Below are 54954 nucleotides of genomic sequence, written 5' to 3'. Positions count from 1 at the left end.
CTCCTTGAAACCCTGTTATGCTGGTGATGTCTACCGGCCATGGTTCAGCGAACCAATGGGTGCCATGTATGGCTGCAAAGCCGGCAGTGGGCGAGGCGTCTGTGTGGACCACAGGGGAATTACTGGATGCCACTGGAATGAACAGGGAAACCCCATTCCATTGGGAGAGGAAGTTGTCCCACATCAGCAAGTCAGCGATTGCGTACTGGTCCAGCTGGACTGGGCTGTCCTGGCAGGGTGCTTGTGGGAGGAGTGCCAGGAGCCTTGAAATAAAGGACCTACCCTGCGGCATGATACGCATAGCAAAATTCAGCATGCCAAGGAGTGACTGAAGATCTGCTCTGATAGTCACCCTCACTTGCGCTAGTCTGTGAACAACAGACTTGATTCTGGCCAGCTTATCCAGAGGCAGACTGGCCTTCATGTCCACTGTGTTCAAGCAAATGCCTAAAAAGGTGATCTCTGTGCTAGGTCCCTCCACCTTATGTGAGGCCAATGGAACTTTGAGGTCTGAAAAAGCCGTGCACAGGACCTGTAGATCTTGAGGTACTTGATCTGGGGATTCTAACAGGAGAAAGTCATCCAGGTATTGGATGACATGATTTACCCGGAAGGTGTTGGTCAAAACCCAATGCAGCGCGCTGGCCAGTTGGTCGAACAACCAGGGCTGGACTTTGACCTGAAGGTCAATTTGCTGGCGAAATAATAAGCACCCTGCCATTTCATGCCATAACTCAGGATGGATGGGTAGTAATTTGAAAGCATCCGTGATGTCCGCTTTTGACAGCCAGGTGCCCTTGCCTAATTTGATTATGACCTGTATTGCTTCATCTATTGATGCATATCTCATGGAAAACTCCTCGGATGGAATCAACGAGTTCAAGCTTGGTATGTGTAAAGAATGTGGGGCGGACAAATCATAGATTAGGCGTTTTTTATTGTTGAACTTGCCAGTCACAATACCAACTGGATTGACTCTCCAGCAAGCGAAGGGAGGTTGATTGAACGGCCCTATTAAGTACCCCCGGTCTAGTTCGGTGTGGATTAACTGAGTTACCGCCTCTGGGTCTCTGGCTGCCGACTGCAAATTATCACATTTGAATGTGGTTTGAGGGAGAGCGAGAAGCCCTGTGTGGTAACCATGTGTCAAGCCGTGGACGACGAACTGCACCCAGGCCGGGTGTGGATGCTCAGCCAAGAACAATGCCAGCAGATCCACGTCAATCACGCTTAGTCACGCCGAGCCTTGATTCCTTTGAGGGCATGCTGCGCGTGGATGGGCCCTAAAACAGATCGCACACAGATGTAGCAACCTGCACTGATTGTAATAACAAATGGCGTAGTTGTAATTGTTGCATATCTGGCTTCGACCAAGGTATTTAATGGGACGACCTAGCTTGTCCACCCCGGATGCCGGTTTGATGGACCTGGGGCAGAATTAGGTTGTGCTGGATCTGCTACGAGGCCTGTATTAGAACACCAACCCGTAGTGTGGGAGTATGAGTTGCAGATCGTGCACGTCGGGGCTTTTAGCCCTGCAAAATAGCGGCAGAATAATTCCGTGTCTATGTTGGACCAATCCAGAACGTGCTGGCACTGTATCAGGGCAGCTGCTGCTTTGGCTGAGAATGATCGGTGGTAGTCGAAGAATGCTGTGCCGCCGTATTTGTATCGGCTGCTGCCTTTTAACCCTATGTGGCCCCGCCTCCCCCAGCACAAACACAGCAATGAATATCATTGCTTAACACTTTTTTTTTTTTTTTTTTTTTTTTTTAACCCACTTCCGACTTGGGGGCCTTTAATACTCGAAAGGATAGCTCTGCAGGGGGCATTAGGGACATGAAGGTGCACTTTGGGGCATTGTGGGGGACATTACTAATAGAGATGCACTTTAGGGGACTGGCAGCATTAGTGGGGCACTGTAGAGGAATTTTTAATACTGGGGACAGTATTAGGGCCATTACTGGTGGCACTGAGGTCCTATAGAGGCATTTTTTAATGAGGGCATTATATGGGGCGTTACTGGATGCACGGGGGGGGGGGGCATTTTGTGCATTTCTACTAGGGGCACTATAGGGGACATTAAGGGTCCATTCACACATCCGTGGTGTGTTGCGAACCCTCAACACACCCGGCCGGCACCCCCTATAGAAATGCCTATGCAGCTGCGGACAAGAATAGGACTGCAGAGCTGCGGACCGGAAGTTCGGGGCCGAGCTCCGCGGAAGCGGAGAGCACATGGTGTGCTCTCTGCTTCACGTCCGGGCCCGTTCCGCAAAATTGCGGAACAGGTGTGGACCCTTTTGCAGACATGTGAATGAGGCCTAATACTGGGGGCACTATAGTCATTTTTACCTGGGGTAAAATAGGAAATATTAATGCTGGAAGGCACTGTAATACAAATAAGTCACAGGGGCCTGATGGGATACACCCAAAGCTATTAAAAGAGCTTAGCGGTGAACTAGCAAAACCATTAGCAAATTTATTTAGCCAATTACTGTTAACAGGAGTCGTCCCAGAAGATTGGAAATTGGGCACAACATTTGCCATTCACAAGAAAGGTAGTAGGGAGGAATCGGGTAAGCCTGACATCAATAGTGGGGAAATTAATGGAAACCATTCTTAAGGAGAGGATTGTGGAACATCTAAAATCCCATGGATTGAAAGATGAAAATCGGCATGGGTTTACTTCAGGGAGATCATGTCCAACTAATCTTATTGATTTTTTTTTTTGATTGGGTAACTAAAATAATAGATGGCGGAGGTGCAGTAGACATCGCTTATCTAGACTTTAGTAAGGCTTTTGATACTGTCCCACATAGAAGGCGTGTCAATAAATTGCAGTCTTTGGGCTTGGACTCCCATATTGTTGAATGGATTAGGCAGTGGCTGAGGAACAGACAACAGAAGGTTGTAGTGAATGGAGTATATTCAGACCATGGTCTTGTTACCAGTGGGGTACCTCAGGGATCTGTTCTGGGACCAATATTGTTTAATATCTTTATCAGCGAAATTGCAGATGGCCTCGATGGTAAGGTGTGTCTTTTTGCTGATGACACAAAGATTTGTAACAGGGTTGATGTTCCTGGAGGGATACACCAAATGGAAAAGGACTTAGGAAAACTAGAGGAATGGTCAAAAATCTGGCAACTAAAATTTAATGTTGATAAGTGCAAGATAATGCACCTGGGGCATGAAAACCCAAGAGCAGAATATAAAATCAGTGATACAGTCCTAACCTCAGTATCTGAGGAAAGGGATTTAGGGGTCATTATTTCAGAAGACTTAAAAGGTAGGCAGACAATGTCATAGAGCAGCAGGAAATGCTAGCAGAATGCTTGGGTGTATAGGGAGAGGCATTACCAGTAGAAAGAGGGAGGTGCTCATGCCGCTCTACAGAGCACTAGTGAGACCTCATTTGGAGTATTGTGCTCAGTACTGGAGACCATATCTCCAGAAGGATATTGATACTTTGGAGACAGTTCAGAGAAGAGCTACTAAACTGGTACATGGATTGCAGGATAACACTTACCAGAAAAGATTAAAGGACCTTAACATGTATAGCTTGGAAGAAAGACGAGACAGAGGGGATATGGTAGAAACTTTTAAATACATAAAGGGAATCAACAAGGTAAAAGAGGAGAGAATATTTAAAAGAAGAAAAACTGCTACAAGAGGACATAGTTTTAATTATGTAAATAATTAGAGGGGCAAAGGTTTAAAAGTAATATCAGGAAGTATTACTTTACTGAGAGAGTAGTGGATGCATGGAATAGCCTTCCTGCAGAAGTGGTAGCTGCAAATACAGTGAAGGGCCAGGGGCTATCCATAGTATTCAGTATATTGGGCAGACTAGATGGGCCAAATGGTTCTTATCTGCCGACACATTCTAGGTTTTTATTATAGGGACCTAATAGGGGACATTATTTTGGAGGACACTATACAGGCATTATTACTGGGAGCATTTTAGCGGACACAATTATTACTGGGGGGCATTATAATTGCTGGAGACACCATAAGGACACTGTCTACTGGGGTCACAATTTTTTCAGCAGGGGCATTGGTGGGAAAAGGGCGGGGAGGCTTATAGACAAATTAAGAAATCTAATATGTTTTTAAAGGGTTTCTACCACCAGAAATACTGTTATGTAGCTGACTGACATTAGCGATGCGCCCATGTCAGCACTACATAACAGTATGTTTCTAATGTTAGTCCCTGCAGCCGTTTTTGTTAAAAAAGCACTTTTATTATATGCTAATGAGCCTCTAGGTGCTATATGGGCGTAAAATCAGCACCTAGAGGCTCCATCCACTCACCCTGTATTCCGCCCAGCTCCTCTTGATTGATGCCACTGTTCCCAGCATTGTTGGCGAAATCCCGCGCCTGCGCCGTTCACTTCGGTCTTCGGCGCAAGAGCAGTGAGTGAAGGCCGCTCTCCTGATGCCGGCTTCCTCACTGTGACGTAGTCGGCGCAGACGCAGTGAGGAAGCCGGCACCAGGATCGCATCATTCACTCACTGTGCCTGTGCCGAAGACAGATGTGAACAGCGCAGGCGTGGGATTTCGCCAACTATGCAGGGAACAGTGGCATCAATCAAGAGGAGCTGGGCGGGCACAACACTGGACCTGGGCGGAATACAGGGTGAGTGGACGGAGCCTCTAGGTGCTGATTTTACGCTCCATATAGCAACTAGAGGCTCATTAGCATATTATAAAAGTGCTTTTTTAACAAAAACGGCTGCAGGGACTAACGTTAGATACATACTGTTATGTAGTGCTGACATGGGCGCATCGCTAATGTCAGTCAGCTACATAACAGTATTTCTGGTGGTAGAAACCCTTTAACAAACTGCAGAGCCTAGATGTGGCTGAAAGAATCTGTCATGGCGGTCTGGGTCAAACGAATGAGAAGAGGAAGGAGAACGTCTACTTACAGGATATGTCACTAGATGGAAGAGGCATGTGTTGCTGTAGTCTCCTATATGTTTCCTAGTGCTGGCAGGAAGTCTGCTGTATGTATGTAGGGCTGGCTCACTACTGTCTCATCTGATCCAAGTCTTTTTTTATTATAATTATATGTATTTAAATTTGGCGACAAATTTTAATTTGGTGAGTAAATTTTTCAGATCAGGAGACAATGGCCCTTTTAGTCTGGAGCACTGGTTCCCCACCCAGAGGCTCTCCAACTGTTTCAAAACTACAACTCTCAGCATCAACTTGCAGCTTTTTTTTTTTTATTTTTATTTTTTTAACACACATTTCTGCATATCTCCAAAAATGGGAAAGGTTGTGCTACTGCGCACTGGTGAAATATACCGTTGAAACATTGACCTAAATTAACTCTTAAATAGATTTGTACAAGAGATTTGTAAGTGCTGACAGATGTCTCTTCTGGGTCAGGCCTTACTTATCTAAAGACACAGCACTCTTCTCTGATATTTTACACCACCGGTTGGCATCCGTGTGAGGGGATTTTTGAAGACACTGGCAGCACTGACCCACATCTTCTGCGGTCACCAGGGTTGTTCCAACCAGAACAGGTGAGCTATACAATTGACATACTCGCCCTATGAGCGCTTCTTTTCCACTCTGCCATTATTGCATTTGTTTCAGTGGGAAGGAGCAGCTGTAGTTACTCCATCCCGTTCCAGTGAATGGAACGAAGGCGGCGTAATTACATGCGCTCGTCGCTGCGATGTAGACGACGAGCAGGTAAACAATAAAGTGGCGATTTAACCGCTACAGGACTGCCGTACGCAGGATTGCGTCCTGCCAGCGGCCCTGCTCTTCTGGGTGGACGCATATACGCGTCCTCCCGCGATTTCCTGTGAACGCGCGCTCACAGGAACAGAAGGTAAGCGAGTGGATCTCCAGCCTGCCAGCGGCGATCGTTCGCTGGCAGGCTGGAGATGTGATTTTTTTTTTTAACCCCTAACAGGTATATTAGACGCTGTTTTGATAATAGCGTCTAATATACCTGCTACCTGGTCCTCTGGTGGTCCCTTTTGTTAGGATCGACCACCAGAGGACACAGGCAGCTCAGTAAAGTCGCACCAAACACCACACTACACCCCCCACCCCCCCGTCACTTATTAACCCCTGATCACCCCATATAAACTCCCTGATCACCCCCCTGTCAGGCTCCGTTCAGATGTCCGTATGATTTTTACGGATCCACGGATACATGGATCGGATCCGCAAAACACATACGGACGTCTGAATGGAGCCTTACAGGGGGGTGATCAATGACAGGGGGGTGATCAGGGAGTCTATATGGGTGATCACCCCCCCCTGTAAGGCTCCATTCAGAAATTTCTTTGGCCCAAGTTAGCGGAAATATATATATTTTTTTGTTTGTTTTTTCTTACCAAGTCTCGTATTCCACTAACTTGTGTCAAAAAATAAAATCTCACATGAACTCACCATACCCCTCACGGAATCCAAATGCGTAACATTTTTAGACATTTATATTCCAGACTTCTTCTCACGCTTTAGGGCCCCTAAAAAGCCAGGGCAGTATAAATACCCCACATGTGACCCCATTTCGGAAAGAAGACACCCCAAGGTATTCCGTGAGGGGCATATTGAGTCCATGAAAGATTGAAATTTTTGTCCTAAGTTAGCGGAAAGTGAGACTTTGTGAGAAAAAAAATAAAAAATAAAAATCAATTTCCGCTAACTTATGCAAAAAAAAATAATTCTATGAACTCGCCAGGCCCCTCATTGAATACCTTGGGGTGTCTTCTTTCCAAAGTGGGGCACATGTGGGGTATTTATACTGCCCTGGCTTTTTAGGGGCCCGAAAGTGTGAGAAGAAGTCTGGGATCCAAATGTCTAAAAATGCCCTCCTAAAAGGAATTTGGGCACCTTTGCGCATCTAGGCTGCAAAAAAGTGTCACACATCTGGTATCGCCGTACTCAGGAGAAGTTGGGGAATGTGTTTTGGGGTGTCATTTTACATATACCCATGCTGGGTGAGAAAAATATCTTGGTCAAATGCCAACTTTGTATAAAAAAAAAATGGGAAAAGTTGTCTTTTGCCAAGATATTTCTCTCACCCAGCATGGGTATATGTAAAATGACACCCCAAAACACATTCCCCAACTTCTCCTGAGTACGGCAATATCAGATGTGTGACACTTTTTTGCAGCCAAGGTGGGCAAAGGGGCACATATTCCAAAGTGCACCTTTCGGATTTCGCAGGCCATTTTTCACACATTTTGATTGCAAAGTACTTCTCACACATTTGGGCCCCTAAATTGCCAGGGCAGTATAACTACCCCACAAATGACCCCATTTTGGAAAGAAGACACCCCAAGGTATTCCGTGAGGGGCATGGCGAGTTCCTAGAATTTTTTATTTTTTGTCGCAAGTTAGTGGAATATGAGACTTTGTAAGAAGAAAAATTTTTTTTAATAAAAATCATCATTTTCCGCCAGCTTGTGACAAAAAATAAAAAGTTCTATGAACTCACTATGCCCATCAGCGAATACCTTAGGGTGTCTACTTTCCGAAATGGGGTCATTTGTGGGGTGTTTGTACTGTTTGGGCATTGTAGAACCTCAGGAAACATGACAGGTGCTCAGAAAGTCAGAGCTGCTTCAAAAAGCGGAAATTCACATTTTTGTACCTTAGTTTGTAAACGCTATAACTTTTACCCAAACCATTTTTTTTTTATCAAAGACATGTAGAACAATAAATTTAGCGAAAAATTTATATATGGATGTCGTTTTTTTTGCAAAATTTTACAGCTGAAAGTGAAAAATGTCATTTTTTTGCAAAAAAATCGTTAAATTTCGATTAATAACAAAAAAAGTAAAAATGTCAGCAGCAATAAAATACCACCAAATGAAAGCTCTATTAGTGAGAAGAAAAGGAGGTAAAATTCATTTGGGTGGTAAGTTGTATGACCGAGCGATAAACGGTGAAAGTAGTGTAGTGCAGAAGTGTAAAAAGTGCTCTGGTCATGAAGGGGGTTTTAGCTAGCGGGGCTGAAGTGGTTAAGTTGTTCCATGTGTGTTCCTAGAAGGCTCCTTTCCAATAATTGACCCGGTCTTCAGCTGAGATGGGACACAAAGTAGAGGACCCAGAAGCTGAGAGATCAGCCCTCCGGGAGGACACCATACACATTAAATGTTCGGCCAAACCCTCTCCACCCTTACTCCTCCTGCTTCCTCTGTCACCCCATCCCCCCCCCCCCCCCTTTACTTGATTGACAGGGCCAGGCTCCTGTACATTCATCTTGTCTGGCCTTGTTAATCAAGAAGGAGATGGAGGGGGATGGCGGAGGAGCAAGAGTACACAGAATGACTCGGGTCCACCCTCTGTGCACTTAACTGCTCATATTGCATTTTTCCTCTGGATCGAACCAATATAAAGTTATCATTCCATTTTGCTGGGTTGGCCCTTCAAGGCATTGTGCCAAGTAAACAGTGAATTTCATAGTAACAGGTTCCCTCTAAAGGCAATTTTTTTATTTATCGTATACTGCCATCTGGTGGCCAACATGTATATGGCATATGCACTTATGTTGGCATTCTGCATGATTACATGACACATTAGGATAGAAACTTAACGCTTCATCTGCAGGCAGTTTTTATTAATAGATCACGGTAAGTAAATGATTTTCCACTTCGTTGTCTTGTTTTCAGGGTTTACCAAGGGATAATTTTTCCTTCCCAATCTACAAAAGTGCCACTCTGTTTTTCATTGAGGGTTGAGATAATTTTCATCATGCTGCTGACGCTGTCTTCTTTTGTTAGAGGTGCCTAAAAACAACAAGCACAAAAATTATTTTATCAATGGGTTTAAAGAAAAGCTATAGCCTTGGCCCCTTTTTACTGGGACACCCTTATGAGTCAGTGTCTGACTGCTGTTTCCCCTGGTAAATCAGCTATGTACTAGGGTAAAACCGCGCCAAGGTTTCTCAAGTAGCTCGGGTCTTGGGTGGGGCCCAGAGCTCTCTCCCTCCTCCCATTGTAAGCATAGCTGCATGCTGGAGGTAACTGGGAGCTTGCGCTCCTGTAATTTGCCCACTGGCTCCTGGTTTTGCCTATATGGCACAGGTAGGTAGGTTTAGCGTTAGGTACTGAGCTACTTGAGAAACCTTGGCGCCGTGCTCGGGCTCAGACATGTCCTCCACAGTAGGATATGTTGGCTAATCTCTCAATTTTCATCAGTATGAGGGTTTAGTAAGACCTCAGAGTGCACCTGTCTTTGTAAAAGTTATTGTTATTTTGTTCATCACATCCACACATTTGCTATCCTGTGTAGGATGTCCATTGTGGTACTTTTGGTCCGCTGCGGGCATCCTCCATTGTATGCATTTTTGCTGGGGGTTGCCAGTAGCAGCGGACCACAAGTGCAGGATCTGCCGCCCCAGTATAGATGCACCACTGCATATGGGGTTGAGCACTTCCTGCTTTTCATTGCCACTGTTTTATACTAGGGTCAGTAGTCTCCGTATTAAAGATCTAGGTCTTCGACGACCCCTTTATTTAGGAAATTGCATGAACAATTGTATATGGAACTTTAAAGGGCACCTGTCAGAAGATCTGTCCCTATGACACTGGCTGACCTGTTACATGTGCACTTGGCAGCTGAAGACATCCGTGTTGGTCCCATGTTCATATGTGCCTACGTTGCTGAGAAAAATGTTGTTTTAATGTATGCAAATGAGCAACAGGGGCGTTACCGTTACACCTAGAGGTTCTGCTATCTCTGAAACCGCCGCACCCCCAGCAGTTTGATAAATAGGGTCAGTGTGATCACGTTTACACTGTCTGGCCCTAGTCATTCCATGTTCAGGGGCGTGAGAGTGTGGAGCCTCTATGTGTAACAACAACGCCCCCATTGCTCCTAGAGGCTCATTTGCATATATTAAAACAACATTTTACTCAGCAATGCAGGTACATATGAACATGGGACCAACACAAACGCCTTGAGCTGGCAGGCGCACATGTAATAGGTCAGCCAGTGTCATAGGGACCGATCTGCTGACATAGGCCACCTGCACACAATGTGTGGAGTAACCCCAGCCTAGTACAGCAATGTGTGCGAGATTACACAAACCTCATGCACACTTTGCAGATTGTCAATTATGTTTGCTGTTTTAGCAGCAAATTTCACCCTTTTCCAATGAAGGGTCAGATCTTTGGCAAAACCACATCTAACCCGCACCAAAATCCACAAATTAGAAATTGTGGATTATGGTGAGGATATGTTGCAGAAATGCATATAAAGCCGTACTGAAATTTGCGTGGATCTTATGTGCAATCACCCGCATCGTGTGCAGGCGATCTAACCGGTTCAGATCCAAGCTATTTGGGGCCTTCAGGACAGGACACAGTTTAGCCATTTTGAGCACATGTTGGTTTAATGGCTACAATTAGAGATGAGCGAAGCGACTTTGGATGCTACAATTCGTTATAATCCTGTACAGAGATCAGTCTCTGTACTGTATTAGAATGTATGGGCTCCAATGAGCCAAAGTAAGTTCACGAAGTCGCACGAGACTTCGTTGAATAACTTCGGTAATTGATTATTTCTTAAAGGGGTTATCCCATCTTAGACAATGGGGGCATATCGCAAGGATATGCCCCCATTGTCTGATAGGTGCGGGTCCCACACCTATAAGGAGAACGGAGCAGAGAAAGTGGAGGAGGGCGCACTGCGCATGCGCAGCCGCCCTCCGTTCATTTCTATGGAGCCGCCGAAAATAGTCGAGCGCTGGCTCGGCTATTTCCGTCGACCCCATAGAAATGAATGGGAGCGTTGGCTGCGCATGTGCGGTGCGCTCCCATTCACTTCAATGGGAGAGGCGGGGAGCTGCGCCTGGTGGTGGTCGGACCCGGGGTCCTCCAGCCACAACTCTCCCCGGCTCCGTTCTCGTTGTAGGTGCGGGTCCCAGAGGTGGGACCCGCACCTATCAGACAATGGGGGCATATCCTTGCGACATGCCCCCATTGTCTAAGATGGGATAACACCTTTAAGTGATTTGGTTCCGAGTGGTACCTTGGAGCCGAAGCTGAATTCGGTTCCAAGGTGTTTCACTGTAATAATAAATTACCAAAATTATTCAACGAATTTTTAGCCAAGCGACTTCAGATGTAGCATCCGAAGTCGCTTCGCTTAGCTCTAGCTAAAATGTTATTTTAATTAAAACAGTAAAAAATGTGTATTTTTTACATTATCGCTAATCTTATTCTGTTCATATAATGTACCTAAAAATATCTTATTAGCATTAGTCATTGGCTAGTGTAAATTTTGATGTATGTTCAATGTGGTCTCTTCTAGTGGTACTTCACCTACTGGCAGTGGGAATTTTCATTAATATGGTCTGTCCCTCAAAAGTCAGAAAACACCCCTATACACCGCACAGTGAAAACTGCTTCTGTCCTCTATCCAGGGTCACCTACATTCAGCTGCCCCGTCATTTAGGCAGACATCTAAAACCTGTGCTGTAAATACAATAGTTATGAGCCCTCTATTAGACAATAAGATATTTAACCCCAACTGGTACAAGGATTTGCTTCTCATTTCTTAAACAACTATGTCGAAAGACACATCTCGTGGTCGTGGAAAAGATGTTCGTCTGTTTGAGAAGGGTCAAATCATTGGCATGCATCAAGCAGAGAAAACATCTAAGGAGATTGCAGAAACTACTAAAATTGGGTTAAGAACTGTCCAACATATTATTAAAAGCTGGACGGATAGTGGGGACCCATCGTATTTGAGGAAGAAATGTGGCGGGAAAAAAAAAAATCCTGAATGATCGTGATCGGTGATCACTTAAATGTTTGGTGAAATCAAATCGAAGAAAAACAACAGTAGAACTCAGGGCTATGCTTAATAGTGAAAGTAAGAGCATTTCCACACGCACAATGCAAAGGGAACTCAAGGGATTGGGACTGAACAGCTGTGTAGCCGTAAGAAAACCACTAATCAGTAAGGCAAACCAGAAAAAAAAAAAGGCTTCAATTTGCTAGGGAGCATAAAGATTGGACTCTGGAGGAATGGAAGAAGGTCATGTGGTCTGATGAGTCCAGATTGACCCTGTTCCAGAGTGATGGCCGCATCAGGGTAAGAAGAGAGGCAGATGAGGTGATGCACCCATCATGCCTAGTGTACAAGCCTGTGGGGGCAGTGCTATGATCTGGGGTTGTTGCAGTTGGTCAGGTTTAGGTTCAGCAACAGTATGTGCTCCAAGAATGAGGTCAGCGACTACCTGAACATACTGAGTGACCAGGTAACTCAATGGATTTGTTCTTCCCTGATGGCACGGGCATATTCCAAGATGACAATGCCAGGATTCATTGGGCTCAAATTGTGAAAGAGTGGTTCATGGAGCATGAGACATCATCTTCACACATGGATTGGCCACCACAGAGTCCAGACCCTAACCCCGTTGAGAATCTTTTTTTTTTTTTTTGGACAGGCAGTGTATATTATGGTGCAGGTGTTAGAGACCTAGAGCATCTGTAGATAATGACCAAAATCGATCAAGCAATCCTACAATAAGGGTATGTCTACAGGGCAGCTTATAGGAATGAATGACACAGGGCAACATGCATGTTTGCTGCGAAAATGACACAAAAATGTTTAAAATGAGTTTTTTGTGTGATTCATGTGACATCACAGCAAATGTGCGAGCCACGCTGGGACCTCATTCATTACTATAGCAGCTTTGCTACACTGCGTGCCACACCTGTCGTAGCCAAAATCACCATGTAGACGTAGCCTAAAGGTACTAGTTATATAATAAAGCGTCTCCGGGGATGGAAGTTCACTAGATGTAAATCATTGGTAAAAGGCAACAAGAATTGAAAGTGCTTGAATAATGTGAGGACAGATGAACCCAGCAGAAGTCAGACATACAGGTCCAGCATAGTTTCAACATGCCTGATCAGAGAAAAAAAAAAAAACTTTCCTGAACAAAACCTTTGGAAAAGGTTTCCTTGCTATGCCCTGATCCCATTCTCAGCACTATGTATATGGACAGCATCTGTGGTGCATCAGTTTTTTGTTGTTTTTTTCCTGCGGGACTGAGGAAAGGACATACAGATACGGACAGCACACGGTGTGCTGTCTGCATTTTTTGCGAGCCCATTAAAATTAATGGGTCTGCATCCTATCCGCAAAAGATGCAGACCAAAAATACGGTCATGTGAGTGGGGCCTAAACATCTCCCACACAGAAGCCCTGCCTGGATCGCCATGATGCTGTCAGTTCAGGGAGTTGCATCCCATTTTGCATCTTACATGAAATAGGGTATATACCCTGATATTTTCTTACCTGGTCACCTCCCATGTCGGTCTTAACCCATCCCGGATGAATCGCTATGGATATGATGCTGTCCTGCTTGTACCCCTCTGACTGGCATCTTGACAACATGTTAAGAGCAGCCTGTAAGAAATATTACAAATAGATGGCATCAAAAAGTAGCAACTGACCATCTGAGAGTCGTCGTCTAGGATTTTACTACTGATGGCCTATGGAATTCTTTTTTTTTCCTGCAGGGATGCAATCAGTTTTCATGTGTTTTCCATGCACGTAAAGAAAAGCTGAAGACTAACGATCTACATCTCCCAGCAACCATCAATGAAAAACACAATGCATCCAGATGCCTTCAGTTTTTTCACACAAGCCCCATTCACTTCTATGGAACCAGAGCTGCGTAAAAAACGCACAATATATAACGTGCTGTGGTTTTTCCTGAAGGCAGAGATGATTTGTGAAAAATGCTACTCATGTGCACAGACCCACTGAAATGAGTCGGGATCAGTACAGACGATATACATTCGCATCACATCTGGATGGAAAACTTGCTGGTGTGAAAGTGCTCTAAAACATCTGATTAGCGCGGGTGCAGGGTGTCTGATTCCCACCAATCAGATATTGGTGGTCTATTCTGGCCATCAATAATAAAATCTTGAACAAAGAATGCATATAATACTGAAACCGGACATACCCATAATTTCACCCAGACAGCCCCCCCTGATGGTAGCATTTCATGCTCCGATGGTCTCCCTTTCCCTGCGCTGGATCGCGCAGAGCGAAGGATCTTTTATTTACAATAAGACACTGCTGGGCAGAAGCTTCCGCCCAGCAGTGTGTTCTGTGACATCACCGGCTCTGATGTGCGGGCTTTAGCGCTGCCCTAGCCATTTTACAAGCTACGGCAGTGCTAAAGCCCACCCATCAGTGCCGGTGAGGTCACTGGGCCCACTGCTGGGCGGAAGCCTCCGCCTTGTAGCCCTAAGGCGAACCCGGTTTGTTACCGGAACTCCAGAAAAAGCCTATGCCCTGCACGATATAGCGCAGGGAAAAGGAGAGCATCGGACCATGAACTGCTCCGATGCTCAAGTCAGGGGGATGCCTGGGTGAAAATGCGGATATGTCCGGGTTCAGCTCTAACCCTGGACAACCCCTTTAATGTTATGTAGTTGGGTGAATGTTCTCAATACAGAAAAAGAGCTTGAAAACTTTACTAGCAATCACCAACTATGCAGTGCTCCACCACAGGGACTCTAGAAACATAGGGGGTCATTTATTATACTGAAATATACCTATATTAGGCGTATTTCAGGCACAGATGGCTGTGACTTTTCCCCACTCATGCCAGGTCAAAAAAAAGTGGGCGCGGTGGGGAAGGGGACAGGCGGGCAGACCCGTCTCATTAACCATTTTATACGCCTATTATGGTCTAAATGTAAGACAGCTAGAAAGCTGGCTTACATTTGAAGTGGCGGTGGATCTGCCGAAGTTATGGAGAGGCCGGCGCCTCTTCACAACTTCGGGTGATCCACCGCCAGATATAGGGGTTATTTAGACTGGCATCTAAAACGCCTGTCTTGATAAATGTGCCCCGTAGTGTTCATATATACAGTGTGCACACTACACAATGCCATTGTGCTGTTATAATGGGGGTAATTTATCAAAAACCGTCATGCCTTGGGAGGATGCGCTTAACTCATGGTAAATTAAGTGCATGCTCCTGCAATCTGTGCACCTAGATTTCAGTTGTTATGTATGCCAGAAAACTGGGGTCAGTGATAAATGTGCCGGGGCCACTTGTGTTTAGATTTCGGCACATTGGTGCTTAAAAAGTCATAAAACTGTGGTTTGCAACTTTTTTTACACCAGATTTTTTGCATCCGGACTATTGTAAATAACCCCCAGTGTATGTTAGCATTAAGTGTAAATGTATATATGTACCTTACTGCAGCGATAAGAAATGACTGGGAAATGAGAGAAGAGGTGGGGGACATCTTCAAGAGATCCAAGCAGTGCCGAGATGTGGACAACGGCCGACTTCCCTGTGCCTTCTGCTCTTTTTAGCAAGGGATAGAAAGCCTAAATGAACATGATAATAAAACAAGAGTAATAAAAAGGTCAAAGCCTAATAAGGGAGCATTCACACAACCGTATCCATTTTGCGGTCTGCAAAGCGTGGATCTGCAAAATACGGATGCACTCCATGTGGCATCTGCATTTCTTCCGGATCCATTGACATGTTCCATCTTATACAGATGTTGTCTGTGTGCTGTCCGCAAAAAACAGAACACGTCCTATACTATGCCGCAAAATGCGGACCAATTGAAGTCAATCGATCCGGAAGAAGTGCGGATGCCACACAGACCACATCCATAATTTGAGGATCCTCGGTTTCTGGACCACAAAATATTAAATATATATATATACACACACACACACACATACACATACACACTGTAAAGCAGAGCAGCACTCTAATATTGGGGCGAAAAATACGGTATATCCTTTTTCTTTTCTTTTAGTATGCCTGGAGAATGGGGGAACTATCTCACCGTGTGACGCTCATGATGGCTATGTTTTTGGTTCTATGGTGGTGGATCCTTCTACTTATACGGAGATGCTGTGCATTTTTATAATAATATATGTTCCCCTGGAACGCGCAATACTTTGTGATACAATTTATATAGTGCGGCTTTGTCCGCACGGTTTTTGATGGAGTATAATAGCAGTTATTATGTGCGGCATTAATATAGGAACTTGCTGTAGATACTGAGTGGCCTCTTTATATAGTGGACAGCCATCTGCTGCCCTCTGTGTTGTCCACTAGTTTTTAGAGCAGGGGTGTGTGCGCTGTATAGTAGCACCCCCCTGCTCACCAGCGTTCTGTTCCTGACCGTGCGGCCTCCACTAGTACTCTACGGTATCTCTGTGCATTACTATGGATACATCTTTATGAATGAATCGGCAGTTCGTCGATCCGATCACGTGATGTCGGTACACCGACATGCGCAGTGCGCCATCCCACACGCCGAGCAAACAATGACGGCTGATTACCATGCTGAGCGTGACACAGGCGAGGGACCCTCTTTCACAGGCTGTAAAGGAATCACTAATTATTATTATTTATGCACTATGACATGTTTTTAGATGTTTTTTCTAAGGTGGTTGCCAGATAGACACAGATTATGACATTATATACTTGGTGGAACTTGAAATGTATGTACATGATTACTTTTTATATGTGATATCATGTTATTCTGATTGTTTTATCTAATGATATTTAGTCATGTAAGTGTTTGATACCCTATATATATGCACAACGGTCCCAGCAAGCGGACTGAAACGTTGCGTGGATGAATAAAGGACTTCGCATTTTTTCACCAATTGGAAGTGCTGCGGTCTTTTTTTCATTTTATATAATATATAGTCGTGTGAATGTACCCTAACAGACATCTTGTAACATAGATTATCAAACATATCAATCTTGAAAGGGTTGTTCGAAATGATAAAATAGCTCCCCAAAGCCAGGAGTTAGGATAAAGTAAAGCTATATTCATCCAGGTACCCCCTCTGTATCCAGAGCTCCTGCCTCATTTCTCCATGACGGGCTTTCTTTACCGGGCTGTGTTGCAGATGAGCCCATATGCCCTACACCACGTTGTAGCCAATCACTGTACAGCATAAGAGTCAACTACTGAGTCCAGTGATTGGCTGCAGTGGTCATATGGGATATATGGCCACGTCCCCACTGCAGCCAAGTACACAACGACCTGTGGGGGAGGACCGAAGTGATGGATGAGTAGAGTTCTTTTATTATTTGACCACAATTCTTGGCCTTCGGGAGCTTTTTGATCATCTTGGACAACCGCTTCCTGATTCAGCCATTTTAAATTATAAGTTTTTATTCCCTGCTTTCCAAGAGCCTTAACTTTTTTATTCTATTGTTCACATAGCCGTAGTAAAGACTCGTTTTTTTCAGAACAAGTTATAACTTCTAACGGCACCATTTTAAACTTTGTTCAGTGCAATGGGAAACTGGAAAAAACTTTAAATGGGGTGAAATTGTGGAGAAAAAACTATTTCTGCTATTGCTTTATGAGTTTTATTTTTATGACGGTCACTGTGCCAGATTTATATACTGTATTTTGTTTTGATACTTGCAAGGAAAAAAAAATTCAAAGTTTTTTTTTTTTTCTTTGCATCGTCAAATTCTAATACCCATCATTTTTTTTATTTATTTCCATCTATGTAGGGGCTCTTAGTTTTTGTTGATACCATATTGGGGTATGTATGAATTTTTAATCACTATTTCATTTTTGGATGGTAAGCGACCAAAAAACGGATTTTGCCATTTTGAATTTTTTTTCTTCACGATAATCATATGGGATAAATACATTTATGTATATGTATAAGTTAGCTTTTTTGAATGCAGTGATATTATTTGTAAAATGAGGAAAGAGAGCACTTTAAATTCTTTTATTTTTTCTATTTTGTTATTTAATTTTAACTTTTTTTTTGGTCCTCCAGGGTGTTTGAACATGCAATCATTAGATTACTTATAGTGCAGTAGTTTTCCATTGCAGTTTCTGGTAAAAAAAAAAATCACTACATTCCCATTACGTACTGCCTGAGGCATGGCTGGCAGGTCTAGGAGCCTTCAGAAGGTTCTTGGCTGCCACAGCTCCCACCATCTTGCTCTGGGGAAGGGGTATTCGGTATCCGCTCCTTATAAATGACTACTCAGATGACATGGCCACAAGTGAGCCGCAGCATCTAAGGGGTTAAAAGTCTGTGCTTGGAGTGGTCTCTGATCATGGATTCTGCTGTGTAAGTCGGCAGGCATCTGTTGGCTATGGCACCGGCTCATCTTTAAAGCCTCAGCATCCTCCATTAATGTACGCTGGACATTTGGAAGAGCTTAAAGTATAACTGTCATATATATATATTTTTGGAGTATTGGATTGTGGTGATTAATATCTCCTTGGTGGCCCTATTTCAACTTTTACTGTGTATTCAATTACCCCTTAATTCCACATTTTTGTTCCCTGTACTGCCTACTTTTACCTCTGCTTAAAATAGGGTTGCTAGGCAGGTCCGTCTATGTGTTGAAGGACGGAGGACGCAGAAGCAGCTGCGTTCAAGGTCACATTACTGACAGCCAGGGACTGTAAGTAAATGATTAAAGGTCCTCCCCAGCAGCTGATAACAGTGCCTGGGCTGTGTGCACTTCTCCCTGTCCCTGCGCTTGGCAGACGCTCCCTCACTCAGCAGAGCTGGAGAATGCAGAGTTGGAGCAGCGCAGACCAGGGAAGGGAGATCTGCCGTCTGCTCAGTGTATAAATGAAAGCAACATGTGGTAAGAGGACCCCTTTGTGCTGCAGGAGATTAACTCTTTAGGGGAAGGGCTCTGGTTACTGACACTTTTGGCGGGCTATTGTTACTGGCTAGTGAGGGCAGGCGGGATTAGCCTCAGGGTGAGGGCAGTGGCGGCCATCTTAACTGAATAGTGAGATTGCAGTTTTAGGGCTGTTTCACACGAACGGATACCCCATATTTAATAAGATTCAGCCCTTAGCAACCAGTCTGCATAAGGGCTGTTTCACACGAGCGGATGCCGTGCGTGACATCCGCTCCGTGAAAGAGTGCCAAGACCCGATGCGGACAGCAGAAGCACGGAGCAGTAACATGACTGATAATGCTCTGTGCCTCTGTGATCTCTTTACTACAAAATCACAGTGAGATAAAGTTGTCACTGTGATTTCGTAGTAAAGAGATCACAGAGAGGCACGGAGCATTATCAGTCATGTTACTGCTCCGTGCCTCTGCAGTCTGCATCGGGTCTTGGCTGTCATTCACGGAGCGGATGTCACGCACGGCATCCGCTCGTGTGAAACAGCCCTTATGCAGACGGGTTGCTAAGGGCTGAATCTTATTAAATATGGGGTAAGTCAGTCTAATAGTAACTGATTCTGGAATATCATGTTATTAGTAACTACATATATGAAAATGGAAATTAGGGTCTAAGTGTGACAGTTATCCTTTAAGCTGAGCTTGTTGTCAGATGTTTTCTGCAAAAGGGTACTTGTTTTAAAGGGAATATATTGCCTTTTTTAACTAGGTAAAACATATGCTGAAACATTTTTTTATAATTTATTTTTATTTTCTCTTTATACATTTTTTTCTACATTATTTTGGAGGGACCATCTTGCTACTCCCGCAATCAAGCTGCTACAGCAGCCACGTGGACCATAGGAAACTGGCATCTAGGGATGACTTGTGGACTTCTATGGGAGAGTGCTGTGAGCATGCTCTGTGCGGATGAACTGAGCTGTGATCATCACCTGTCGTCTAGGGTGGGCCCTGTGCATACCTCCCAACTTTTGAAAATCAAAGAGGGACAATATATGCTGGCACGCATGGCGACAATTTTTTTCATAGTGGGCCACGCCCCTAACTCCGCCCAAAGCATAATTACGGACTCCATCAGAACTGCAGCAGCTGGGGATTGGTTAGGGGAGTGTAAGTTCCTTTATTTTTTTACAGCATGTGGAGCCCCGGGACAATATTTTTCTTGCACCTCAATATCCATTTAAATATTAGCACATAAATCATCAGATTATAGATATTTTATAGTCCAATTTGCACCAAATAATGAAGTTATGGTCTAATAAACAGATAGAAACCACAAAGATAATTTACTAAGGAGCAATTTAGTACATTTATTAAAGATTCATCCCCCAGTTCAAAAAGAGGGACATTTAAGGATCAAGGGACATTGGTCAAAAAGAGGGACACTTGGGAGGTATGGCCCCGTGTTATCTGCTTACAGCTTTATAATAGAAGTGTTAGGGTATGTTCACACAGCCGTAAGTGTTAGGGTATGTTCACACAGCCTTCATTTCATGTGGACGCTGAAATACATCTGAAATCAGTGTCAAATGCACATCCCCTTGCTTCCAGCGGTAACCTGCGGCGTTCTTGTGGCTACAGATTTTTGTCCGTGCTAAGCAGTGACGTGCCAGGGGACTTCTGTTCTCTCATTAGGTTGAATCTAGGGGTACAACATCCTATGGATATGCCTTCAGTTTTTTAAATTTGGAATGACATTTGGGTAAAAGGGGTTTCTGGGAGCAGAATATTGATGACCTATCTCCAGGATAGGTCATTCATATGTCATAAGTGGGAGTCCTGGCTCCCCAGCATAAAATGAAGAGACTGCGGTGCCCGGTGAGTGTTGTGACCTCGTCCTAGGCCAATGACGTCACATGGCCTATTTGCCGCTCAGCCCCATTCAAGGGAATGGGCTTGGGCTGCAATACCAAGCACGGCCACTATACAATGTATGGCGCTGTGCTTGGTATACAGTGAAGAGGCCCCAGAGCTCACCAGAGAACCAGGGCCTTTTTCAAACAGCTGGGAGCCAGATTCCCACTGATATTGGGGACCTATCCCAAGGATCGCTAATCAATATTCAACTCCTAGAAAACCCCTTTAATGGTTACAAGCTGCAATACTGGACACAACTCATGGAGCCGTTTCTGAGGGAGCAGATATTTTTGACTAAATTTCATACAACCCAATACAAACAATACTGTACATCATTTATCTGTCTGTACTGTACAGGGTAGATGTAGACGGTACCTGTGTAACCAGCATAGGGCCCACCACATTTATGTTGTAGACGCGCAACATGTCCTCAGCGTTTTGTGACTCCAGGTTGTTGTGTGTTAGGACCCCAGCATTGTTGATGAGAAGATCGAGTTGCTGTCCATTCAAATGTTTCTCTACTTCTTTCACCGAGGTGCTGACACTTGCAGGGTCCGTGGTGTCTACAGGAGGAAGGAAAGCAGTGAAAAATATTGTGTTGCAATCAATGTATGGCACATGTTCCTGCAAAGTATTTGTCTGTGCCCAAAAACAGATCATTATAGTATATTCCTATATTTATTCTATACATCAACCATGAGAACCAGAAAGCCATTCCAAAGGTGGACATACACCTTCAGTAGACGTCAGCCAAACAAGCTCATTCTTCTGAAAGCTTCCACCCCCCCCCCCCCCCCAGACATGTACACACTAGGTTGAGCATGTATGTGTCTTCAGTAGAGATGAGCGAATCGACTTTGGACGAAACATGCGAAGTCGATTCGCATAAATCTTCGTTCCAATACTATATGAAGCAGAGGCTCCGTACAGTATTAGAATGTACTAGCTCAGATGAGCTGAAGATATTGCTTCGTAAAGTCTAGAGACTTTGGGTAATAACTTTATAAATTAATTTGTACTGTAAAAAAAAACATTTCCCGAACTCGGCTTCGGTTCCAATTGGTACCAGAGTTCAGGAATTGTTTTTTTTGCAGTTTTTTTGGCAGCTCATCTCATGGCAAAACCAAAGGAACGGGCATTGAAATTCCTTCTTTCTGAAGACTGGGAGCTGAGATTGTCAACTGGTCCTAGATTTCAACTGACAACTCAGGATAGGTCATCAATGTCAGATTAGTGGGGGTCTCACTCCCGACACCCCTACTGATTAGCTGTTTAAAGAGAAACATTGCAAACGCAGCGATGAGCAGGTGTAATTACGTCTCAGCTGTCCTATTCTCTTCCAAGAGACAGCTCTGTAGTATTCGCATGAACAGGAAGGAGCTGTCCCATTGAAGTGAATGGGGACGCCATAGTTGTAATTACACCTGCCCACCGATGTGGTTGCAACGGCGAGCGGGTAAACAGTGAAGAGAAGGCAGCGCTCGTACCAGCCATGCTTTCTCTTCAAACAGCTGATTAGCAGGGGTGCCGGGAGTGAAACCCTTGTCAATCTGATATTGACGACCTATTCTTAGGATAGGTCATCAATATAAAAAAAAAAAGTGGACAACCCCTTTAAGTTGTGTGGCATAACGTGTAATCTTGGCTACTAACTAGCACTGAAGACTGGCTCCTTGAATGTTTAATCCATAGTCCATCTGAGACCAGAAACAAAATGGGTTGCTCAAATTTAAAGGGGTTGTCCAGGATAAGAAAAACATGGCTGCTTTCTTACTGGAAGGGTCCCACACCTGTCCATTGGTTGTGTGTAATATTACCCATTTTACAGCTGAGGGCCATAGAAGTGAATGGAGAAGAGTTTCAACACCACACACACAACTTGTGGACACATGTAGTGCTGTTTTTTTGGGGGGAAAACAGCTATATTTTTGTTATCCTAGACACCCCTTTTGATGTACACTGTAGAGTATATTGGTTAATTTTCCACATCTGTCGAACTTTTATAGCATATCCTGTGCTCCCCGCTGCTCTGGTCCTCCGTGTTGCTTCTGATGTCTCCATATTCTGATCCCCGCATTGTTTATCTCCGGTGCAGTATAGGCATGGTCCCATCCTCCGCTGCAGCCAGTAACTGGCTTCAGCAGTAACATGGTCACAGCGATCACATCACTGCTGAAGCCAGTCATTGGCTGCAGATGAGCAGGTAGCCATGCCCATGCTATGCCAGATGTAAACACTTCAGGGTCCAGAATATGGAGACACCAGAGACAGCATGGAGAACCAGAGCAGCGGGGAGCAGGTAAGTATGAATCCTTAGCTTAGTGGGGCAGGCTGCTGGCACTTGGTAAAATGTCATAATTACTGGAGAAGTTCACCACATTAAGGCAACAGCAGTTCCGACCAACATTCGAATGTGTATAGGGAGCTCCCATATAAACAAGGATTGGCAAAATCAATATTTCCACCAGATGCTTTTGTTCTCCCGGGTGATAAGACACAGCTAGAAGTGTCTGGCAGCGACATTCTCTGCTCTTCCCATAGAACATGCATATACGTTTGGCCAAGCTGAATGTCCATGTGGATGGTGGAGATGGGAGCGATAGATGAAGATTGTTCAGCTGACAGCTATCTATTAAATGTGTATCCCCACTTTTAGGCAAACTGCGGATCCGTAAAAAAACAATACCTTCCATGTCCAATCCACATTTTTCTCAGTGCCATTTATATAAAAATGGCTATTCTTGTCCGCAAAACCAGACAAGAAAAGGACATATTTTGCGGGATGAATATACAGAGGTGCAGGGGCGTAGCTAAAGGCTCATGGGCCCTGGTACAAGAGTTCATCTTGGGCCCCTCTTTCCTCATCACTTTGTGGTCAGGGGCAGGGAAGCACATAGCCTTCGTGCTGCCCAAGGTAAAAATTGAAATGGCACCCTTCCCTTCATGCTAAATTCCTGACCGAAGCCCTTCCCTCCAGCCAGAGCTATAACTTGACCAGCATGCACTTTTTATAATACTGGTGTCTTCATATGTGGCACAAGGGTCTTTGGGCCCCCCCCCCCAGGCTCCTAGGCCCAGTAGTGACTGCTACCTCCGCACCCCCTGTAGCTACTACCCTGTAGATGCGGAAAGCACACAGATGACAGAGGACATCTGCAAAAAAATATCCAGATCAGACAAACCAAAAATATGGTCGTGTGCATTAAGCCTTATTCATGCAGTCCTACTCCGTGATTAAGTCTATGGTCTGAGTGTGCATACAGCCATAGCGGTCAATAACTGAATAGTTAGTAAAAAAAAAAAAAATTTGTTGCATTTATAACATGCATTTGTTTGATGTTTTCCATTTCCTATAGAAATACCTATAAAAAAAATGGTCCAAAAATGCCGTGGGGTCACATTGGGAGTAGAGTTGATCGAACACCTGGATGTTCGGGTTCGAGAAGTTCGGCCGAACTTCACGGAAATGTTCGGGTTCGGGATCCGAACCCGATCCGAACTTCGTCCCGAACCCGGACCCGAACCCCATTGAAGTCAATGGGGACCCGAACTTTTCGGCACTAAAACGGCTGTAAAACAGCTCAGGAAAGGGCTAGAGGGCTGCAAAAGGCAGCAACATGTAGGTAAATCCCCTGCAAACAAATGTGGATAGGGAAATGAATTAAACTAAAAATTAAATAAATAAAAATTTACCAAAATCAATTGGAGAGAGGTCCCATAGCAGAGAATCTGGCTTCCCGTCACCCACCACTGGAACAGTCCATTCTCAGATATTTAGGCCCCGGCACCCAGGCAGAGGAGAGAGGTTCCGTAACAGACAATCTGGCTTCATGTCAGCAGAGAATGAGGCTTCACGTCAGCCACCACTGCAACAGTCCATTGGCATATATTTAGGCCCAGCACCCAGGCAGAGGAGAGAGGTCCCGTAACAGAGGATCTGGCTTCATGTCAGCAGAGAATTAGTCTGCATGTCATAGCAGAGAATGAGGCTTCACGTCAGCCACCACTGCAACAGTCCATTGGCATATATTTAGGCCCAGCACCCAGGCAGAGGAGAGAGGTCCCGTAACAGAGGATCTGGCTTCATGTCAGCAGAGAATCAGTCTTCATGTCATAGCAGAGAATCAGGCTTCACGTCACCCACCACTGCAACAGTCCATTGTCATAAATTTGGGCCCAGCACCCAGGCAGAGGAGAGAGGTCCCGTAACAGAGGATCTGGCTTCATGTCAGCAGAGAATCAGTCTGCATGTCATAGCAGAGAATCAGGCTTCACGTCACCCAACATTGGAACAGTCCATTGGCATATATTTAGGCCCCGGCACCCAGACAGAGGAGAGGTTCATTCAACTTTGGGTAGCCTCGCAATATAATGGTAAAATGAAAATAAAAATAGGATTGAATGAGGAAGTGCCCTGGAGTCCAATAATATATGGTTAAGGGGAGGTAGTTAATGTCTAATCTGGACAAGGGACGGACAGGCCCTGTGGGATCCATGCCTGGTTCATTTTTATGAACGTCAGCTTGTCCACATTGGCTGTAGACAGGCGGCTGCGTTTGTCTGTAATGACGCCCCCTGCCGTGCTGAATACACGTTCAGACAAAACGCTGGCCGCCGGGCAGGCCAGCACCTCCAAGGCATAAAAGGCTAGCTCTGGCCACGTGGACAATTTAGAGACCCAGAAGTTGAATGGGGCCGAACCATCAGTCAGTACGTGGAGGGGTGTGCACACGTACTGTTCCACCATGTTAGTGAAATGTTGCCTCCTGCTAACACGTTGCGTATCAGGTGGTGGTGCAGTTAGCTGTGGCGTGTTGACAAAAGTTTTCCAGATCTCTGCCATGCTAACCCTGCCCTCAGAGGAGCTGGCCGTGACACAGCTGCCTTGGCGACCTCTTGCTCCTCCTCTGCCTTGGCCTTGGGCTTCCACTTGTTCCCCTGTGACATTTGGGAATGCTCTCAGTAGCGCGTCTACCAACGTGCGCTTGTACTCGCGCATCTTCCTATCACGCTCCAGTGCAGGAAGTAAGGTGGGCACATTGTCTTTGTAGCGTGGATGCAGCAGGGTGGCAACCCAGTAGTCCGCACAGGTTAAAATGTGGGCAACTCTGCTGTCGTTGCGCAGGCACTGCAGCATGTAGTCGCTCATGTGTGCCAGGCTGCCCAGGGGTAAGGACAAGCTGTCCTCTGTGGGAGGCGTATCGTCATCGTCCTGCCTTTCCCCCCAGCCACGCACCAGTGATGGACCCGAGCTGCGTTGGGTGCCACCCCGCTGTGACCATGCTTCATCCTCATCCTCCTCCACCTCCTCCTCCTCATCCTCGTCCTCCAGTAGTGGGCCCTGGCTGGCCACATTTGTACCTGGCCTCTGCTGTTGCCAAAAACCTCCCTCTGAGTCACTTCAAAGAGACTGGCCTGAAAGTGCTAAAAATGACCCCTCTTCCTCCTCCTGGGCCACCTCCTCTTCCATCATCGCCCTAAGTGTTTTCTCAAGGAGACATAGAAGTGGTATTGTAACGCTGATAACGGCGTCATCGCCACTGGCCATGTTGGTGGAGTACTCGAAACAGCGCAACAGGGCACACAGGTCTCGCATGGAGGCCCAGTCATTGGTGGTGAAGTGGTGCTGTTCTGTAGTGCGACTGACCCGTGCGTGCTGCAGCTGAAACTCCACTATGACCTGCTGCTGCTCGCACAGTCTGTCCAGCATGTGCAAGGTGGAGTTCCACCTGGTGGGCACGTCGCATATGAGGCGGTGAGCGGGAAGGCCGAAGTTACGCTGTAGCGCAGACAGGCGAGCAGCGGCAGGATGTGAACGCCGGAAGCGCGAACAGACGGCCCGCACTTTATGCAGCAGCTCTGACATGTCGGGGTAGTTGTGAATGAACTTCTGCACCACCAAATTCAGCACATGCGCCAAGCAAGGGATGTGCGTCAAATTGGCTAGTCCCAGAGCTGCAACGAGATTTCGCCCATTATCACACACCACCAGGCCGGGCTTGAGGCTCACCGGCAGCAACCACTCGTCGGTCTGTTGTTCTATACCCCGCCACAACTCCTGTGCGGTGTGGGGCCTGTCCCCCAAACATATGAGTTTCAGAATGGCCTGCTGACGTTTACCCCGGGCTGTGCTGAAGTTGGTGGTGAAGGTGTGTGGCTGACTGGATGAGCAGGTGGAAGAAGAGGAGGAGGAAGCCGAGAAGGAGGAGGTGGCAACAGGAGGCAAAGAATGTTGCCCTGCGATCCTTGGCGGCGGAAGGACGTGCGCCAAACAGCTCTCCGCCTGGGGCCCAGCTGCCACTACATTTACCCAGTGTGCAGTTAGGGAGATATAGCGTCCCTGGCCGTGCTTACTGGTCCACGTATCTGTGGTTAGGTGGACCTTGCTACAGATGGCGTTGCGCAGTGCACACTTGATTTTATCGGATACTTGGTTGTGCAGGGAAGGCACGGCTCTCTTGGAGAAGTAGTGGCGGCTGGGAACAACATACGGTGGGACAGCAAGCGACATGAGCTGTTTGAAGCTGTCTGTGTCCACCAGCCTAAATGACAGCATTTCATAGGCCAGTAGTTTAGAAATGCTGGCATTCAGGGCCAGGGATCGAGGGTGGCTAGGTGGGAATTTACGCTTTCTCTCAAATGTTTGTGAGATGGAGAGCTGAACGCTGCCGTGTGACATGGTTGAGACGCTTGGTGACGGAGGTGGTGGTGGTGTTGGTGGTACATCCCCTGTTTGCTGGGCGGCAGGTGCCAACGTTCCTCCAGAGGCGGAGAAAGAAGCCGAGGTGGCAGCAGCAGAAGAGGCCGAGGTGGCAGCAGCAGAAGAGGTAGCAGGGGGAGCCTGAGTGACTTCCTTGGTTTTAAGGTGTTTACTCCACTGCAGTTCATGCTTTGCATGCAGGTGCCTGGACATGCAGGTTGTGCTCAGGTTCAGAACGTTAATGCCTCGCTTCAGGCTCTGATGGCACAGCGTGCAAACCACTCGGGTCTTGTCATCAGCACATTGTTTGAAGAAGTGCCATGCCAGGGAACTCCTTGAAGCTGCCTTTGGGGTGCTCGGTCCCAGATGGCGGCGGTCAGTAGCAGGCGGAGTCTCTTGGCGGCGGGTGTTCTGCTTTTGCCCACTGCTCCCTCTTTTGCTACGCTGTTGGCTCGGTCTCACCACTGCCTCTTCCTCCGAACTGTGAAAGTCAGTGGCACGACCTTCATTCCATGTGGGGTCTAGGACCTCATCGTCCCCTGCATCGTCTTCCACCCAGTCTTGATCCCTGACCTCCTGTTCAGTCTGCACACTGCAGAAAGACGCAGCAGTTGGCACCTGTGTTTCGTCATCATCAGAGACATGCTGAGGTGGTATTCCCATGTCCTCATCATCAGGAAACATAAGTGGTTGTGCGTCAGTGCAGTCTATATCTTTCACCGCTGGGGAAGGGCTAGGTGGATGCCCTTGGGAAACCCTGCCAGCGGAGTCTTCAAACAGCATAAGAGACTGCTGCATAACTTGAGGCTGAGACAGTTTCCCTGGTATGCATGGGGGTGATGTGACAGACTGATGGGGTTGGTTTTCAGGCGCCATCTGTGCGCTTTCTGCAGAAGACTGGGTGGGAGATAATGTGAACGTGCTGGATCCACTGTCGGCCACCCAATTGACTAATGCCTGTACCTGCTCAGGCCTTACCATCCTTAGAACGGCATTGGGCCCCACCATATATCGCTGTAAATTCTGGCGGCTACTGGGACCTGAGGTAGTTGGTACACTAGGACGTGTGGATGTGGCAGAACGGCCACGTCCTCTCCCAGCACCAGAGGGTCCACTAACACCACCACGACCATGTCCACGTCCGCGTCCCTTACTAGATGTTTTCCTCATTGTTATGGTACACCACAACAACAAAAATATTATTTGGCCCAATGTATTGTATTCAAATTCAGCGGGATATAAATTTGAGGCCTAGTATTTAGGCGCTGGGTGACCGGTATGGATTTAGTGACAGAATTAGACTGGGATATGGCCAAAAAATAACCACACTATTGCTGGTTAAATGCACTTGGTGTGACAGCTTGACCTACCACACTACTGAGGGTTAAATGCACTTGGTTACGGGCGCAGCTTGCCCCTGATGTAGTATATATATGGCCAAAAAATGAACAGACAATTGCTGGTTAAATGCACTTGGTGTGACAGCTTCACCCTGATGTAGGCTTTAGCCAAAAAACAACCACACCATTGAGGGTTAAATGCACTTGGTGACAGGCGCAGCTTGCCCCTGATGTAGTATATGGCCAAACAATGAACAGACTATTGCTGGTTAAATGCACTTGGTGACGGGCGCAGCTTGCCCCTGATTTAGTATATGGCCAAAAAATGAACAGACTATTGCTAGTTAAATGCACTTGGTGTGACAGCTTCACCCTGATGTAGGCTTTAGCCAAAAAAAAAAACACACCATTGAGGGTTAAATGCACTTGGTGTGACAGCTTGACCAACCACACTACTGAGGGTTAAATGCACTTGGTGACGGGCGCAGCTTGCCCCTGATGTAGTATATGGCCAAAAAATGAACAGACTATTGCTGGTTAAATGCACTTGGTGTGACAGCTTGACCAACCACACTACTGAGGGTTAAATGCACTTGGTGACGGGCGCAGCTTGCCCCTGATGTAGTATATGGCCAAAAAATGAACAGACTATTGCTGGTTAAATGCACTTGGTGTGACAGCTTCACCCTGATGTAGGCTTTAGCCAAAAAACAACCACACCATTGAGGGTTAAATGCACTTGGTCGCAGCTTGGATGCACTTGGTCGCAGCACCGCACAAGACACAAAATGGCCGCCGATCACCCCAGAAAAAAGTGACTGACAAACGGTCTGGGCAGCCTAAAAACAGTGAGCAATTGAGTATCAGCAGCTCAATGATCCACAGCTGCAGATCGATCAATAATCAAGTCCTTTGGAGGAGTTAATCTGCCTAATCTCGCCCTACTGTCGAAGCCGCAACCTCTCCCTACGCTAATCAGAGCAGAGTGACGGGCGGCGCTATGTGACTCCAGCTTAAATAGAGGCTGGGTCACATGGTGCTCTGGCCAATCACAGCCATGCCAATAGTAGGCATGGCTGTGATGGCCTCTTGGGGCAAGTAGTATGACGCTTGTTGATTGGCTGCTTTGCAGCCTTTCAAAAAGCGCCAAGAAAGCGTCACAAAAGCGCCAAGAAAGCGACGAACACCAAACCCGAACCCGGACTTTTACGAAAATGTCCGGGTTCGGGTCCGTGTCACGGACACCCCAAAATTCGGTACGAACCCGAACTATACAGTTCGAGTTCGCTCATCCCTAATCGGGAGCTGTGTTTTTATAGTTGGTGCTAAAAACAAAGTGCAGAAAAATGGCACTAGAAAACTAAATGTGAAGCTTTAGGGCTGTTTTTCGTTTAGGCTACTTTCACACAGGGTTCAGCCAAAACGCTTCTATTACTGATAATACAACCTTCTGCATCCGTTATGAACTCTTGCATTGTGGGTCATGACGGATCCGTCTTGCTCCGCATCCCATGATTGAGAGAAAACCGCAGCTTGCTGCTGTTTGCTCTCCGGTATGAGAACGCAACCGAACGGAACGGAATGCATTTTGGAGCATCCGTTCTGTTACGTTTTGTCCCCATTGACAATGAATGGGGACAAAAATGGAAGAGTTTTGTTTTTTTCTCTTCAGTATTGAGACCCTATGACGGATCTCAATAGCGGAAAATAGAAACTCTATTGTGGGGCAGCCGCAGCGGATCACCGACCCATTCACTTTAATTGGTCCGCGATCCGGCCGTTCCGCAAAAAGATAGAACATGTCCTATCTTTTTGCGGAACAGAAGTACGGGACGAGACCCCACGGAAGCACTCCGTAGTGCTTCGGTAGGGTTCCGTTCCATTCCGCATCTCCAGATTTGCAGACCCCTTGAAGTGAATAGGTCCGTATCAGTGATGCCAAATGCACACAGAACAGTGCCCATGTATTACGGATCCGCAATTGTGGTCCGCAATACGGCAATGGGACACCTACGGTCATGTGCAGGAGGCCTAAATCTGGCATTCAAGTGTTTTTGTTTCCAATAACTATTTTGAGGTTTCAAAACCAAAGTTATTTAATCATTTCCCGCATTAAAAAAGTTTAACTGTCATATTTTTATGTCTTAATGTATAGAGATAGGAAACATTTTTCAAATATAGTTTTAGAGATTTTGTACATTTATACTAGAAAAACAGAAATGTCACATCCGTCGTCCTAGTGCAGTACAGTGCAGCACAGGCTGGGAGCTGCTGCGCTTCTGCCCTCACATAGTGGACAATAGATTAATATCTGTACCATAAATATATAGATTTATATTCTCACTGATCAGCGTTGCCAGCGCTGTCGGTATTACCGGTGTGCTGAGAAACTAACTAACTGGTGGGAGAGAAGTGTGAGCAGTAAGTGCTTGCTATTGGCAATGCACGGGGAAGCCGTTCTAGTGTATATATAGGGAGTTAGACTATACAGTAGTTATGTAGTATAGTTCTATACTATAACTGTCCCTATATACAGTAGTTATGTAGTATAGTTCTATACTATAACTGTCCCTATATACAGTAGTTATGTAGTATAGTTCTATACTATAACTGTCCCTATATACAGTAGTTATGTAGTATAGTTCTATACTATAACTGTCCCTATATACAGTAGTTATGTAGTATAGTTCTATACTATAACTGTCCCTATATACAGTAGTTATGTAGTATAGTTCTATACTATAACTGTCCCTATATACAGTAGTTATGTAGTATAGTTATATTCTATAACTGTCCCTATATACAGTAGTTATGTAGTATAGTTCTATACTATAACTGTCCCTATATACAGTAGTTATGTAGTATAGTTCTATACTATAACTGTCCCTATAGACAGTAGAACAGCTTCTCCCTGCTTCCCTGCATTGCCAATAGCGAGCACTTACCGCTCGCTCACCCACATCTCCCTGAGGCTGGTTAATTACTCAGTGTTAGGCCTCATGCACACAACCGTTGTTTTGGTCCGCATCCGAGCCGCAATATTTGTGGCTTGGTTGCAGACCCATTCACTTCAATGGGGCCGCAAAAGATACGGACAGCACTCCATATGCTGTCCGCATCAGTTGCTCCGTTCCTTGGTCCGCAAAAAAATAAAATAAATACAACCTGTCCTATTCTTGTCAGTTTTGCGGACAAGAATAAGCAGTTATATTAATGGCTGTCCACACCGTTCCACAAATTGCAGAACACACAGACGCCATTCGTGTTTTGCAGATCCACAATTTGCGGACCGCAGAACACAGAACGGTTGTGTGCATGAGGCCTTAGAGATGAGTTTTGGGTCCGGTTGGCTGAATAAAAAAAAAAAAATGTTTGGTTCAGACCCAAACTGGTTCGGGTCGACCCGAAGTTGCTCCAATTGCCCTGAAATTTGGTATATAAGCCCCTGTGGCCTCCAAGGACTCATTATTTTTTAGGGAAACTTATCTCTCTGTTTATTTTGTATAATTTTTTTCCCCTTCCCAAGCTCTGGAACACAATGACAGCAATAGCGAAAGATGCAGTGGCGGATCCGGGGGGGGGGGGGGGGGGGGGGAAACGGGGCAATTGCGCCCCCCCCCCCCCCCCCGAGCTGCTCAGAGGTGGGGGCGGCGGCGGGGCACAGGGAGATGAGCTCTTCCATTGTGGAAGCGCTCATCTCCATAGTCATCTGTATCGCCGTCCTCAGGACAGCGATACAGAAGGCTGTGCGGAGGAGCAGGGGAGAGGTGTGTCCCTTCCCTGTAGGCTGCCTATCAGAGGCCAGCGCAGGCGGCGCGATGACGTCATCGCACTGCCTGAGCCGTACAGCGCGGGACACAGGCCGGAAGAGGCCTGCATCGCATTGCTGACATGGAGGCAAGTATAAGTTACACATACATATACACACACACACAATACTTTTACTGGCACATGATTGGGGGGGCTGTTATTACTGGCACATGATTGGGGGGGGGGGGGAGTGCTTTTATTACTGGAACATGATTGGGGGCACTATAGGGGCATCTACTGAGGCCACAAAGAAGGGGTATTTTATATGGGGGGCTCTGTACAGTAGAATTTTATACTAGGACACATTATGGTGGGTACTATGGGGAAGCGGGAGAGGAGTACTATGGGGTCATCTACGGGGGGCACTAAGGTATTTTATACTTGCAAATTATGGGGGACACTGAGGGCATCTACTGGGGCATTTTATACTGGTACATTATGGGGGGCACTAGGAGGAAGGGGGGAGAGGAGAACAAAAGTTTTAGATTTTAGAAAAACTGACTTTTCAAAAATGAAATTAGTCCTAAATGAGTCCTTATCAGACCGTAACGGATTACATGGAGTCCAGGAGAAATGGGACTACTTAAAAGGTGCATTATTGAAGGCAACAGAAAATTGCATTAGACTTGTCAGTAAAAGCAAAAAAAGGAAGAGACCACTGTGGTACTCAGCAGAAGTGACCCAAATCATTAAAAATAAAAAGCTAGCATTTTGTAATTATAAAAAAAACCAGAGCAATGAAGATAAGGAAATCTACAAGATTAGGCAGAAAGAGACCAAGCAAGTTATAAGAACTTCTAAAGCTCAGGCAGAAGAAAAACTAGCTCAGTCTATGAAAAAAGGGGATAAGACATTCTTCAGATATATAAATGAAAAAAGGAAATTAAAACAAGGAATAACTAAATTAAAAACAAAGGACGGAAGGTATGTAGAAGAGAATAAAGGGCTAGCCGACTGCCTTAATGAATACTTCAGTTCAGTTTTTACAAAAGAAGGAGAAGGACCTCCACTAGAAAGGATGACTAATAAATCGTTTGATGCATGTGTCTTTACAGAGGAAGATGTTCTAAGTTTGCTGTCTAAAGTGAAGACAAATAAGTCACAGGGGCCTGATGAGATACACCCAAAATTATTAAAAGAGCTTAGTGGTGAGCTGGCAAAACCGTTAACAGATTTATTTAGCCAATCATTAGTAACAGGAGTCGTCCCGGAAGATTGGAAATTGGCAAATGTCGTGCCCATTCACAAGAAAGGTAGTAGGGAGGAATCGAGCGACTATAGACCAGTGAGTCTGACATCAATAGTAGGCAAATTAATGGAAACCCTATTAAAGGATAGGATTGTGGAACATCTAAAATCCCATGGATTGCAAGATGAAAAACAACATGGGTTTACTTCAGGGAGATCATGTCAAACAAATCTTATAGATTTTTTTGACTGGGTGACTAAAATAATAGACGGTGGAGGTGCAGTAGACATCGCATATCTAGATTTTAGTAAGGCTTTTGACACTGTCCCACATAGAAGACTTATCAATAAACTGCAGTCATTGAGCATGGACTCCCATATTGTTGAGTGGATTAGGCAGTGGCTGAGTGACAGACAACAGAGGGTTGTAGTCAATGGAGAACATTCAAAACAAGGTCATGTTACCAGTGGGATTCCACAGGGATCTGTACTGGGACCAATTTTGTTTAATATCTTCATAAGTGATATTGCAAAAGGCCTCGATGGTAAGGTTTGTCTTTTTGCTGATGACACAAAGATATGTAACAGGGTTGATGTTCCTGGAGGGAAACGCCAAATGGAAAAGGATTTAGGAAAACTAGAAGAATGGTCAGAACTCTGGCAACTGAAATTTAATGTGGATAAGTGCAAGATAATGCACCTGGGGCGTAAAAACCCAAGGGCAGAATATAGAATATTTGACACAGTCCTGACCTCAGTATCTGAGGAAAGGGATTTAGGAGTAATTATTTCAGAAGACTTAAAGGTGGGAAGACAATGTAATAGAGCAGCACGAAATGCCAGCAGAATGCTGGGGTGTATAGGGAGAGGTATAAGCAGTAGAAAGAGTGAAGTGCTTATGCCGCTGTACAGATCACTGGTGAGACCTCACCTGGAGTATTGTGCGCAGTACTGGAGGCCATATCTCCAGAAGGATATACAGGTCCTTCTCGAAAAATTAGCATATTGTGATAAAGTTAATTATTTTCTGTAATGTACTGATAAACATTAGACTTTCATATATTTTAGATTCATTACACACCAACTGAAGTAGTTCAAGCCTTTTATTGTTTTAATATTGATGATTTTGGCATACAGCTCATGAAAACCCAAATTTCCTATCTAAAAAAATTAGCATATTTCATCCGACCAATAAAAGAAAAGGGTTTTTAATACAAAAAAAGTCAACCTTCAAATAATTATGTTCAGTTATGCACTCAATACTTGGTCGCGAATCCTTTTGCAGAAATGACTGCTTCAATGCGGCGTGGCATGGAGGCAATCAGCCTGTGGCACTGCTGAGGTGTTATGGAGGCCCAGGATGCTTCGATAGCGGCCTTAAGCTCATCCAGAGTGTTGGGTCTTGCGTCTCTCAACTTTCTCTTCCCAATATCCCACAGATTCTCTATGGGGTTCAGGTCAAGAGAGTTGGCAGGCCAATTGAGCACAGTAATACCATGGTCAGTAAACCATTTACCAGTGGTGTTGGCGCTGTGAGCAGGTGCCAGGTCGTGCTGAAAAATGAAATCTTCATCTCCATAAAGCTTTGCAGCAGATGGAATCATGAAGTGCTCCAAAATCTCCTGATAGCTAGCTGCATTGACCCTGCCCTTGATAAAACACAGTGGACCAACACCAGCAGCTGACATGGCACCCCAGACCTTCACTGACTGTGGGTACTTGACACTGGACTTCAGGCATTTTGGCATTTCCCTCTCCCCAGTCTTCCTCCAGACTCTGGCACCTTGATTTCCGAATGACATGCAAAATTTGCTTTCATCCGAAAAAAGTACTTTGGACCACTGAGCAACAGTCCAGTGCTGCTTCTCTGTAGCCCAGGTCAGGCGCTTCTGACGCTGTTTCTGGGGAATGCGGCACCTGTAGCCCATTTCCTGCACACGTCTGTACACGGTGGCTCTGGATGTTTCTACTCCAGACTCAGTCCACTGCTTCCGCAGGTCCCCCAAGGTCTGGAATCGGTCCTTCTCCACAATCTTCCTCAGGGTCCGGTCACCTCTTCTCGTTGTGCAGCGTTTTCTGCCACACTTTTTCCTTCCCACAGACTTCCCACTGAGGTGCCTTGATACAGCACTCTGGGAACAGCCTATTCGTTCAGAAATTTCTTTCTGTGTCTTACCCTCTTGCTTGAGGGTGTCAATGATGGCCTTCTGGACAGCAGTCAGGTCGGCAGTCTTACCCATGATTGCGGTTTTGAGTAATGAACCAGGCTGGGAGTTTTTAAAAGCCTCAGGAATCTTTTGCAGGTGTTTAGAGTTAATTAGTTGATTCAGATGATTAGGTTAATAGCTCGTTTAGAGAACCTTTTCATGATATGCTAATTTTTTGAGATAGGAATTTTGGGTTTTCATGAGCTGTATGCCAAAATCATCAATATTAAAACAATAAAAGGCTTGAACTACTTCAGTTGGTGTGTAATGAATCTAAAATATATGAAAGTCTAATGTTTATCAGTACATTACAGAAAATAATGAACTTTATCACAATATGCTAATTTTTTGAGAAGGACCTGTAGATACTCTAGAGAGAGTTCAGAGAAGAGCTACTAAACTGGTCCATGGATTGCAGGATAAAACTTACCAGGAAAGGTTAAAAGACCTTAATATGTATAGCTTGGAAGAAAGAAGAGACAGAGTGGATATGATAGAAACTTTTAAATACATAAAGGGAATCAACTCGGTAAAGGAGGAGAGCATATTTAAAAGAAGAAAAGCTACCACAAGAGGACACAGTTTTAAATTAGAGGGGCAAAGGTTTAAAAGTAATATAAGGAAGTATTACTTTACTGAGAGAGTAGTGGATGCATGGAATAGCCTTCCTGCAGAAGTGGTAGCTGCAAATACAGTGAAGGAGTTTAAGCATGCATGGGATAGGCATAAGGCCATCCTTCGTATAAGATAGGGACAGGGGCTATTCATAGGATTCAGATATATTGGGCAGACTAGATGGGCCAAATGGTTCTAATCTGCCGACACATTATATGTTTCTATGTTTCTATTATATTGGGGTATTTTATACTGGCACATTATGGGGGCACTATGGGGACATTAGCTCAACTGGGGGCATTACAAGGGGGTATTTTTTGCACTGTCACATTATAAGGAGAATTATTTCTACTGGGGGGGGGGGGGCTTTATTACTCCCCCATGGTATGACCCCCTAGTAGCAGCACCAGCCTCTCCCTGCTCTGCTATCCCTCTGCCCATTCTCCAAATCCTTATTATCAAATCTTTCTCATTAGGATAAAACACAACATCAGCTCCACCGAGCCCCCGGCCAAAGTGTTGAAGTGGTGTCCGAGATCCCCAAGGGCCAAGCCAAGTAATTGTAAGTTTTTATGTGGAATATATTATACACATATAGCCTACACTGTGCCACACAATATACCGCTACACTGTGTAGTCTATTCTATAAAAACCATTGCTTTGTGGCAGCGGACAGAAAATAATCTGGAAGTGCCCCTCCCGAGACCAGGCTCTGGATCCGCCACTGGAATGATGTCTGAGTGACACGGACATACAGTGGACATAAAAAGTCTACACACCCCTGTTAAAATGTCAGGTTTCTGTGCTGTAAGAAAAATGAGACAAAGATAAATAATTTCAGAACTTTTTCCACCTTTAATGTGACCTATAAACTGTACAACTCAATTGAAAAATAAACTGAAATCTTTTAGGTGGGCAAGGGAAGAAAAGAAACCCCTAAAATAATGTGGTTGCATAAGTGTGCACACCCTCTTATAACTGGGGATGTAGCAGTGTTTAGAATTAAGCAATCATAGAAACATAGAATGTGTCGGCAGATAAGAACCATTTGGCCCATCTAGTCTGCCCAATATACTGAATACTATGAATAGTCCCTGGCCCTTCACTGTATTTGCAGCTACCACTTCTGCAGGAAGGCTATTCCATGCATCCACTACTCTCTCAGTAAAGTAATACTTCCTGATATTACTTTTAAACCTTTGCCCCTCTAATGTAAAACTATGTCCTCTTGTAGCAGTTTTTCTTCTTTTAAATATTCTCTCCTCTTTTACCTTGTTGATTCCCTTTATGTATTTAAAAGTCTCTATCAGATCCCCTCTGTCTCGTCTTTCTTCCAAGCTATACATATTAAGGTCCTTTAACCTTTCCTGGTAAGTTTTATCCTGCAATCCATGTACCAGTTTAGTAGCTCTTCTCTGAACTCTCTCCAAAGTATCAATATCCTTCTGGAGATATGGTCTCCAGTACTGAGCACAATACTCCAAATGAGGTCTCACTAGTGCTCTGTAGAGCGGCATGAGCACCTCCCTCTTTCTACTAGTAATGCCTCTCCCTATACACCCAAGCATTCTGCTAGCATTTCCTGCTGCTCTATGACATTGTCTGCCTACCTTTAAGTCTTCTGAAATAAGGATCCCTAAATCCCTTTCCTCAAATACTGAGGTTAGGACTGTATCACTGATTTTATATTCTGCTCCCTCCCCCCACACACAAATTTTTAAATTTCAACCATGTGGAAAGTGAGAAAAATGGCAGTATTGATGCAGTAATCCACTAAAATTCTGCGGCACCGGTGCACCGTAAAAAAATTTTTTATTGAGGGGGCCAATTTTTTTTTTTAACATTTCAACTACGTTAACCCCCCGCCCCAAAGAATTTAAACATTTCAACTGTGTGGAAAGTGAATACACGGAACTGACCCTCAGGCATTAGTGGCATGATGCACTGCAGGCTCCAGATTTGCCTCGACTGTGATCACGTACATCTATGCTGCACTTTAAAGAAATTTCAATCCCCCTCCCTCACACACATACACAAAAATTTTAAAATTTTAACATTCAACCATGTGGAAAGTGAATACACTTAAACTGACGATTGAGAGGCATTAAAAGCATGACGGCAGGCCGCAGCCATATAGAACGTGATAATAGGCAGACAGACAGCAACAGTGGCAAGATGGGGCACTGCCAGCAAGGCTAGGAGGGCGAAGTCTATACATCAGCCTCAGCTGGAGGAGTGTGAATATCCTCCTGAATCCAGGCATTGTTCATTTTGACAAAAGTGTTGTTTTGCACACTGACGGAGGACAACTTGGTCCATTTGTGCGTCACCCTACCCAAAGCGGCGCTGAAAACCCTCTCCGAGATGACAATGGAGGTTGGGCAAGAAAGAGAGCATGCCGTTTCAGTTTAGGCCACCATTACAGTCTGCCTGCCCAGAAATCCATGGGGTCAGGGAACTGGGCATGTGCCAGAGACTGGCCATAGTTTAGGTAGGCCTGAAACTGGGCAGTGAGGCGGAGCAGTCGGCTTGCAGACTGGTCTCAGCCTGGCGCTGTACGTGGAAAAAACGTGGAGACTGAAACAGCTACTGCTGCTTGTGGAGGCAAGAGGGGATTGACCCACTTTTCAGACAGGCTGGTGGCAGTCTGCTCGCCTTCAGCTGCTGCAAGCTGCATACACAGGGTTTCCTGGTAGTAACGCAATTTGTCCTCCCTTTCCACTGCTTGTACAGACACGTGGAAAGTCGCAAATTAAGTGGTGTAGCTGCAGACCATTCTGATGCTGCAAGTCCAGGAGAGTGTTCCTCACCACGTGAGAATGTCTGAAAAGAGGGACAGTCTCCTGGACATTGCCAGCACCTTGCGCAAGCCACTGCAGTTTTTCTTTAAGGTCTTGAAGGGAGCAGGTGTTATTTATCCGAGGTTCAGGGCCGGCCAGGATGTTGTGCACATTGTCGCTGACCACCTTGCCCAGTTGGAGTCAGCGAGTTGACAGCCACTGAGATGTTTGCTGCTTGATGTACTTGAGCAACTACTCGCCGGTGTGGCTACTCTCTCCCAGGCTGATCATCTCCAATGAAAGAAAGCCGAGGGCAAGGCACACAGGTACAGAGGGTACACGATGCCACACAGACAACGGATCTTTCCCAGCAGTTGATTTTACTGAAAAATGTAGTGAACAGGAAGCTGAGAATATATAAAACAGATTGGAACACAGAGAATAAACCAAAAGTAAATGTAACACTGTCTAACAGTAAACTAGTAACTGTGCTGTTTTCCCCAAAGTCCATTAAGCAGCCTAGCTGCACTTGTATGTTCCTGGACGAGTTCCTCTGGGTGCACCCTGAGTATTGTGCAATACTATTTGTAATCCATAGGGAATGTCTGTCTCTTGTAACTTTAATCCTTACTCCAGCTCCCAGCATATAACACCCTATGAGCAGCCAGAGGGATAGGAAGGTGTCAGCGTATGAGTCCCTTAGGGCTATGCATTGGCTTGCAGCCTGTACACCGAAATATAACTGTACTTGGAGCTTTATTGTATGTCCAAATGCCACTTCAACAGTGTGGAGCAATGTGACATGGCAAAGCCGCACTTACAGTTCCTTGAGCAGGTTCTTGGTGCTTTTTTCTTATTTCCTGGTACACTCCAGAACTGGATCCTACGACACTCCTGGGATCGTCGCTGCAAACCTCCCCTTCATGCTGTCGCCAGTCTCCACCGTGAGCAGGTCCATTCTCTTCCAAATTCATCACAGATCTTTCCTTCTGGTTTCCACCAGCACCAAGCACAGCTCGTTTGCGATTCGCCGAACATATGGCGATATTCGCGTCCGCCATATTGTTTTACATTGTTAAGAACTTTGATCCATGAAACATCCATCAGGTGGGACAGGACAGCCAATTGAAAAGTTTCAGCACATGGACATACCCCCTACCTTATAAATAAACCTGATCTGGCCGCCATTTTACATTCAGTCTTTTGTCAGTGTAGGGAAAGGTTGCCGTGTGGAGCAGGGACAGGCTGTTAGGGACAAAATCGCTATCAAATAGGCCCACAAAAGTCCTTTTAAGGACTGGTATAGGTGTGCAATACAGAGGGGTGTAATACACTTATAATATACTTTCTAACATAGAAAGTATATTATAGTGGATTTGTATTGTGCAGCAGTTGTGAGCGGTTCTGCAGCTACACAGAGTGACAAACGCAATTAGAAAAAATTATTATAACTGGTGTGATAGACGCGAGGTGTTATATACCAATAATATACTTTCTATATAGTGCATTTGGGTACTGCAGCATTTGTTTGCGGTTTTGCTGCGTTCCCTCTGCTACACACAGGGACAAAACGGTATTGGAAAAAATAATTATGGCTGGTGTGTACATGCGCGTACACGAAAATTATATTGCCGATATTTTGCATTGAAAAAAATAAATGAATGGAGATTAAAACTTTGAATAATACATCTGGTATGTCACTGTCCATGTTGTGGGACTATTTGTGCACTTCTAGTAATTATTTCTTGGCTGCAAATATGAGCTAAAAGGTTTTTCAGGTTCGCCTGCCATTAAAATGAATGGAACCCGCCGCAAACTTGCGGTTCGCGAACATTTGATCGCGTTCGCGAACCGTCCCAGCAGATGTTTGTCCATCACTACTTTCTGCTTCCACAGGGAGAGTGTGATGCAATAAGTCATTTACTAAGTGCAGTGTCAAACCTGCATATTCAGTTTGCTATCACACTTGTAAAAGTCCAAAACAGCCCATAAATTAGCTACCGTATTTTTCGCCGTATAAGACGCACTTTTTCTCCCCCCAAAATGGGTCTTATACGGCGAATGCTGTCAGTTTTACATCGCAAGAGGGGACTCGGGGAGGGACTGGGAGGAGGAGCTGGGGGCCGGCAATAGCGGCGGGGCGGTGCAGTCACTGTACTATAGCCCCGCCGCTCCGGTATACTAATATGTCTTATTCAATTAATAGTTATTAAATATGCCCCTTTATTCCTAATAGTACCTTAAATCCTAAGCGCTTCAGTACAATGCAGGCCGGGTGGGCGGCAGCGTAACTCCCTGATGTCACGTGCCTGCGCCGCCTACTTTATGAATGAAGCAGGCGGCGCAGGCAAGTGACGTCAGTGAGTGACGCGCCGGCCGCCCGGCCTGCCTGCCGGCATTGTACTGAAGCGGTTAGGATTTAAGGTACTATTAGGAATAAAGAGGCATATTTAATAACTATTAATTGAATAAGACATATTATATTAGTATACTGGAGCGGCGGGGGATCTGTGGATGGCACAGTTATGGGCTGGGAGGGTCTGTGGATGACACATGTATAACAGTGCCATCCACAGATCCCCCCTGTAACAGTGCAAGCCACAGACCCCTCCATAACAGTGTCAATTACAGATCCCCCCATAACAGTGTCCGTCATCCACAGATCCCCCCCATAACAGTGTCCGTCATCCACAGATCCCCCCCATAACAGTGTCCGTCATCCACAGATCCCCCCCATAACAGTGTCCGTCATCCACAGATCCCCCCCATAACAGTGTCCGTCATCCACAGATCCCCCCCATAACAGTGTCCGTCATCCACAGATCCCCCCCCATAACAGTGTCCGTCATCCACAGATCCCCCCATAACAGTGTCAGTCATCCACAGATCCCCCCCATAACAGTGTCAGTCATCCACAGATCCCCCCATAACAGTATCCGTCATCCACAGATCCCCAGTAATAGTGCCATCCACAGACCACCATTAGTTCCAAACCCACCAAACACACAGCACACCTTTTGGTTAAAAATATTTTTTTTCTTATTTTCCTCCCCAAAAACCTAGGTGCGTCTTATAGGCCGGTGCGTCTTATACGGCGAAAAATACGGTATTTACCAACTCTGCAAACTAAATAGGTTATAGTATTCCTCTGATAGGCAGCTCCAATGTAGACCTTCATCATATTGTCCTTTGCTGCCATCTACTGACCAAAGTGAGATGTTGCAGTAATTATACAATTCACAACATAGCAGAGTAATACATTTAAGGTCCCTTGCCCCACATCCTTACACCAACACAGCATGGTTTGTTTGTTTTTTCCTGCCAATTTCAAATCCACGGCATTTAGCTGAATCCCCCATTTAAGTCAATGTGCAAGAGCTGAAATAGTTTGCGCTTTGATTGCCAAATACACATTTGGGGTCATTTATCAAACTGGTGGAAAGTAGAACTGGCTTAGTTGCCCATAGCAACCAATCAGATTCCCCCTTTCATTTTCCAAAGGAGCTGTCAAACATGAAAGGTGGAATCTGATTGGTTGCTATGGGCAACTAAGCCAGTTCTACTTTACATCAGTTTGATGAATGACCCCAATTGTTTACAAGCCTACTGATCTGCCAATGTTTTTTGTGCAGAGGTTTTTAGCAGTGTGATAGTACCCACAGGAATAACATGCCAGTGTCCACTTTGATTGATAGGGCCTGGCGTGATGAGTAGGAATGAGCTAACTTGCCGTTTGCAAGTTTGGTGTTCGGATTCTTGGCGAATTCTGGTATGGATTCCGTCATCACGGAATATAACGGAATTCTATGACGGAATGCACCTAGGAAGCCTTCAAGAGGCATTCCGTGATAATAGAGGTCTATGGGCAGCATAACGGATCCGGCTGGTTTCCATTATGCAGGAAAGGACTCCTGCATAATGAGGTTTTTACTGCCTGGCCCTGTCAAAGTGGAGAGCAGAACCTCTAGGTGCAACAGCATCGCTCTCGTTGCTCCTAGAGGCTCATTTGCATATATTAAAACATCATTTTCTCAGCAATACGGGCACATCTGACCAGCACAGATACTTTCAGCTGCCAAGTAGTATTCAGGGGTCAGTACAGAGATCTATCCCATCAGCTTTTATCCCCAGGACTGTGACTGTGACGAGGGGACATCCTCTGCGTCTGGAGGAAAGAAGGTTTGTACACAAACATAGAAGAGGATTCTTTACGGTAAGAGCAGTGAGACCATGGAACTCTCTGCCTGAGGAGGTGGTGATGGGGAGTACAATAAAGGAATTCAAGAGGGGCCTGGATGTATTTCTGGAGCGTAATAATATTACAGGCTATAACTACTAGAGAGGGGTCGTTGATCCAGGGAGTGGGGAAAATTGGCTTCTACCTCACAGTTTTTTTTCTCAGCATAACCTATGTTACTATGTAAGCGCACATGCAGCAGGTCAGCCAGTTTCATAGGTGCAAATCTGCTGACAGATGCCCTTTAATCCTTATGTAAATGGGTAGAATTCTGGTTTCCCACCCCCTTTCCTTCATCCCCTCCCATCCCTTGGTTGAACTTGATGAACATATGTCTTTTCTCAGCCGCACTAACTATGTAGTTATGTAACCATTACCGCCCTTTGTCCTGCATACACCCTTCCGCCCACCTACCTCTCCGGACCTGTTTGGACTGCTTTTTTTTTTAAGCAGGGGACTTTCTGTAAAATCCAGTCTGCAGTCTTAGGCCCCTTTCACACGGGCGAGTTTTCCGTGCGGGTGCGATGCGTGCGGTGAACGCATTGCACCCGCACTGAATCCTGACCCATTCATTTCTATGGGGCTGTGCACACGAGCAGTGATTTTCACGCATCACTTGTGCGTTGCGTGAAAATCGCAGCATGCTCCTCTTTGTGCGTTTTTCACATAACGAAGGCCCCATAGAAATGAATGGGGTTGCGTGAAAATCACATGCATCCGCAAGCAAGTGCGGATGCGGTGTGATTTTCACGCATGGGTTCTAGGTGACAGTCTATTCACTGTATTATTTTCCCTTATAACATGGTTATAAGGGAAAATAATAGCATTCTGAATACAGAATGCTTAGTATAATAGTGCTGGAAGGGTTAAAAAAAATAAAAATAAAAGTTAACTCACCTTATCCTCTTGATCGCGTAGTTCCCGGTCGGTCTCTTCTTTAGCTGTGGGCTGAATGACCTGTGGTGATGTCAGATCACATGCTCCAATCACATGGTCCATCACCGTGGTGATGGAGCATGTGATCTGACATCACCACAGGTCCTTTAGCGGCTAGCCCACAGGTACTTTAGCCCACAGCTAAAGAAGAGACCGACCGGGAACTACGCGATCAAGAGGATAAGGTGAGTTAACTTTTTTATTTTTTTTAACCCTTCCAGCACTATTATACTAAGCATTCTGTATTCAGAATGCTATCATTTTCCCTTATAAGGGAAAATAAAATAATCTTCAGAACATCAATCCCAAGCCCGAACTTCTGTGAAAAAGTTCGGGTACCAAACATGCACAATTTTTCTCACACGAGTGTAAAACGCATTACAATGTTTTGCACTTGCGCTGAAAAATCGCGCATTTTCCCGCAACGCACCCGCCTCTAATCCGGGCAAAAAACATGACGCCCGTGTGAAAGAGGCCTTATGGAATAGGCACCATCTTCAGTAAAACAACCTAACTGCTGCGCCTATGCCACCAATGCTGAACCTACGTTTATTAACCCTTTTCAAAATGACTGGAGGACATTTGGCACAGGTTAGACCAAGCCGGATAGCAGAAAACATACGTGTTCAGATTAAGGCCTCTTGCACAAGACCGTGTGCTGGCCGGCCCATGCTGAATGGGGTCAGCGATCCGTCCATTCCGCAAGAAGATAGTACATGTTCTATTTTTTTGCGGAACGGAAGCATGGAACTACCATTCAAGTGAAAGGGTCCGCATTCGTAATGCAGAAAGCACACAGCTCCGTATGCGGCCCGCAATACGGCCACGGGAGCACTAAGGCCGTGCGAAAGAGGCCTAACACAACCACATATTTCCATCCTATGATATTACAGCCAGTGCATCCCCCTCCTAACACTTAGTGAAAAGATGGGTGGTGTGAACTTATTTTTCATATATGGAGATGAGATGCTGCGGTTAAATCAGCATATTAGGTTGCAGATTAGGTTATGCATTATGGCCGCTACCTTATGTGCCCTCTGGAGGTTTCCACCTTCTCCCTGCGAATGATGGGTTCGCACGGTCTCTTGCGCATGCGCAGGGAGAAGGGGAGGTACTATATTAACACGGCGGCGCCGTTATGTATCGCTGCTCTGCCACAGTTTGCTGCCCCTCTTCTAAAGTAAAATTAATTACCTGTGCTATATTACAGGCTCTAGGTTCTCTCTACGGCTCTAAGGCTCCATTCACACGTCCGCAAAATGGGTCCGCACCCGTTCCGCAATTTTGCAGAACGGGTGCGGACCCATTCATTCTCTATGGGGACGGAATGGATGCAGACAGCACACAGTGTGGTGCAGACTGGTTATATAGTCCGTGATATGAAATACCCTCCCCAGAGGATTAATTGCCAAATCCCCATTGGTGCTGCTGCTGTAGGACGACAAGGAAAGTGTCATTTTGAGCTACTGTAAATTCTCCTTCCTTTAGTCCAAAGCAGCAGCACATATTTCCCTCCCAATAAAATTGTTTTGCTTGAAAACAGACCTTGAAGCATAATTCTTTCTCTTAGTCGTTATAAATACACAATAAGCAATATTGAACTAGGGGTATTTATAGGACCAAAAGGTTAATCAGATTAATTGACATCTCCTGTCTTTCAGGAGGATCAGAAATCCCCATTGGTGCTGCTGCTGCTTTGGACTAAAGGGAAGAATTTACGGTAGGTCAAAATAATAACACTTTGTGTCACTGTATTCTTGACTTTTTAACTTTGCATAGACAGAGTGAGGGCTTGTCTTTTTGCAGGATGCATTGATGTGTTATCGATACCATTTTGAGGTCCATATGACTATTACTTTTGTTTCTTCAGGGATGCAGGAATAGTAGAAAACAGCAATTCTAACATTTTTTTTTTTTTGTCTTTCGCTGTGATAATTAAACAACATGATGATAACTTTACAGGGCATGGTGATGCCAATTATTTGCAGGTTTTATTGCCGTTTTATATTTTTTTATAATAAAGCAATATGTATTTTTTATATTAATAACATTAAACTTTTTCCATGCGTTTTTTGCACTTGTTACTCTTTGACATTATCCCCACTTCTGGGGAACTGAGAAGATTCTGTGGCATTTTAGGGGTTGAACTGCTAAGACCGGTAATAGCAGTTATACCGCCCCGCTACTGCCACTGACCTCAGGAGTGCACTCCCACAAGATCAGCAGGGTGTAAGTATTTTCTTTGCTGGTCAGGAACCAGTTAAAGCTACTATAGTAAACATGAAATTTGACTGTAGGACTCTTGCCAAGGTATTCTAGACAGAATGGGATTAGTGCTCACCTTTTGCCTAGTCTCAGACAGAATTGTGTTCAGGGTGTGTCCTCATCCTTTTTTTTTTTTTTTTTTTTTACAGTTTTCAGTACATTTCCCAATCAATATCTGCATAAAGAATCCTACACTATGCTTCTTATAGTAACAAATAAATAAAAATAACAACAGAGATGTCAAATATTGCTGCGGTTGCCATGTAGTTACATGCAGTTTAGTCTCATCAAATGGGGCCAATCTGTGGGCAGATTCCGTGGCAGTGCACACTGCAAATCAAGGCAAAAATACACATCCTCCCCGGGGACACAACTCACCTAGCTGAATCACTATGACATTTGGGTTCTTGGTGGACAAGTTTTTCAATTCCTATAAAAGAAATAGCATCATTTTTATCTGCGATGCAAAACAATATAGAACAATATATATTTTCTTACTGCAACTAAAAAACTGCTGGGTCACTGTGAAAATCTGTCACATCTAATAAAACCAACCTACACTGGCTCCTATAGGCAACCACTGTGTATGACCAATTGAAATCGCCACACTCAAATTATAAATACACAGCACATAAATAATCAAGTTATTCTTTATTAATTTCTAACCAAACGATAATAAACTATTTAAAAAAAGTCAGCAGCAGCAGCATATACAAAGAACAGAGCCACAATACAGGTCATATATCAGTAAAAAGAAATCCCAATAATGAACCAGATACTATAGTAAAATTACCACCCCAAAAAGGATTAGGAAACAATAATTCATCCCTGCATAGTACAATGCCATCTATATAACCATACACACGGTGGGGGCAGGAGTGCCAAGTGCAATAAATAACATCTAAAAGGTCATCAGAGAGTACATCCAAAGACATTCACACAGACCAAGGTGGCTCAGACCCCAGAGAACTATACTGTAGCATCAGGTTCATTATTGGGATTTCTTTTTACTGATATATGACATGTATTGTGGCTCTTTTCTTTGCTGACTTTTTTCAAATAGTTTATTATTGTTTGGTTAGTGTAAGGGATCTCTCTCTCTCTCTCTCTCGCAGGGGTTCGCAATCACAGACTTCCTCAGCCATATACGATGCAGCAGCCTCCAGGCTGTGACCACACCAGCACCCTTGGGGGGGGGGGGGGGTGGTCCAGAAGTCCTCCCGACTGTGACCATCTTTCCTTAAGGGCGGGCCCTTCCCCCCCCCCCCCCCCAAACCTCAGGCTTTACAAAGCCTCATGGCCCCTCAACCATCCTGGCTGAGACCACACAGAGCCTCTCAGGCTTCCTCAGCCTTTCTCCTTCCAAGTCATTCACAGAGGGTTGTTCTATGCCTCCAGGATTACAGCAGCAGGCCTCACCTGCGATCACCTCCAGCAAAAGACAATACATGTAGTGGAAGGGTGTGGACTGGCAGATCCCACTACCAAACCTATCCCCCAGTCCACATGAAATCCAAAGTAGAACTGGCTTAGTTGCCCATAGCAACCAATCAGATTCCACCTTTCATTATCCAAAAGAGCTGTGAAAAATGAAAGGTGGAATCTGATTGGTTGCTATGGGCAACTAAGCCAGTTCTACTTTACACCAGTTTGGATAAATCTCCCCCACTGTGAGTGAACTAATACCACCACCACCGCCCCCCCCAAAACTGTGAATATGGGATAACTATTAAGGCGCCTTGACACACGGCAAATTGTGTGGCAAAAAATGTGGCGGCTGAAAATCAGTTCCATTCACCTTGCAGAAATCAATGTGCTTGCTGCTCCATTCAGGTGAATGGAACTTAATCTTCTACCACAAAATCTGCCATGTGTGAAGGCGCCCTTAGATCATGGAGGGTCCTACTGCTGGGACACACTCCAATCTAATAGTTATCTCCTATCCTGTGAATAATTTGACATACAAGGAATACCCCTTTAAGCAAACCTCCACAGTGCAGGAGAAGGGAGCCTCTCTACGTGTCCACATATATACGCTTCTCGTCAGGATTTTAGCATCCCCTTCACATCATTATGGTAACAATTTATCTTTTGCACATTAATATTTGCAGACCAAGTGAGAACCAAGGAGCTCAGCTGTTACCTGGCTCTGAGGAGATCCGGGATCCCTGCAGGTAGCAAAGATCTTCTCAGGAGGACGTTGGCTCCTCAGAAACTGTTGAACGAATTCGAAGCCTATTCCTCTGTTGGAGCCCGTTACCAGGACAGACTGGACCTTAAGCTCAGACATGGCTGCTCCGAGGTCCTCAGCGAGCACCGACTGAAGCTTTGGCTCTTCTGAGCCTGTGTTCCTTTTCAGGAAGTAAGTGTGACGTAACCATGCTGGGCAATCTGTTAACACTTTCCTGGATCATCGAAAATGTATTTCAGTAATTCAATTCAAAAAGTGAAACTGGCACAGATTGATCTATTTCATGCGTTTATTTCCTTTAATGTTGATGATTATGACTTACAGCCAGGCATGGGATCCAGCCAGCGCCCTCAGGTTCTCCAGATCCAGTTGTTAAAATTACAGCGGCAGCTGGGGATGAGCGCTTCCATTCCATAGTTTAGCTCCTTAGGCTGAGTACACACGGGCGAGATTTCCGCGGGTGTAATGTGGGAGGTGAACGCATTGCACCCGCACTGAATCAGGACCCATTCATTTCTATGGGGCTGTGCACATGAGCTGTGATTTTCACACATCATTCGTGCGTTGCGTGAAAATCGCAGCATGCTCTATATTGTGCGTTTATCAAGTGAATGGGGCTGAGTGAAAATCGCAAGCATCCACAAGCAAGTGCGGATGCAGTGCAATTTTCACGCACGGTTGCTAGGAGACGATCGGGATGGAGACCCGATCATTATTATTTTACCTTATAACATGGTTATAAGGGAAAATAATATCATTCTTAATACAGAATGCATAGTACAATAGGGCTGGAGGGGTTAAAAAAAATATATAATTTAACTCACCTTAATCCACTTGCTCGCGCAGCCCGGCATCTCTTCTGTCTTCTTCTTTGCTGTGTACAGAAAAAGGACCTGTGGTGTCATCACATGGTCCATCACATGATCTTTTACCATGGTGATGAATAATAATACAATCTAATAATACAATCTACACAACCCCGATCCCAAACCCGAACTTTTGTGATTTGTCTCACGCGCGTGCAAAACGCATTACAATGTTTTGCACTTGCGCAGAAAAAGTGTGCATGTTCCCGCAGCGCACCCGCATGTTTTCCTGCAACGCCCGTGTGAACCCCTTAGGCTTTTTAAAAGTTGGATGGTATGTGTGTATATGTGGTGTATTTATTTATGTGTACCATGTATATGGTGTATTTATGTGTGTTGCATATATATGGTGTATGTAAACGTATGTGTCGTGACGCTGCGCTTCCACCGTTGCATAGGGAACCTGTTGAATCCACCCCTGCTTACAGCTAATGTAAAATGGCGTTTTAATTTGCGCCAAATATATCAACTGTTTTCTCCAGAATTTTTTATACCATAAAGAATGTATCACGCCAGAAATAAGGCTCCCAAAAGTGGTCCAAAACGGATCAGTTTTGCCCTAATGCATTCTAAATGGGAAAGGATCCGCTCAGAATGCATCAGTTTGCCTCCGATCAGTCTCCATTCCGCTCTGGAGGCGAACACCAAAATGCTGCCTGCTTGACGAAACTGAGCCAAATGGATCCTGGCACACAATGTAAGTCAATGGGGACGGATCCGTTTTCTCTGACACAATAGAAAGCGGATCCGTCCTCCATTGACTTTCAATGGAGTTCATGATGGATCCGTCTTGGCTATGTTACAGATAATACAAATGGATCCGTTCATGACGGATGCATGCAGTTGTATTATTGTAACGGATCAGTTTTTGCAGATGCATGACGGATTCGCCCAAAACGCGAGTGTGTGCATTTACCTGTGCATCGCGGGACAGGTGAGTCTACCTTACGAAAGATGGCAGCCCGCATGTGTTCGCTGGCGAACACTGCGAACTGACCATCGCTGGTGATAGGTAAGTATTAAAACAGGATGCGTTTATTTTTATCTAATGTATATGAGCTAAACCACAGGGTTTTGTCAGTCTCAAAAACAGAGACAAAAGTAGCAATTTACCAGCCGAAATGTTGCAAATATGCTTCAAAAGTCGCAAATATATTTCAAAAGTCGCAAGTGAGGTCTGACAAGGGGTTGGCTGAAATGGGGCATTTCGGTTTTAAAAAAAAAAGTCGCATTATTGGCAGTAAAATGTCACAAATGAAGAGAGATAGGCAGATAATCAAGTTTATATTTTAAAAAGTCACATTTTAAAAGTGGCTTCCAGCAAGTATTTTTGGCCAGGGAGAAAACTGTAGCATGCTGCAGTATTTTCTCCGTCCTGAAAAGGCAAAAAGACTGAACTGAAGACATCCTGATGCATCCTGAACGGATTGCTCTCTATTCAGAATGCATTAGGATAAAACTGATCAGTTCTTTTCCGGTATTGAGCCCTCTTCATGCAGTTGGGTGAGGTATTTAATGCCCCTCTGCGGCCAGAATTCAAAGTGTGGCAGAGAATATAATTCCAGGAGTTTCTCCATAAAGATATAACTGGTGACCAAGCCGCGTTATGTCCCTTCTCCCCCATCACTACAACAAATGAATTCCATGCGTTAATCACCCCGCCATAAGGGAAGTGAAATGTTTCACTGGGTATTTATCCGCTCTATATACCAGGAATCTACTCTAATCCACCAGGATGCGTAATTCAGTTGTGTGGTTATATAGTAGAGATACATGTTGGGGAGAGCTAAATCGCCCATCCAATAAGGAGTCCGTAGAGTCTCCCTGGCAATGCGGGACACCGATTGGCACCACAGAAAAGGGGTTAGTAGGCGATCAAGTGCTTGAAAGTGGGCCTTCAACAGCACCACTGGGGCCGTCCTATAGAGATAGAGGAGCTTAGGGAGAATGACCATTTTGAAAACATTAATTCGTCCTATGAGAGATAAGAGTAAATTTCCCCAGGCTTTTAGCTTTTCTGAGACATAGATCATAACCGGGCCCATATTAAATGTAAAGAACTGGGTAACATCCTTGTGAATAACCACCCCCAGGTGGATATAGAGTGTGCACTGACATCATCCACCAGGTATAATGCAGATTTACCCCAATTGACCCTTAGCCCAGAGTATGAACCATGTCACCATCTTGGATCCGCAATTTAGAATGGTACAGCGCAGGCGAGTTCGGACATTTGTATATTGCCTGCGTTGTTTCTGCACTTCGGTTGTGAAATCTGGATAGAAGATTAGATCTTTACGTTATTAGATCTTTACGTTTTCATATTGAATGTCTTTCTTCTTCCTGGCTGCCGTAAGAATGGCATCCCGGTCTCTATAATTCAGAATTTTAATGATGAAACGTCTTGGAGCGGAGACCGGGGAGAGAGATCTAGTAGGGATCCTATGGGCTTTTGCAATGAGCCGCTCAAATAGAACGCTCAAATAAAGCTTGAGTCCTTTGACTTGAAGTGCTTGACGTTGAATCCTCTGGAAACAGGGCAAAAGTCAATTGTAATCCACCGGAATGATAAAAGAGTTAATTATAATCCAAACAAGGTAGTGGGTGATTTGCACAGTGAGTAGTTTTCCTCACAGGAAAGTCTGGAAATCTTCCTCCTGGATACCATGTTTGAGGAGGCAAAAGTTCTTCTTTAACCTGGGTGCTCCCAGCAGCTGTAATTCCAGCAGAAACTTCATCTGCAATCTCCTGGTGGCGTTCTGTGACAGAACTTGTAGGATCACCTTTCTCTGGAGAATCCTCTGTAAGCCTTGGCCTTTTCCTGGTAGGTGACAGGTTCTCTGGACAGCAATTAGGCTGGGTTCAGACCTGAGCGTACTGAACGTACGCTCTGTATGCGCGATTGTACCGGCGTTTGCAATCGAGCATACAGAGACAAGCGAACGCCCATTATCGCGCGTTCCCGCTGAAGTCTATGTACGGGAACGCGCGACAAGATGCCCCAAAGAAGCTCCTGTACTTCTTGGGGCATCGGGCGTTTTACAGCGCGATCGTACGCGCTGTAAAACGCTCAGGTGAGAACCATTCCCATAGGGAATCATTGGTTCTTGCCTGTTGAGCGTTTTACAGCGCGTAGGAACGCGCTGTAAAACGCTCAGGTCTGAACCCAGCCTAAAGGCTAGACCCTTGGTCTTTCATAGCAAGAAGCTCTGGATTCTGTGGTGGTTCCGGAGTGCATGGAGCAGTATCAGTGGATTCATCCTTATCCTCACACACATCAGGGCAGTGCTCCTGTTTGATGGATTCAGGCTGTACAGTAGCAGTAGTAGGCCCAGAGATTTCTGTAGTGGCAGTGATAATAGCCAGAGACTGGCTCTTTTCTGGCTCTGTTACTCCAGTAGTCAGGGGCAACTGTGGTAAAATCCGCCTGGCAGATGGCCTGCTGCTGCCTACCGGAGGGACTGGAAGTCTTCTTCGCTGTTGTTGCAGCGGTTGAAAGTCTTAAGTGGCAATGACAATGGCCACAGGGAAGTCCTTCTCTGACTCTATTATGGCAGTAGTTAGAGGCATAATGCAGGTGGCTGCAGCTGATGTGATGGAGCTTCACTGACCTCTTGTGGCAGTTCCTGGTACTGCCTTGGTATGAGGCTGGTTATCTCTAGCAGGACCTCCGGGTGAAGGTCGCTTGTCCTGGGGCTTTATCTTCTGGGTGGCGGAGTGGGAGCTCCAGCTGCCTCTGCTGCACCAGCATGTGTGCTTGGCAGAGCAGGCTTGGGCCTATCAGGGGTATACGGACCCACCGGGAGTGGTGCAGGGGCAGTTTCGGAGCGCGTCTCCTCCTACCTGATGTCGCGGCCGGTTCCGGTGCCTCCTGGTGATCATTGCGGGGTTCAGGTGCTGTCTGCGGTGCAGGCTGGTCCAAGGCCTGGGCGACTGTGTAAGCACCATTTTCCATGGGAGCATGCTTAGCATCGGCGGCCATCTTGGGGGATGTCTGGTCAGCGGTCGCGGAGGGATCCACAGCCTCCGGGTCCGGACTGTAGACACGATGTCCTCTTCTCTGGTGGCGGCATGTGCCGGCTCTGGGGACACTCCGAACGTGCAGGGGCCAGCTCTCTTTAGAAGCTGAGAGACCCGGATCTCAGGTACGGTGGTCTCATAGACAAGCTCTCCCTGGATCGCCATCTGGTTCCATTTTGGAGAAGGGAACGCCATCTTCCTTGACTCCTCTGTCGGGGTGCGTTCAGGAAGTGAGGGTGGAGCCCAGAGGGAGGAGTCTTCACACCCTTGGCTCGCATTGCAAAGTTCTTGGTGGGCAGGCTTTAGATTTCCCGCTTCTAGGGGGGCGTATTCACGCTCTTGAGAGGGCGTTCTTGACTTTTCCCACTTATGGGCATGAAGAAGCAGCGCCATTTTGCGAATATGGCGAATTAACCCTTTGAGTGCTGGTGCGCACGTTTTAGCGCTTTCTGGCACAGCAATAAAGTAAATTTTCTGGGTTTTTGCACAATCTGTAGGTCTTGCAGAACTGTGAAACATGCAATTTGATCCAGTTAAGCACACAATTGGATCCGATTCTGTTGGCACACAATTCAATTCGTATCCTGTTCGTGACGCCAAAAATGCAATGAGCCGGACCTTAAGTGCAGTTACACGGACGCCAAATTATGCAGGTCAGTAAATGTACATAATAGTCTATGGTTTGTTTGTGACGCCAATTGCAGCGTGCGCAGGGTACTGTTGCAGGGCCCTTTAAGGTGTTGTAACTCACGTACCAGGTTAGGAACGCCAGAGTGGTGTAATGTCTCTGTGTGATAATGGCAATAGTGTCAACGGTGTCTCCTACCTGGGTACGGCTGGACTACTGGATCCTGGCTCACTTGCAATAAAATTAGTGTGTTGCTAGTAGGAGTAATTGAGGGATTTGCAGCAATAATTGAGATCCAGACTTGGAATATAGTTCAAACTGGTCTTTACTTGATGCAGCTTTCATCCAAGTGAGATACAGCAACAGTCTCAAGTCCCAGCAGGTATTGGCAATGTGTGGCAGGAATCTATCTTCTGCTTCTATCATGTGCCTGGAGCTCTTTGCAGGATAAGTCGTCTGCTTGTGGTTCTGTAATGTGGCAGGAATTAATATCTTCTGAGCTATCTGTCTTCTGCTGTATTGGGAACTGATTAGCTGAGGAGGAATTTGGCTTCTCCTGGTCTCTGGACGGTACTCAAAGTTGTGCTCACAGGGTATGGTTCTTCCTGGAATACTGGAGGTGGCTGCTT

At 45.4% G+C, this 54954-nt stretch overlaps 1 protein-coding gene across 1 annotated transcript; it reads right to left on the bottom strand.

Moving 5' to 3' along the window:
• Positions 1-8458: 8458 nt before the first annotated feature.
• Positions 8459-48966, bottom strand: LOC122920777 (C-factor-like). Its single transcript, XM_044270503.1, has 6 exons — positions 48764-48966; positions 46999-47050; positions 20918-21105; positions 15218-15355; positions 13295-13405; positions 8459-8769 (listed from the first exon to the last, which is right to left on the bottom strand). Exons 1-6 carry the CDS (start codon positions 48908-48910, stop codon positions 8656-8658), a joined length of 750 nt encoding a protein of 249 aa, XP_044126438.1. The 5' UTR covers positions 48911-48966; the 3' UTR covers positions 8459-8655.
• Between the last annotated feature and the right edge of the window lie 5988 nt (positions 48967-54954).

Source organism: Bufo gargarizans, chromosome 10, assembly GCF_014858855.1.
Source record: "Bufo gargarizans isolate SCDJY-AF-19 chromosome 10, ASM1485885v1, whole genome shotgun sequence".
Taxonomy (NCBI): Eukaryota; Metazoa; Chordata; class Amphibia; order Anura; family Bufonidae; genus Bufo; species Bufo gargarizans.
This window is presented reverse-complemented; position numbering and strand designations above follow the sequence as displayed.

What these genes read in the sequence shown, in the direction of transcription:
- LOC122920777 (XM_044270503.1), bottom strand. Translation starts at nt 48,910, where the DNA reads ATGTCTGAGCTTAAGGTCCAGTCTGTCCTGGTAACGGGCTCCAACAGA. An exon ending in CCGGATCTCCTCAGAGCCAG is followed by an intron (nt 47,051 to 48,763) that starts GTAACAGCTGAG and finishes TTTCTTTTATAG; the next exon opens with GAATTGAAAAACTTGTCCAC. An exon ending in CCGACATGGGAGGTGACCAG is followed by an intron (nt 8,770 to 13,294) that starts GTAAGAAAATAT and finishes TGTTGTTTTTAG; the next exon opens with GCACCTCTAACAAAAGAAGA.